General features: G+C 44.0%; 2 protein-coding genes across 3 annotated transcripts; both read right to left on the reverse strand.

Moving 5' to 3' along the window:
- Nucleotides 1–8,286: 8,286 nt before the first annotated feature.
- On the reverse strand, nt 8,287–25,920 carry HTATSF1 (HIV-1 Tat specific factor 1). 2 transcript variants are annotated; one of them, XM_082717616.1, is made up of 10 exons: nt 25,659–25,920; nt 25,210–25,467; nt 23,302–23,482; nt 22,608–22,655; nt 21,670–21,824; nt 19,379–19,542; nt 18,326–18,425; nt 12,657–12,746; nt 11,409–11,546; nt 8,287–10,549 (listed from the first exon to the last, which is right to left on the reverse strand). In XM_082717616.1, the coding sequence occupies exons 2-10, from the start codon at nt 25,393–25,395 to the stop codon at nt 9,308–9,310; spliced, it is 2,304 nt and encodes a 767-aa protein (XP_082573742.1). In that variant the 5' UTR covers nt 25,396–25,467; nt 25,659–25,920; the 3' UTR covers nt 8,287–9,307. The 2 variants fall into 2 exon arrangements, with proteins under 2 accessions (XP_082573742.1, XP_082573743.1); XM_082717617.1 differs by lacking the exon at nt 12,657–12,746 and having other exon boundaries at nt 25,659–25,893.
- Nucleotides 25,921–31,269: 5,349 nt separating this feature from the next.
- Nucleotides 31,270–35,332, reverse strand: BRS3 (bombesin receptor subtype 3; the record flags this gene model as incomplete). Its single annotated transcript, XM_082716241.1, has 3 exons — nt 31,270–31,683; nt 32,947–33,298; nt 34,899–35,332. The coding sequence occupies 3 exons, from the start codon at nt 35,330–35,332 to the stop codon at nt 31,270–31,272; spliced, it is 1,200 nt and encodes a 399-aa protein (XP_082572367.1).
- Between the last annotated feature and the right edge of the window lie 36,590 nt (nt 35,333–71,922).

Consider the following 71,922-nt stretch of genomic DNA (forward strand, 5'->3'; position numbering starts at 1 on the left):
CCCACCCAGAATGGAGCCTGATTAAGGTTCTCTCCCTTCTTCTCCCTCTGTCTCTTCCCCTTAAATGAATGAATGAATGAACGAATGAATGAATATATAAAAATTCACTCTGTAATGGCATCCCATGCCATTCCCAACAAACCCAGGCTCTTTCCACGGCTCTCAAGCCATGCCTCAGAGTCGTTTTGTTTGTTATTCTCTCTGTCCATAACCAACTTCCCCAGCTCTTCACCTGGCAGCTTGTTTTTCATCATTTAAGTGCATGTTTCTTATGCATTTAAATGTCATCACCTCAGCAATCATCCCTTCTTAGCACTCTGAGGAATGTTCTCTCTACCAAATCATCAGTAGCAAATCACCCTGATTTGATTTGTTTCCAGTACTATCTGAATATACCTTTTTTAAAAAAAGATTTTTTAACATATTTGAGAGAGAGAGAGCAGGAGCAGGGGGAGGGGCAGAGGGAGAGGGAGAAGCAGGCTCCCCACCGAGCAGGGAGCCCGATGTGGGGCTCGATCCCAGGACCCTGGGATCATGACCCAAGCCAAAGTCAGAGGCTTAACCAACTGAGGCACCCAGGCGCCCTCTGAATTTATTTTTTAAAAATACATGGGTAAGGGGCACCTGGGTGGCTCAGTGGGTTAAAGCCTCTGCCTTCGGCTCAGGTCATGATCCCAGAGTCCTGGGATCGAGCCCCACATCGGGCTCTCTGCTCAGCCGTGAGCCTGCTTCCTCCTCTCTCTCTCTCTCTGCCTGCCTCTCTGCCTACTTGTGATCTCTGTCAAATAAATAAATTTTTAAAAAATTTAAAAAATAATAAAAATCACCTGTTCTTTAAAAAAAATACATGAGTATTTTCTATTTCTCTCCCAATTCCCTCTTCTTAAACCTTGTATTCCCAGACCTAAAACAATGTCTGGCTCGTAGTTTGGAATCACTGCATGAATGAGCAGATGAACTAATACATCAAAAAGTGTTTGTTATTTTTTTTTAAGATTTTATTTATTTATTTGGCAGACAGATCACAAGTAGACAGAGAGGCAGGCACAGGGAGAAGGGGAAGCAGGCTCCTTACTGAGCGGAGAGCCCGATGTGGGGCTATATTCCAGGACCCTGAGATCATGACCTGAGCTGAAGGCAGAGGCTTAACCCACTGAGCCACCCAGGTGTCCCTGGCTTTTGTTTTTTTTTCCTTTAAGATTTTTTTTCAAGTCATCTCTACATCCAGTGTGGAGCTGGAATTCAGTCCCATTATCTCTGTCATCATTCTGAGTGATTTCAACATCTAAGTGAAACTGGAGATGAAGTTCACTGCTTTGGTATTAAGACAGTGAATTTGTGGGGCACCTGGGTAGCGCAGTGGGTTAAACCACTGCCTTTGGCTCAGGTCATGATTTCAGGGTCCTGGGATCGAGTCCCACGTCAGGCTCTCTGCTCAGCAGGGGGCCTGCTTCCCTTCCTCTCTCTCTGCCTGCCTCTCTGCCTACTTGTGATCTCTCTATGTCAAATAAATAAATAAAATCTTTAAAAAAAAAAAAAAAAGACAGTGAATTTGTGGGGTGCCTGGGTGGCTCCGTGGGTTAAAGCCTCTGCCTTCGGCTCCGGTCATGATCCCGGGATCCTAGGATCGAGGTTCCACAGTGGGCTCTCTGCTCAGCAGGGAGCCTGCTTCCTCCTCTCTCTCTGCCTGCCTCTCTGCCTACTTGTGATCTCCGTCTGCCAAATAAATAAATAAAATCTTTTAAAAAAAGACAGTGAATTTGTAACAGAAATATCAGTAAATATATAAATGAAATACAGTCTTCTTGCCAACTGGTCCAAATCTCTACAGTAGCGTTGGCATCTGCATTTAAAACTCTGGCTCTCATTTCTTCATTGTCATCAAAGATGAAGATAGTTCCAGTGGCTAATGATAATGTGTCTTGTCAGACTGGATAGGACCCCAATGAGTCTGTAAAGTCACAGAATTTTGGTAAAATTTTCCTGCTTGCAGAGCAGGTAGAGGGAAAAAATGGCAGGGAAGAAGACAGTAGGGAAGTCAGAGAATCAAGTAATTTTATTTTATTTTTAAAGATTTTATTTATGGGGCACCTGGGTGGCTCAGTGGGTTAAATCTTCTGCCTTCGGCCCAGGTCATGATCCCAGGGTCCTGGGATCGAGCCCTACATCGGGCTCTCTGCTCAGTGGGGAGCCTGCTTCCTCCTCTCTCTCCCACTGCCTCTCTGCCTACTTGTGATCTCTGTCTGTCAAATAGATAAATACAATCTTAAAAAAAAAAGATTTTATTTATTTATTTGACAGACAGAGATCAAAAGCAGGCAGAGAGGCAAGCAGAGAACGAGGAGGAAGCAGGCTCCCTGCTGAGCAAACAGCCTGATGTGGGGCTTGAGCCCAGGACCCTGAGATCATGACTTGAGCCAAAGGCAGAGGCTTTAACCCACTGAGCCACCGAGGCGCCCAGTCATTTTATTTTTTCCTTAAAGATTCCATCTATTCATTTGAGAGAGAACACAAGCAGGGGAGACCGGAAGAGGGAGAAGCAGGTTCCCCACTAAGCAGAGAACCCCACACAGGGCTCGATCCGAGGACCCTGGGATCATGACCTGTGCTGAAGGCAGTTGCTCAACTGACGGAGCCACCCAGGTGTCCCCGAATCAAGTCATTTTAGGAATCAAATCAAGGTATTTTCCAAAGTAAATTGTACCTAATTCATTTAAGAAAGACATTTTATACCCCGTAAGATTTCCAGAAATGTGGATTCCATAAGCTCCTCTCTGAGAGGTCCTAGTGATTGTTAGAAAGCTTCACATGTCTTACCAAGACCTTTTGCTATAATTCAAACCCAGTTTCCCATGAAGATAACTAAGAAGAATATAATAAAACTGTACTAATATAATCTTCATGTCCCCAGATAGTGATTAACTCTACCAGTGAGCCTTGTATTTTCCAAATCTTCTCTCATTGGTGTAATATTATAGATAATTGTTATTACTCCCTTTGCCTTGCCCTACTTAAACTTCTGCACATTTCTCGAAAAATGCGGGGCTCCTCATGGAATACAACCTAGACAGGATGATTATTCCCAAATCTGGAAAGGTATTTGTTGTCTGTTACATGTCAGTCACTGCCGTAGGCACTGGAGAGACAGCAGAGGCCAGGAGAAAGCCTGGCTGTCATGGGGCTTGCATACTCCTAGGGCGAGGGATAAACATATACGCCAGATAGTGTTAGAGTGTATAATTGCTCTGAAGAGGCTTCCACCGTGGAGACATGGAGAGGGAGCTGGGTGGAGAAAAGGGGTGGGGTACCATAGATACGATGGTCAGGATTTCTAAGTAGGTGAGACTTAAAGCGGTCTGAAGGATGACAAAGACGCAGCTTGGCTAGGGCAAAGGCATCCCAGGCTGAGGCACGTGCAAAGGTCCTGAGATTAGGATGAGAAACAGCTAATCATGCCACTGAAGGGTGGTGTGCTAGGGAGAGTCCCTCTGCAATGAGTCTGGAGGGGTAGGCCAGCAGGGGCTCTCTGAGCTGCATGGGCAGGCCACAGTAAGGAGTTTGGATTGTTTTCCAAGAGCTACTGGAACACAGGAATGGAATGCTATCGGGGCATTATAGGCAGTGACTGGAAATTAGGGAAATTCATCGAAGGGGACAAGAGTGCAAATGGGGAGCCCAGCTCAGAAGTTCTCTGATGGCTGATGGTGCTTCCTGCTACTGTGGTAGAAGCGGGGGGAAGTATTCAGAGTCTGGCTGTTTTTGGATTTAGAAGCCCCAGCAGGGCTTGGGTGTGGGGGATGAAGGAGACCGAGAAATCAAAGAAGATTCCTAGATTTTTGGTTTGCACAGCTGGGCTCCTGAGGTGGGAAGACTGGGGAGAACAGGATTGTTTACTTCAACACTGAAACCACCAGGAATGGTAACAAGGTAGTGAGGAAGCCAATGAACTTCTTCGCTGATGATGAGTGAGAGTATGCAAGTATGTCCATAGCATAAATGAATTCATTCAACAACTATTGAATGAACCTCTATTATGTGGCAGGCACTGTTCTAGGCTCTGGAAATGATATTGCTGGACAAATGCCACATTTCTGGGGGGTTGCGGTGTCCATGCCTAATCCTGCCTTCATCCCTGCCGCCCTACCTCCTCTAGTATGTTAACAGGCATGCAGTAGCCTAATCTCTACTTGCTAATTGATTGAACCAAATTATATTAAACAGATGCTTACAGTAAGTGTAAATACACTGAACCAATAGTCTAACACTACTTGTATCTCTGTATGTGATATCAAGTACAGCAGAAAGGGAAGAGTGATATCAAAAGCACTGAAGTAATATATAAATTTTTTAAGATCCTAATCTATAATTTCTTAAGAATCCCCAATAAACCAAAGTTATGGGTGGTCTGGCTGGTTCAGCTGGTAGAGCATGCAGCTCTTGACCTTGGGGTCCTAAGTTAGAGCCCCATGTGTGTGTGGGGATGTAGATTAAAGAAAACAAAACAAAACAAACAAAAAACACCCCAAAGTTTACATTGCTTAAAAGCAGTATAAAATACTTTGAGAGGGGCACCTGGGTGGCTCAGTGGGTTGAGCCTCTGCCTTCGGCTCAGGTTATGATCCCAGGGTCCTGGGATCGAGCTCCACATCAGGCTTTCTGCTCAGCAGGGAGCCTGCTTCCCCCCTCTCTCTCTGCCTGCCTCTCTGCCTACTTGTGACCTCTGTCTGTCAAATAAATAAAAAAATTTAAAAAAATAAATAAAATACTTTGAGAAAATAAGAGGTCAAGCTGTCACATTTTCAACTTTAGACTTATAGCTGAGTCTAGAAATGTGACATTGATGCCGCAGGCTTATCATCACGATTATTTAAATTTAATTTCTACGCAAAAGTTGGAAGTAGCAGATCAAAAAAATGCTTGTTTATTTTTAAGCAGATTAAAAAATATTTTTTAGTAACCTCTGTACTCAGTGTGGAGCTTGAAATTATGGCTTCCCAGGTCAAGTCACAGGCCTCCCCCCTCAAGTGAGCCAGTCAGGCATCCCCAGGTTTTATTTTTTTCATTCCAGTATAGTTAACATACAGTGTAATATGAGTTTCAGGTGTACAATACAGGGATTCAACACTTCCATACATCAGCCCGTGCTCATTACAAGTGTGCTCCTTACTCCCCTCCCCCTCCCTCTGGTAACCATCAGTTCTCTATGGTTAAGAGTCTGTTTCTTGCTTTGTCTCTCTCTCTCTCTCTCTCTTTTTTTTTTTTTTTGCTCATTTTTGTTTCTTTTATTTTTAAGATTCTATTTATTTATTTGACAGAGATCACAAGTAGGCAGAGAGGCAGGCAGAGAAAGGGAAGCAGGCTCCCTGCAGAGCAGAGAACCCGATGCGGGGCTCGATCCCAGGACCCTGAGATCATGACCTGAGCCGAAGGCAGAGGCTTAACCCACTGAGCCGCCCAGGCACCCCTCATTTTTGTTTCTTAAACATCAGTGGAATCATATGGTATTTGTCTTTCTCTAATTTTGATTATTCTCCAGCTCCATTCTTCATGTCATTGCAAATGGCAAAATTTCATTCTTTAAAAAAAAAGAGAGATTTTATTTATTTATTTCACACAGAGAGAGAGAGAGACAGCCAGAGAGGGAACACAAGCAGGGAGAGTGGGAGAGGGAGAAGCAGGCTTCCCGCCGAGTAGAGAGCCCGATTCAGGAGGGCCTCGATCCAGGACCATGGGATCATGACCTGAGCCACCCAGGGGCCCCAGATTTTATTCTTTTTTTATGGCTGAAGAATATTCCATTGTATTTATATGTTATACACACACACACACACACACACACACACACACACACACCCGGCTCTTCTCTATCCATTCCTCAGTCGATGGACACTTGGCCCGCTTCCATATCTTGGCTACTGTAGATAATGCTGCTGTAAGCATAGGGGTGCATGTATCCCTTTGAATTAGTGTTTTTGTATTCTTTGGGTAAATGCCCAGTAGTGCGATTGCTGGGTCATAGGGGAGCTCTATTTCCAACTTTTTGAGGACCCCCTGTCCTGTTTTCCAGAGTGGCTGCACCAGCTTGCATTCCCACCAACAGTGGAGGAGGGGTCCCCTTTCTCTGCATCCTCGCCAACACCTGCTGTCTCCCATGTTGTTTTTAGCCATTCTGACAGGTGTGAAGACATGCTTTCTGCTTAGAGCTTTACTCTTCTCATATCACCACTGCTATTTCAGCAGAAGCATGAAGAAGCGGTGGAAATGCTGGCAGTGGCCAAGCTCCCTCGGTGCGGCGGCCCCTCGAACTTTCCTTACCCAGCCCGGGACCAGCAGCACACCTTACTGTCATGGTCTGGAAGTTTCCGCAGAGAATGGGACTACGAACACGCGCTGCCGTGCTTTTGGTCTCTGTGTGCGTGTAATGCGTCAGACATCCCACGACAGCGGAATCCTCTTGGTTCCGAATGAAAAGACACATCCGTGGGACTCGGTTTCTAAGTTTACCTCAAAGTAAACTTCAAACCACGAAGTATTTTTTCTCAAACAGCTGTTTCTCAAACAGCCGTGATAACTGGTGTCCAGGATTTCAGGCTGTCTGCAGTTCTGGACTTGTGATTTTTATGAAGGGCTAATTGTAATTTTGTTTTCCTACATCGGGCTAGTATTTTACTTAGAGATCAACAAGGCGGTCATGTAAATGAGGTGTGGTTAAGAGGCAAAATAATCCGAGTGGTCTATATTAAATGAAGTCACTGTCTAAACAGCAACAAAACGGCACGTAGCTTGTGAGACTCCATTAAGGAAAAGCTAGTATCTAAGAATACTGGCTAATACTCACAAGGGACACATTTAAAAGTCTCTTCCTACTCCCCAAGCCCTGGCTTTGCTCAAATGAATTAAGAGCACTTTTGGGCATTCCTTTGAAATGGTGGGTTTACTTAAAGATTCACATTATTTGAGAAAGGCATATTCAGAAAATCTGCTAACTCCTACCAGGTCTCCAAGCCTCAGAATACCCAAATTATTGATACCAGAAAAATAATTTCTCTTAAAAGGAAGAGGCAGTGGCTTCCAAATGGACCAGATTTGGCCCCCTGGGGCTTCAGAAAGAGCCCAGGGTTATTATCACGGAAGGAGAGAAACAGAGAACTTTGCAAGAAATTACTTCAAATTTGCCCTGTCAGGTTTCTTTTGTAGAAAGCAGGAATAACTTCAAATATCTTGTGAATATTGCAAGGCCGGTAAGATCTTGCTCTCCTAATGTGGAGTTTTTTGAGTTTACTCCTACACAAGTCACTCAAGACAGCAGGGCACTCGTGCCCTGTGAAGGCATCCATCCCTCCTGGTTCATGCCTTCTGATGGGATACATTATTGGATATTTACAGAAGCAACATAGTCTTAAGGAACATCAAGGGTAGACTGTCATGTAATTGTTGGGCTTTGCTGTGCTTAAAACCCACCCCTTGGATTGTTGTTCTTTGGCTACCAGGACATGTTGCCTCACAAAAACCTCCCATCATCGGGACAAGTAAGACCCAGCTACTTAGGAAACGGGTGACTGTGTGTGTGTGTGGATGACTCATAAAAGTCTGTCAATATCACCTCTGAGATCATTTACCATTTGACAGCTATTTGTGACCTTTGCTTCCAGGGTGTTTATATAAAAAGAGCATGAGTATTTCCTATCAATCAAATTAATGAGGAGAGCAAATTTAGAAAGGAAACAGCTTCCTTCCAACAGTCTTGGGAGTTCACCTGTGTTGTAATGTGTTCCCACCATTGAGTATGGAAGGGAAGCCGCAGCCCACCCCTCAAGAAACCAATCCTCCAATAAAGGGAATGTGTAAATGCTTCTGGCTTATACCTTTAAAGGGAACAAGAGTTTGGTCTGCCACTTTTTTGTATTTACCTTTCTTTAGCTCTTATGGATTTGTCCTTGGTGAAAATGTCCAGATTTTTTTTTTAAGATTTTATTTATTTGACAGAGAGAGAGAGAGTGAGAGAGAGCGCAAGTAGGCAGAGAGGCAGGCAGACACAGGGAGAAGCAGGCTCCCTGCTGAGCAGAGAGCCTGATGCGGGGCTCCATCCCAGGACCCTGAGACCATGACCTGAGCCAAAGGCAGAGGCTTAACCCACTGGGCCACCCAGGTGCCCTGAAAATCCTGAGATTTTAAGAAATCCCAGACATCAACCACTAAATTCTCAGCCTTGGCTTGAAATACAAGGACTCTTTTTTTTTTTTTTTTTTGGTCTGAAAAGGACAATAATTACACTTACAGACGGTATAATGAAAAAGCACCAATGCAGTTTATTTTAATGCTTCTACTTCACGAGAGTCACTTCTTAATGCTACAGCAGAAGTCAATTCACCAATACTTAATTTGGAAAGCACAATCAAGAAAGACTCCAATTCTTATTGGGACTACACAACTCAGCACAGTACTAGGCACCATGTATCTAGAACAAAAAACCGAAGTATGAATGATACAAGTAGATCTTGAACTCCAGGGGACCCATGAACCTCTGAAAAGTGTATACAAAAAAAGCTGTGTAGTGTGTGCACACATTTTTCTGGGGAAAGGTCCCATGACTTCACTCAGCTTCTCAAGGGGCCCCCACAGTACACTGGAGAATTCTAATCTCCTCCGTCTTTCCAGTACCGGAAGCTGGGACCTCCGGGAGTCGACTTTCGCACATCGCAGAGTCCATTTTTGCGGCAAGGGGGTGGGAAAGAAAACAAGTGAAAGTAGCTCACAAGGACTAGGCAGGGAACAACTCCAGAGTGTTATTTACCTTGTAAGTTTAGTAACATGTTCTGGGGTAGGGAGGAAAACGGGGATTAAGTGCTGACGGAAGCTGGAAGCAAGAAAACTCCTACGAGCTTTAGCTTGATCAAGTCCTCACAAACACTACACTTTAGTATGAATAAAGCAACAGCAAGAATTTAAAATGCAACGTAACGCAAGTCCAGTTCTCCAGTTTCAGCATATTAACAACTTGTTTTTATTTTGGAATTATCACAAACTTCAATCAGAATACTTTAAAAAATATTATTCTGCATGCGTTTAACAAATCTGACAAAGGACGAGTACCCAGCTGACTTGCATTATACTAGGAAGTTTTACCTGAACGGCCAATTAACACAGATTTAAGATCACCAAGTACAGGTAACAGTGAAAACTTCAATGCGTTATTCTGCTGGTTTCCTACCACTAGGCACACGTTCATGTAGCACTACTAGCAATGACCCCGGAGCGCGGGCTGAACGCGGATGGAGGAAGCTCCCTACAAAGCAAGTTGAAGGGATTAAATGTCTTCGACGTCGTCGTCGCTGCTGAGGACGAAGCTGCTGCCCGTGGACAGGGGCCCTTCATCTTTCGCATTCCCCACGCCCCTCACTGTCCCTCTCTCGTCAGAGTCGTCGAACAGCTTCTCGCTGGAATCCTCGTCGTCAAACAGCTTCCCGTTGGAATCGTCTTCTTCGAACATCTTCTCGTCCACCTCTTCATCTTCCTTTACCTCGACTCCTTCCTCGTCTTCTTTGTCGTCTGAGTCTTCAAACATCTTCTCATCAGCTTCTTCGAGCCCCTTTTCATCTGCGTAGTCTTCGTCCTCTTTTTCGTCTGACTCGTCATCGAACACCTTTTCGTACGTGTCTTCCCCTTCTTCCTTGTCATCGGACTCTTCGTCAAACTCTCTCTCGGAGACGTCCTCCTCGAACACTCTTTCGGAGCTGCTATCTCCAAATTCTGACTTGTCAGAGTCATTGTCGTCGAACTCCCGATCAAGAAGGTTTTCGCCGAACTCCCTGTCGGAGCCCTCCTCCTCAAAATCCTTCTCCAGGCCGTTCTCTTCAAACTCTTTCTCGGAGCCCTCTTCGAACTGCTTTTCAGAGCAGTCATCTTCTTCGGATTCCCTTTCTGAGTCGTCTTCATCAGACTCCTTTTGGGGGCTCTCCTCCCCTTCGTACTCTTTGCTGGGGCCATCTTGGTCAGATTCCTTTTCAAGGCCATTCTCTTCATAATCATTTTTGAGCTTCTTCTTTTTGGATTCCTGTTCGGGGCCATTCTCTTTAGCCTCCGTTTTAGGACTACCCTCTTCAAACTCTTTCGCAGGACTGCCTTCTCCAGGCTCTCTCTCAGGGTAGTCGTCTTCACGCTCTCTCTTGGGGCAGCCTTCCTCGGACTCTGTCTTGACGCCACCTTCTTCAGGTTCTTTCTGGGGGCAGCCTTCTTCAGCCTCTTTCTCGGGGCCACTTTCTTTGGCATCTTTCTCAGAAGCATCGCCTTCTAATTCTCCTCCATCTTCAGTTTTTTCAAACTTATTTTCATCGATAGGTTCTTCGAATGCCATTTCATTGGCGGCTTCTTGTGCATTCATTTTCGATGTACTCGGGTGCTCTGAAAAATGCCTTACTCTAGAAGGCCCTGCCCTTTCCGAAGCACAAACCGAATTTGAACGCCGAAGGCCTCTGTTGGCCTCGGGAGCATTGAGGAAAGCCTCCCATCCTCTCAGCCTCTCCTCCCTTTCCCTTGTGGTCTCTTCCACCTGTGGAGAAATGGGAATTGCCATTAAGGTAGGTTCTGGGCACAAAGAAGTAATCTCTCTACATCCTTTTTTTTTTTTAAGATTTTATTTATTTATTCGACAAAGAGAGATCACAAGTAGGCAGAGAGCCAGGCAGAGAGGGAAGCACGCTCCCCACCAAGGAGAGAGCCCGATGTAGGGCTTGATCCCAGGACCCTAGGATCATGACCTGAGCCGAAGGCAGAGGCTTTAACCCGCTGAGCCACCCAGGCACCCCTCTCTACATACTTCTGATACTGACACAAGTGTCCTGATTTCATAAGGCATCTCTTCTTAGGAAATCAGAGCATTTCCTTATCTTCAGTTTTCAAAACTTTACGTATCAGTCCACTAGAGTTGGTCTTAAGATCATTTAAAAAAAAATGCCCAGGTGTCTGGGTGGCTCAAGTGGGTTAAACCCTCTGCCTTCAGGTCAGGTCATGATCTCAGGGTCCTGGGATCGAGCCCCGCATCAGGCCCCACATCGGGATCTCTGCTCAGCGGGGAGCCTGCTTCCCTTCCTCTCTCTCTGCCTGCCTCTCTGCCTACTAGTGATCTCTGCCTGTCAAATAAATAAATTAAAAAAAAAATGCCCAATACTGCAGTCCTGCAGAAATGTTTCACCAGTGAAAAAGTTAACATTGGAACTCTCTCCGTGCTTCACTATAAGCTAAAAGACTGAAACATTTTTCTTTCTATGCTCTGAACACAAAGTATAATTCAGAAGTACTGTTACATTAAATAGATTGCACTGAACCCAAAATTTATTTTGAAGGACCACTAGATCAGTGTTTTTCAGTAATGATTCAATCTATGTGCCCTCGACAGTTGCAGAATTTACCTGGTAATCTGTAGTTCCATCCCACGCCTGGGCAGTGATTTGACGGCCCCCGAACCACCTTCCGTCAAGAGTCTGGATACAATAATCAGCTTCCTCTGGATCCCTGAAGGACACAGAGGCCACACCATCTGGGTGTCTCTAGAAAGGGAGGAAAAAGAAGGAATGAATGAGAAAATAAAACATACACATCTGACAAAACCGGTACGCAGGAGTGTTCTTTCTGATGATTTAAGCTTAAAGGCTTTATGTATGAAGCCATTCTTCCTTTGTACACCAGCCAGCAACTTGAAGCTAGCTGCTTCTTTTCTCTTCAAGATTTTATTTACTTATTTGAAAGAGAGAGAGAGAGGAAGAGCACATGAGCAGGGGGAGGGTCGGAGGGAGAAGGAGACTCCCCGCTGAGTAGGGAGCCTGATGCAGAGCTTGATCCCAGGACCCGGCAACCATGACCCAAGCAGAAGGCAGTCACTTAACGGACTGAGCCACCCAGGCGCCCCAAAGCTAGCTGCTTCTTTAGCTTAATCTTGTTTAGCAAGAACCAAGCATGGCGACCTCGGAAATGCTTCTGCTGACAACACCGCCTAAAGAGAAGCAAGATGGTATAGTTGTTAATGAGTGTGAACTGTCCAGTCAAATACCCTGGGTTTAAATTCTGGCTCTGTGCCACTTAACAGCGGAATGACCTTGAGCAAGGAGCTCACTCAATCTCTAAAACTTCCAGCTTCCTGATCTGTAAAATGGGTATAATAGTATGCACCTACCTCAAACGATCGTGAGGATTAAAGGAGGTAACACACACAGTAGCTCATATGCAATCAATACATGGCGACTCTTTTCATTATTAGGTGTTGATCTTGGAAGTACAAAGAGTAGGAACGGGAACAGACAAATATCTTGCTTGATTGTTGTTCTTCAAACATGGAGGAGGAGAATAATTCACAAAGGTGGGGAAAGGTGGGCCAACAGGGAACCACAAGGTCTCACACGTCTTTCTCGGACTTCCTTTCACCCGATCGTATACTCCAGAGTGATAGTAACGGGAAATCACCGAGGCATACCGAGTCTACCAAGGCCCTGCCTTCCGATCCACGTTCATCTAATTATTGCTAACAGAGGACTACCACAAGATAGCAGACCTACCATACAAAAACATGAATCCAAAGTCGGGGACACACTGCCACCTGGGAAGAACTTATCAATTGGAAAGAACAATAGCTTAGGGATCATTTGTCTAAGCCACAAACTTACATCAAAGAGAAGGAGCTTCCTAATTTGTCCAAACTTTGAACACTCTACTCGAAGGTCTTCTCTGATTTCATTCAGCACCAATGGATCATCCTGCAAACATACACACGATTAAAACAGATCTGCCCCCTTCTTTAAATATAAACCCTGAGAAATCAAATTTCTTGCTTTGACAAACCAGCGTAGAGAAAAAGGTTTTACTTAAAAGTAGTTACTCTTATCTGCGGGCTCCAAAATTTTAAAAAGTCAAAACCAAATGACGTCAGATCACCAAGGCTGCAGCCGCTGCTACAGGGGTGGCCCTGCTTCCAGCTGGAGGGAACGGCTAAGCATGGCTAAGCGTGGGGGGCAGCGGCGGACCGTGCTGGAGCAGAGGGGAGGGGAGCCGAGGGAGGAGGGCTGGGAATCCCAAAGAACAGCAGCTGGAAGCGCGGGAAAAAGGTCCTCCGGCACAGACAAAGTCAGACGCTGCCAATTCCTGCTCTGCACAGGCATCGTGACGGTACTGACCAGAGAGCTCTCCACTTTGGGTTTTGCATGGATTCCTATTTACAGAAACACTGTAATGGGGAGACATCTATCCCTTGCATTGACTAAGTGTTCTAAGACAGTTCTTTGTGCTTCCAAGATTCTATTTTAACTCACAGGGTAAACCTCCCTTTTAAGGATTCCTGTTCATCTCATCTCCTACCACACTGCAACAGAACCACACAAATAAAGAGCTGCTAATAAGCACACAATACATTCCTGGGGCGCCTGGGGGGCTCAGTCCATTAAGCGTCCCTTTGGCTCAGGCTGTGATCTCAGGGTCCTGGGGTCAAGCCCCATGTTGGGCTCCCTGCTCAGCAGGGAGTCTGCTTCTCCCTCTCCCTCAGCACCCGCCCCCTCCCCAACTCCTGCTTGTGTGCTCGCTCGCTCTCAAATGAATAAAATCTTTTAAAAAATACATTCTTGGGGCCCCTGGGTGGCTCAGCAGGTTAAGCCTCTGCCTTCAGCTCAGGTCATGATCCCAGGGCCCTGGGATCCAGCCCCGCATTGGGCTCTCTGCTCAGCAGGGAGCCTGCTTCCTCCTCTCTCTCTCTGCCTGCCTCTCTGCCTACTTGTGATCTTTGTCAAATAAAAAAAATCTTAAAAAAAACTTCAAAAAAAATTAAAAAATAAATAAAAAATAAAAAATACATTCTTAAGCTGTTGATTTCTTGCAACTGTGAGTCTATTAGGAGCATTCAAATGCTGTTGCTTCTGGTGGTCCTGGGTTTGGGTGGACTCTCTGACCCACAACAAAAGGACTTCAGATCACCTGGAGGAATTAGCCTGTCTCTCTGCAAGTCCCAGTGCATGAAAAGGGCTCACAAAACGTTACATTAGCGACCTGAATTGCAACTACACACACATATAAACAAAACATCCTACATATGAACTTCTACTGGAGTAGACTTATGCTTTTTAGGAAACATTTAACTTCATCTTGCTCATAGGTTTTTATTTTCCTCACCAACTAAAGAAGAACTGCAAAGAACAACAACAAAAAAAGTGCCTTTTCCCTCCTAAAGTTCTCTCAAAAAGCAAAAATAAAGAGCTGGCAGGCAGATACTGACATCAAATTTAAAATAAAAGAGAATCCTAGAAATCGGAGCCTTCTAAAAGTACAGCTGGATTGCCCCCACTTATAAAATCTCATTTTGGAGAAGATGCTGTTGAGAGGAATGGGAACCGGAGCATAAAAGGCACGTGGTGGCCTTGAGGGGTGTGTGTGTGGGCGGGGGGTCAGCTGCTATCAGACTGTGTGCTTTGCGAAGGCAGGAATTTGGTCTAAATGTTTCATCTGCCTCACAGAACCCAGCACAGGTGTTTCCACATGGTGAATAGTCAATAAAAAGCTTTTTTAGAGTTAGAAAAAACCACTCCAAATACCTTAACTTTATTCACCAAGGGAAATCAGTATTATAGTAAAAACATACAAAATACTATTTCAAAATATTTAACAAATTTAAGTGTGATTCCATTGTGTGTAGGGGGGGCGCACCACTCACTCTATTTCTGTAGCAAAGTCTCAGCACTTTTTCTACAAGGATATCAGATTTTAGCCAAAATCTTCCTACACTTCCATTTTCATTTATACCAGCTTGAAAAGCTAATACAGCGTCACTGCTGTGTAGTAGCCTGAAGCTTAACGATAATAATCCCCTCCTCTAGGAAAACTCTTTAACATAGCTAAGAATGGAAAATTTTTGAACATAACACTTGGCAAGCAACAGACTTGAGATGAAAATCAGACAGATGCATCGAAACTTTCTTGCTCAACACTCCTAATTTTTTTGGGGGGGGGGGTGGTGGTCTGTTTTCCCAGAAGAAATAAACCATATTTCTCTTTCCCTTCCAATCTAAACTTAAACTGGCCATGACGGTGGCCACTAACCACATGTGGCCACTGAGCACTTAAAATGTGGCTAGTTCCCATTCAGGTGTGTTCCAAGTGTGACACGAACACCAGATTTTGAAGATTTAGTACCAAAAGTTTAACAATGTAACTCGTTAGTATTTTTATATCACATGTTAAAATTAAAAATATTTTGGTTATATTGGGCTAAATAAAGTTCATTATTAAGAGCTATTTCCCCTATTTTGTGTTCTAGTTAAACTGCGGCTCCTGGAAAAATCTAAGCTACGCGTGTGGCTCACATTGGGTTTGTTGGCCAGTGCTGGTGTGGAGAATGAGAAACTCACATCTGCAACACACAGTTTTGGTTCATCCACTCCTAGTACTCAAACTGGCCAAGTATGCAGTTTTACTTACTTATTTTTTAAAGTTTATTGATTTTTTTACAGTAATGTCTGTATCCCGCGTGGGGCTTGAACCCACAAACCCGAGATCAAGCATCATACACTCTCCTGCCCAAGACAGCCAGGCACCCCCAGGCATTCCTTTTTAAATAAGGCTTTGAATTAAATATTGAAAACCCTCTGAAGTTACCTTAAAAATATTAGCCTTTGCATTGTTCACCCTGATAACCAAAGAGTATTTTTAGGTATTTTGCTTCTCACGCTGGTCAACTGTTTGTGGGGTGAAAATACATTGCACCTGCCCCCTAAAATCTAGTTTCTTTCTGACACCTCAGGAACCCGACAAGTCTGTTTCTGCTTTCACATGGAATCTTTAGTCCAGTCAAACACTCCCCTCAAAATGTCCAGTAGCACATTTTTTGGCCTCACACCCGTACAAGTCCTACAGCGTCTACACCAGCGGTGTCCAACAGAACTTCCTGCGGTAACAAATACGGATCCGCATTATCGGATACAAAGGGCTGGCAGAACTGAGGAATTCCATTCAAGCTTTCTTTCATTTCGGTTACATTTAAATAACCACATGCGGCCGGAGTCTACCCTACTGGACAGTCACTACGCTGGAGAGATTTATACTGACGCACTTTGAAGTTCAGGTCCGCAGAGACCAGGAACAAAAACCAAGCACTCTTTCTCCCTCTGCCCTCCCCCTGGCTCGCGTGCACGCTCGCTCTCTCTTCTAAAGCAAATAAATCAACCTTTAAAAAAAAAACAAAACCCAAAACCACCCAACGCATGACAAATCCCTCTGTCTGCCAGGCTCTCATGGAGCTGGCAGACCGCACAAGGGCAGGCAGACAGGCGGACAGGGACAGCACCCGAAATGATTTCCTTCATTTGCAAAGATGCTCAAGAGACAACGTGTTATCCAAGGAGTGAGGCAAAGGACTCTGCCTCGTAACAGGGCTCTTGTGCAATCATTCTTTCACTTTTTCTTCATATAAATACTGAGGGTCTGTAAAATACCTGCGTATTGAGGGTCTACTGTATACCAGGCAGAATTCTAACCGCTGCGAATCCGGCAGCAAACGAGGGGGGCGGACCCCTGGCTCTCACGGAGCTCACAGTCTAGCAGAGGAGAGCCGGTTATTTCGGGTAATGATAAACGTCATGAACAGGTTTTCAAACTGGTATAAATGAAAATAGAAGTGTAAGAGGACTTAGGCTCAACAGGTAATTTAAAGGCTCTGTAACTCCAAGGTGAAGTTTACACGAAAAACAGTTAAGAGCGTTTGAAAAAAGAACAAAGAGGTTACAAGCGTGAACCTTCTATCCTTAAAGCGATCCACTGCAGGAATTTGTTGGGGTCAAAATAAAGTGAAGGTGGCTTTCCGGAGGAAAGGATGCTCGTGAAGCTTGGGAAAACGAAGTTTGCACAATGTAATCGCCAGATTCAGGTTACGTGGTCAATGAGCAAGACAGGGGGCAAAACACACATACCTAATTATGCAACAGACTTCTACTTACCGAGGCTCCAGATCATTCGCCTTAAGTTTGCAGTAACATTCACATTCGAGCATTGCAAGTATGGAACGCATGCATCAAGGATGTTAAGTCATAGACGTTAACAGGTCATGTAATTTTGAAAAAGGCAGTTATTTACGTGGCAGATAAAATGAGATGAACTGTAAGAAATCCAGACCTGCAGCTAGCAGACCAGACACCCTGATCCAGTTACAAACTCCTCTCAAATCCCTGCCTGGCAGGGAGAATGTTTCAAAGACTGTTTCAAGAGTCTTCAGAATTCTGCCCAGGAGGGGCATCCAATGTTACAAATTGACCACATATATCTCTCCAGGGACCTCGAGATACGCAGACCCCATGGGTACACCGAGAACCCAGGGTACACCCTGAACCCTATCATATCACTACTGGCCCGGACAAGCTCTACAGACCACTCGGGGGTCCTCTCCGAAGGCGCTACAATGAAACTGGTGTTTTCACTGTTTCCATGCACAGAAGGACTAAGAGGGGGCTTCAGGTGCAACCAGATCATTTGTAAACCTGGAGTGGTACAGTACGAAATTGTTTTTTTCTCATGTGTTCTCTTTACGGTTACTTGTTGCCTTTCTCTATCTCGAGTGTAGCTGGTGATCGTTACTTTCAGATTCCAGGGAGAGAATAAAGCCTTGTTTTTCCACAAATGCAGCCACCGGTCTGTGGGAAACACCGACCAGAGTAAGAGGCAGGAGGCAGCGCAAGGCGCCGCGGCGGCAGTCTAGGCCTTGTACACCTCCCGCGCCCCTGAGCACCTCGTTCTGCTGTCACTTTCACTTGCTGATCTTAGTAAGAAGTTTACACGGACAGTAAGTATCATGAAGTCCTCCCGACAGCCACGAAAACACTATGTACAAGTCAGGTCTCAAAAAGCCACCATCACCATTTAAATATCGGGAGTCGCTATTTAAATGGTGAACCCGAGGTGTTTTTTTGTTGCTGTTGTTTTTTGTTTTAAGGATCAGATTTATAGTCCCAAAGTGAAGTTCCCATTTGCAAGTGGGAAATGACCCCCCACCGAAACCAGCCTGTCCTTGGGGAAATGCACTCAACATCCGCAAGCAGTGCCCAGAAATCATTCAGTGATCATGTTTTTATAATGATTTCCTCAAGTCGCTGCCACATGCAGCCAGAGTGTGGGCATTAAATGGTGTTCCCTGGGGAACTAGAAGGACACTCTGACGGACTCTTACTTCGCTCTATTTTCCTACCTTGCCAGCTATGTGGTTGTGTAGGATTGGGGCAGGAGCAACACAGGGGCGAGGCAAGCTTTGGGCTCCCTTGAAAGAAAGCACATCAACATTTCCATCAGTGGGAATATCACCTCCTACCTCAAAATCCATCGGATGGAACATATTTTTGATGATGACGACTCGCTCGTGGCGCATTCGGGATGGGCCAGCCCGTCTCTCAGGTCTCCAGTCCAACTGCCTGATGTGATAAAGCAGGAACAAGAAACTCAATTTTGTTTCATCCTTGTGGGAGAGGAGAAAAGGAGCTGCTACAATCCTCCTTTATCGAGTACTTAATGATACTAATTATTTGATTCCAAAATACCCATATGTAGGTTAGTCCCAGTTCCCACTGGGAGACTTTTTGAAGTAGTACAGTGATGGGCGGCTCAAAGACGGACCCAGGGTCTGAAATCCTAGGAGTGGATCTTTTCTCGGAACTGCAGTCTGGTTACAAACATTCTAATAAGACTCTTACAGGAAAGTGCCAATTATTTAGTATTTCTGTCTGTCTGGTATGCACGACTACACTTTGAGGGCAAAAAGTAAGTTCAAAATTGTATTGGGTTTTAGGCATTTTATGATCACACTGAAGTATGTAAAACTACCCTGTTACGCAATCTTAAATTTTACTGGACAGGTGTTTATATAAAATTGGTAGGGATCTAGTCTAACTATCCCTGTAAAAACTACAGGCAATCACAACTCAACTCTTGTGTGATCGCTGTATCTTTGGTTTGAGGTGTTAGAAATGTTCTCAGAACCCACTCTGATAAAAGAAAGTACTTAATGCTTTAGCTCCCAGGGGAGCTGCTGTCAATCCACATCAAAAACGAACGAAGGGCTCTGCTACACAAGCCTAAACTATTCTGTTTAGTCTGATGTTCGACTTCTTCCAAAGAGATGGCCCTCTCATCTCACTGAAGCCCGTGTGGTATTAGGAGTAAATGCCCCAGAAAAGGGAAAAAAAACTTGCCCTTGCCAGATCATTCTACAGTACAGATAACTGAAGGTTTCTGATGATCTAATGAAATTCTTTGAAAATAATATATACATACATCTGATGGAACAGAACTAGGTAGGGGGCTATACCAAAGACATACTCTAGGATATTTATATGAAATCTTTCAAAAAGGGAAAAACGACACAAACTTCTGTTGCAGAGACAGCTTTTTCTTGTAGTCTTTGCACTTCTTCTTCTTCTTTGAGGCATCGTATTCCCCCTTCAGCTGAAACTTGGCCACTTCAACATGTAATTTGTAGCCTCTAATTTCATCTTCATCCAAAAGTTTTAATGCGAGATCCACAGATTCCCTCTTTGTAAAGGTAAAATGAGAGAGTCAGGAATTTACATGCTGCAATGAAACTCTGGGAGGTTTTTTTGGACGAACGAGACTATACACACAATAAAGATTTCATCATAACTACCTCCTTTGAGATAAAGAACTCTAGTTTGCCTTATCAGGAAACCTGCACTCTAGACACAGCTGTCCTCAACCAGCTTTGTGAACCTGGCAAGTGATTCAATTTCTTCGTAAAATGGGAAGAGAAATGCCTTCTTTGCAGGGTTCTTGACAAAATCAAATGGAAGAATGCACATAAAGGATAGGGACTGGCATACAGCAGGTGCTCAGTAAATTACATTATTACTGAATAGTTAGTACTGCCTCTTGGAGTCTCAATTTCTCAAGGAGGCAGATGGACTTGTGTGATTTCTAAGGTACATTCCAGTTTTAAAATTCTAAAGTATTCCTTCTTAAAAGACTAGATGACTCAAAGAACTGGGGATAGCACAGCCAGCCTTTCACTCCTTTGTTCACCTATTAAAATGTAGGTCTGTGACACAATGTGAAGATGATTATCTGACGACTTGTATATTATATACATTTGTGGATCCTGTCAGCCCTATGCAGAGTCAAAGATCTGAGGACCCGAGGAAAACAAAAAATAACTGAACTTAACTGCACAATATGGATCTTAGAACAATTGTGTATCTTTAAAAGATTGTATTTAGAGAGAGACAGTGGATGCCCGTGAGCATGTGAGCGTGAGTGGGTGGGGGGAAGGGAAGGAGCGGGGGAGGGAAGGAGGAGGGGGGGAGGGAAGGAGGAGGGGGGGAGGAGTGGGGGGAAGAGCAGAGGGGGAGAAAGAGGGAAGACTCCACACCGAGCACAGAGCCCAACGTGGGGCTCCATCTCACAACCCTGAAATCATGACCTGATCTGATACCAAGGGTCAGATGTTTAATCGACTGAGCCACCCAGGTGTCCCTTAGTTCTATTTTTTGGGAACTTAACTCACTGGTTGGCCAATCTTGTATTTTTTATCAACTTACTCAAAACTCCATTTTTTCCTCTTTAAAAAAGTAGAAAATCCAATCAAACTGCCTAAGCATCTGTTCACAGATTTTAATAACCCTTGAAGAACATGTAAAACTCTCAACTCTCCTTCGGCCATACTCATGGATGGGCCCATTCACATTCAAGAACCAGATTCAAAAGCTAACTTCCAAAGAGCTGTTGGCTTCACCCGACCCCTTTCTGATTTCACCGAAATGCTGTACCCTCAACAACACACCTGTGGTGTTGGTCCTGTTGTTTAGTAAGTTTGATTTTACTTTGTAATTATCTTCACCTTCCATGACATAGGTACACATCATCGTTGTGCACATTTCTCCTGCATTCTACGATAATGCATAAAACATACCCCTAAGGTGAGAGAGGTTCTGGAAACGGTGCCTATCTTTGACTGAGCTTTCCCCGTGCAATTAACTGATGGGGCCATGAACACGTCAAGTTCTGCAAATTTCTATTAATACCGATCTCTCTTCTCTCCCATTCCAAATACATTTCAAAGAGCAGGCACGGCTATCCTCTCCTTCACAGCTGAATTCAAGGCTCAGAAAACATTTTTGTAAAGGGCCAGTTAGTATTTTAGGCTTTGCGGGCCACGTGGTATGCGCTGAAACACAAAAGCAGCCCCCGCCGAACGAGTCAAGGAACGAAGGAATGTTGCCGCGTTTGATAAAACCATATTTACAAAAATAAGCAGCAGGCTAGAGTTTGCCGAATCCCGGTCTCATTCACTCCAGAGGGTAAATGAAATGTTACCGGCTTTCTTTTCTTTGTGGATTTTTAAAATGTGTTCTGAGTCAATTATATACGACAGAGTCCTAAAGAGATCTCTGTGGTGAGAATTCTTTCAAGACAAAAGAAGCACTTCAGGCACATAACTTACATAATACCTTGGCCTGAGAACGTATTTTCTTACTACGAATAAATAACCTCACGAATGCGATACACACTGGCACAATCTGAAATTTTAGTTTTCTTCACATCCCGTTCTGTGTAGTTCTTTCTTGGCTATCATTTATACGAAATTATAGCCCTGATTCCTGAGTTATAAATGGAAATACAAAAAACGTATCTGACCACATAACTGACCTTCAAATAACAGCAAAGACCATCTCCTTTAAGATTTCCTTGATTATCTTTGTACAGTTTGACCTTAAATTCTTCCGTTTGAGGATCTCTCATAATAATGCCAAACTTGGACATGAGCTGTATAAATTCATCCACTGTAATGTCTGGAGGCAAACCTGTAACATTAGGGATAAAATCACAAAGGCATGTACAGTAACAGTGTAGGTTACTTAAGCATTCTACCAATTAGAAATCTACAATTTAGATGAGCTCAAATCTGATTTTTTAAATGTCTATAAAAAATCTCACACCTAGAGAATTAAAGAAATGTCATGTTTTAATGTGTTCAAGTATATACTAAAATCATATTTTGCGGGCTGCCTCGGTGGCTCAGTCATTAAGCATCTGCCTTCGGCTCAGGTCACGATCCCGGGGTCCTGGGATAGAGTCCTGTGTCAGGTTCTCTGCGTAGCGGGAAGCTGGCTTCTCTCTCTCCCACTCCCCCTGCTTGTGATCCCTCTCTTGCTGTGTCTCTCTCTCTCAAATAAATAAATGAAATCTTTTAAAAATATCGTGTTCTGCTTAAGCCTTCTACCACTATAGGGGCAGACTGCCCTAAGTTACCTACAGCAGACAGAAAGGATGGCATACAAAATTGTATGCTTGTCATGTTTCTTAGTTTTGTAATAAAAATGCAAATGTCAACTGCTGAATGAAAAAAAAGGGCACAATTGTAAAAAATAGATTTTAGAGAAGTTGAAAAGTATAAACCACTTCATGAAAAATCTCAAACCATCAAGTATTTTCTACTCTAAATCTGTTTAAAAGAGGTGGGAGGGGCGCCGGGCTGGCTCAGTTGGTAGAGCCCAACTCTTGGTCTAAGGGTGGTGAGTTCACACCCCATGGTGGGTGTGGAGCCTACTTAAAATAAACAAATAAAAACTTAAAAGTGCACATACCAGACACATATACATTTGTATTTCTGTCTTCTTCAACGTGAAACCATCCTAAAAATCAAAATTAAAAACGAAAACACATGCAAGAAAAGGTTAAGAGTCACATTATGAAATCTTGACAATGCAGCAGTTTCTTGAAACTTCCAGGACTTTTCTTACCCTTAGAACAAGAGAGACTAACTCAAATCACTGTCCAGCTTTCAAAGTATTTGGATCTTTGGACATTAGATTAGTTTCAAAGCCCTGTCTACAAAAGGATGGCTAGTTATCCTGGTTCTTTATGATTCTGGTACTACCTTAAAAAGAAAAATATCCTCATCCTTGCACTGACTTTAGGCCCTGCATGCGTAAGTTGCTTCTGACTCTAATCTATTGTGTTAGATATGGCCAAGCTGAGGCAAAACTGCCTTGAGTTCAATTTAATTAAGCTTAAAAAATATAAGAAAATTATCTTACAAACAGAACTTTTGATAACAGCTCTATCTTGCAAAGGAAAAAACGGAGGCACAGAACTGAAACAGCCTACCCAATGCCCACAAGTTAGTGTGAGAGTCACTATATGAACCCAAATAATTTTTAAAAACCCCTCATCTTATGGTTCCTTCAACCTACTATAATTTTCCAAACAGTAACCAAATATACACATACTAACATTTAAAATTTTCACATTCCTGTTTTTCAAGCTAAATCCACTTGCCTGATTCGGCCTTTCTCTTTTCTCCCCTCTTTTTGGGATCACTGGGTTCAGGGGTTTTTCTTTGTGGAGGTTCTTCTGCAGTCCTAGCACTGACTTCTTGTACATCTGCGGTAGAGCTAGATGCCCCATCGTTAGAAAAGCCATAATTGGCCTGATATGTAGCAATGAAATCCTCAGTGATCTAAACAAAAAATTCAATACACACACAGATAACAGAAATTCAAAAATGATTTCTTCCCATATAAAGTTTACACAGTGTTAAATTTCAGCATATTTGTTTATACAACTGAACACAGAAGTGCTTCTGCAGGTAACGGTTGTAGTAAATGGTGTAAGTGCCAGAGCAGTCACCTTAGGTGAAAAATGTGCATAAAATGATTTAAAAAAATAAGAAATGGGTATTTGGGTTATCAGCACAAAATTTTAAGATACTACTGGCATTTTAAGTGATGTTGGCACATTTTCTTGTTGCTTCATTTATAAATCACTGCCTCTCTACAGTCTACCTGACTAAGGCTACAAGTACATACAATAAAGGAAATACCAGATAACAATAAAACAGAACAAAAACCAACAGTCAACTAATAATCTAATACCAGCACCAATTTTTCTTTTGCATAGAGATACACAAAAGTATAGACACACTAAATATTTGATGATCTACAGGCAGACAGCATGCAGAACGGAACTGATCTGGTAAAAAGAGACGGCGGCTAACAACTGTAAAACTAATGTTTATTTTAACTCCATCACTAATTAAAATCACACTATCATTTAGTGTCAGAAGAAACTAAGAACGAATTCAACTCAACATCTATATTCCTGGCTTTTAGGGGGAAAAAAAATAAAGCACAGTTGCACAATGAAAGAAATAGAGGAGTTCTTCCTTCATTCTGGTCAATGTTATGCGCACACACAGGAGTGGGGAAAATTTTAAACTCACAGTTCCAAGAGGTATGGGCTTCTATAATATAAAAAGATAACAGTCACAAATCAATCCATTATACTACTGTTAAAGGTACTCAGAAACCAAATGTGCTCTGAAGCTGGCACGACCAGTACAAGCAAAATCATAAATTTAACAACGTGGAGGGAATGGAAAATAAAAATGGAAACACAATGGAAAATAAAAAACTTGAAATAAATAATTTTAAGGGTAGCCAAGGAATTACACAATGGAGACACGGTTTATGTTACCAGCTTGCAAGTCCGTTAGTGTGCTCCTAGTATCTTTTTCCACCCACATGAGACTTTGATTAACAGGGTACTTTTACCCCAAAGTTTACAGAACCAAGTTAACACCAGTTACTTTACTTTGAAGCTGAAATAAAATACTTAACAATTTCCAAGCGCTCTAAACAAATATACATGGATCTTTTCCACCCCTATTCTGCGCCTGTGGTTACATGGTTAAAACACACATGCCTAGGGACAAAATTTGATAGGAAAGAGAGGTGCAAGACAAAGTTCAGTCCCTAAAGAGATATACACCGCTACTTTCTTTCAAACCGAGAAGCTGCCTTTTGCACAAGGTACGTAAGCTAAACAAATAGCAGAATTCCTAGGGTAAGTGAGGTTGGCTATCTGAGATTAACAGCTACTAAATTTGCTCCTGGTGTTTTTCCTCTTTGCAATAAAAAGCAGTCACCGGTGCAATAACCAACTGTGACCTTCACAGACAAAATTAACAAGGCATAGAAAAGACTTAAGAATTAAATCGCATTTAAGACATCTCTGTAAAGATTTACGTTTCTCTATACATCGGTTCTGCAACAGAAACAACAAAAAGAAACGTCACTATCCATGGGGCTCTAACTCAGGACCTCAGCAAAGAAAACGGAAAAGGGGCGCCTCGCGAGGCTGGCCAGGCGGGCCCGCGCTGCAGTGGCGCCCGTGCCCCTCTCCTACCTTGGGGAACCAAGCCTTCTTGTCCAGGTCCCACTCATAGGGGGTGTCAGCCGGCTGCTGCCCGAAAGAATCGGGTTCTCCAGTGGGATCCTTCTGGGTGTCGCCGTCCTTGGCGTCGCCGTACAATTCTTGCATTCGCAACTGCTCATCAAACTCGTCGTTCCCATCCAAGTTGTTGCCGCTCATGTTGCCGACTTAGGCAAGGGACAGGCTTTGCGCGAGCAAAGAGGAGCACTGAGGCCGAGATGCAGCCGGAGGCTAACAGAGAAAGGGAGGTTAGCCGCACTCCGCCCGCGTCCCGCCGCCCCCCGGCACGCCTCCCAGCGGCGCCCCAGCAGCCCCCGGGAGGTCGGGGCCGCCCGGCGCCCGCGCCGCCCCCCGCTCCGCCCGCCCTCCCACCGCGCGCGCGCGCGCGCCGCAGCTTGCAGCCCCGCCGCGCCGCCGCCCACCTGGCTCGCTCCACCGGGCCTCGGCGCAGCGGCTCGACCCAAGGCGTGGCGGGAGCGCGCACCCGCGCCGCCGCCGCCGCCGACCGGGTTTGAGACGCCTGCGGCCCCCGCGGCTCCCGCGGTCCCCACGGCCCTCGCGCCAACGTCAGGAGATTGCTGGAAAACTGAGGCCCGCTCAGGCTGACGCAGTCGCCATTGTCGGCACGTCGCGACGTCGCGGGTCGCGCCGACACGCCTCCAGTGGCGTCAACAAGCGCCGACGCTGGCAGGCGGGCGGGCGGTGCTGGGTCCTATGGGCGGGGCGTCGGGGGGCGGCGTGCGGCGGTCGCGCGCCGGTGTCGCGCGCCCGTGTCACGCGCCGTAGCCCACCCGGACTCCGGGGCGGGGCGGGGCGGGGGCGGCGCGGGGGCCGGCGGTGCCTGGGGACCTTGGGTTCCGCGGGGGCTGCGGCGGGTGGCAGCCGGGGGCGTGGGAATGTTCCCACTCGGCGGGCGCCATCTTGGGGGAGTGGATGGGGCGGGCGGGATGGGTTTGTGTTCCTGAGAAAAAGCTGGGCCTCCTTTCCCCGTTCCGCATGGGAACCGCTTGTTCTTTATGATTTCCCTAGGATCGGCGCTGGCTCTTGGTCACGTTCTTGGCCTAAGCTCCTAGCTCAGGGTGTGGTGTCTAGTGCGTATTGGGTGAGTGAGTGAGTGAGTGAGTGAGTGAATGAATGAATGAACGAACGATGGGTGGGAACCAACCTTATTTTCCCAGCCTCAGGCCCCTCCTTTATCTCTCTGGTACCTTCTCAGGCTGGAGATCAACTCTGGAAAGACAGGGAATGGGGGGGCAGCAGCTGCCTTCCTCTTGAACACCATGATTCAGAGGTGCTCAGGCTCCAAACCTGAAACGTAAAACCTCCAAGTATCTAAGCACCACCTTTACTGGCCCAGTAACTTCGGGTTTTTTGTCTTTCTTTTAGAAAAGCCCAGAATATTTTTCCTCTATGCAGCTTTTTCCCAAATTACATATTTATCGTAGAAAATAAAGAGTTTTGTAATTTTTTTTTTTTATCGGGCAGATAATTTATTGAGCAACCAAGTGCCAGGGTCTGTGCTAGGCTCTGGAGAGCCAGCCATCAAGAAAACGGGCACCGCTTAAGGGAGACACACTTGTTTATGTACATGATTTTTTAAAAAAAGATTTTATTTATTTATTTGTCAGGGAGAGAGAGCGAGTGAGCACAGGCAGACAGAGAGGCAGGCAGAGGCAGAGGGAGAAGCAGGCTCCCTGCTGTGCAAGGAGCCCGATGTGGGACTCGATCCCAGGACGCTGGGATCATGACCTGAGCCGAAGGCAGCCGCTTCACCAACTGAGCAACCCAGGCATCCCTATGTACATGATTCTTCTCCATACTTGTTGCACAAAAAACAACGTTTTAAAGTTTTTGTTAATTCCTTTAAAATTAACGAAAGTAAACCCATTATGTATAAAGGTAAAAATTTTAAATTTAAACCAGATTTGAGGGTGGGGGAAACCTTACCAGAAGAAAGTTCTGCAATTCCAGTGACCTTTGCTTCTAAATATAGCAGTTGCGTATGGGCTCTAGAAAATCTTAACTCCCCAAATACCAGCTGTAAGAATATGGTTTCAACCCTAACAGTGGTTTTTAAATAGTATCTTGGGTTTGGATTTCTTTTTTAAATTCCATTTCCTTTTCGTGAAGTTTTTGTTCTGTTGCAGGCTTTCAGAGAATTGAACTTGCATGCATTTTTATAATATAGATAACATGAGTTTTATTAGGCTCGCTTATTTAAGCATTGCTAAGTATTTCTTCCTGGGTCCCAAAATAGTGTACAGCTGTTTTCTGCAATGTGTTCCTGGGCTCCCATTTCATTCCTGGGTGAGTTCACAGCATAGGTGATAATATGCTACACAGCCCTACTACTGCACGTGACCCGTCGAGTGCCTGCTGTATCCACAGTTCCCTCTGAACACGTCACCAAAAAGGTTCCTTATGCCTGGGTCCCATGTGACCTAGCCACCGTGGCCCACAGGCTGCCCAGAGGCCCGTGAGGTGACCTGATAGGGTAGCTCTGCATTCTAGACCGAATTGGCCTATATGGGCCAATAAACCACCTTTCCCCAGGGACAGGAATGAGTATGGAGTGGGCGGGGACCTGGTCAGAGTGCCACAGAGGCAGGAAGGCCCACGTAGAGAAGGTAATAAGCAGAGCAGGTCCCTGCTGTGGGGAAGTTCCCCAGGGGTGAGAGGAGAAGCTGAGGCAGTGACAGGGGTCATTGAGTCACCATAATAGTGGAGCAGTAGAGTTGGGAGCTAAGCACACTTATACCTACAGTGGCACTCTGTTTGGCCATGAGACCTGACAGTTTTATCAGTGCTATTGTCTCTGTGAGGCCTGGTTCCTGTGTGTTCTGGTTCCTGTGTGTTCTTATTTCCCTAACATTTCTAACTCATAGAATGAACTCCCTGGTAACAGGTAATCTGTAAGCATCTCTGTCTTTGTCACCTGTCTTTTTCAAGAGTTTTTGCAAGTCACGGAAACACTCAAGGCAACAAGCAAAAAATTATATATTTATTATTCTAATGGTCTCCCAGGATGGTGCCTGAAATGCCCGGATGGGAATGTACATGGGTCTCATGAGGCGCTGCGGGACCCAGGAAGCCCAACCAGTTCTCAGGACCTAGACAGCCAGCTTCTCTCTGAATATCTTCATCTTTCTCTCTTCAACCTCTGTTAAGGGCAATAAGTGCTATACTCCTGGCTAATAGGCCATGGCCTTCTTGGTGGATAAAAATACATCATCTTGTGGCGCCTGGGTGGTTCAGTCATTGGGTGTCTGTCTTTGGCTCAGGTCATGATCCCTGGGTCCTGGGATCGAGTCCTGCATCTGGCTTCCTGCTCAGCTGGAAGCCTGCTTCTCCCTCTCCCACTTCCCCTGCTTGTGTTCCCTTTCTCGCTGTGTCTGTCTCTGTCAAATAAATAAAATCTTAAAAAAAAATAAATATACATTAACTTGTAAAAGCAGAGACTCCTTGAGCAAAGAAGTCTCCTATCTGGCTTAGGAACTCTGGAAGATTACTGAACTATACCAAACTAGATTTTTTTGTCCCCTGTTCAGGAATTTTCCTGTGCCCATTTCCTGTAATCTCAACACTTAGCGGAAACAAAAGAAACTACTTTTGACAAAAAGATTGATGGATCCCTGACCTAAAATGGTTGAAACCACAGAAATTCTTTGAACCGAAACTTGCTACTTTCAGTGGCTATGCTAGTGTTAAAATGTTTCCTGGCACTTTCAACTTCAATGGCGGAGACTTACCCATTGCCCAGTTTGGCTATATCTAAATATGTGATTTTTGTTTTCCTGCTTTGTAGCATATTATTATGGTCCTTTATTCGAAGTCTGGGGTCAGGGAAGACCCTGAGCAAGATTAGGAAGTATACAGAATTTGTTTTTCAGGTACCTACCTTTTCTCCATTTAGGACACTCTCCAAAGAAATTCAGTCTTCCATAGTCACATTTCTGGAATAATAGTCACACCACAATAGGTAGTGTGAAAGAGATTGTGGATATTGGGGCCTAGTTATAAGGTTGGCTCCAATTAGGATCATCTGTTGAGGAAAAAAAAAAAGAGAGAGAGAGACCACCCCCCTCCAAAAAACAAAACAAAATGAAACCATGGATTTTAATCCCAAATTCCCCAACTCTAGGAGGGGGGCTGATGCCCTATAAAACCATTTAGGGGATTATTTTATGTCAGATCCCCTAAGTCAGAAATTACTAAGAGTGAGCAAAATGAAAGCTCTTTGAGTTCTAGTTTTATCAATTGCTAAACAGCTTTCTTGGCTTTTGTTATCTGCTACTTCTACAAGTTATTTCTAAAATGCTGTGTGTTAAGACGTAGTTTTTATTTGGAGTGAGGAAATAGTAAAATCTCTGGGAGATTCGTGACTTGAAAATAATTTAGGGGCATCTACGTTAGCTGGCCCTTGATTTGCGCTCAGGTCATGATCTTGGGGTCCTGGGATCGTGTTCTGAGTCAGGCTCCAAGCTCAGCAGGGAGTCTGCTTGAGATTCTCTCTCTCTCTCTCTCTTCCCCCTCCTCCTGCTAGCATGCACACACATGCTCTCTCTCTAAAATAATTTTTTTTAAAAGAAAAGACCTTAAATTTTATTATTAAATTGGGTTCTCATTTATATTCTGTCAGTACTATGGTTTTTAGAATATAAAGTTACACAAACTCATTTTTAAAGATTTATTTAATATTTATTTGTTTCCCACCACTTATTACAATGTCCAGCCTAACGCTAATACAATATTGGCACCCCGACTTTTGGTAAAACAATTTTACAGAAATGTGAAGTTTAGTGTTAATACGTATTCCTTTTCTGGCCACATCATTAGCAAAAGTTCACAATGACACAAGCAAAACATATACTTTAATTTTCCCCGAGAAAACATTTTCTAAAACCACAAATCTAAATTTGACACATCTATTGACAACAGGTTGTTTGAAATCACAATTATTAAGCTCACAGCATTTAGCAAGTAGGAGCAGAGGATAGAAAATCAGAACCTTCCGTCTGATTTCCAAGGGCAGAGATTAATTAGGTCACACTCTTACAGGACTTAGGCACCCATTGGGTTTAAAGAAGCTAAGCAGAAAGATGATCTGGTACCAACTACACACCCACATGTTAGGGATCTCATGTGGTATTTCTCCATTTTTTAGAAAGAGGGCACTGCTTACCAGAAAGAAATGGATTTCCTTAAAGGAAAAATTGCAGACACTGGCAGGTTCGCAGGTTTTTCAACAGGGGTCCTTCTCTGGGGCCTTCAAAATGACAATAAACGTGGCCGCTTCGTCTGCCTGTGGATAAGGCGAGTTCTTCACAATGTTTGTGAAAGATAGCTTTGCTCGATTATCAATGGTAGTCAAAAGTAGAACTACATTAAGTCACTAAGTGTTGACCCGGTAAGGCAAACACCCTGCCCCAGATTCTTACTCAGTACTTCATGCTCGCTGACTCCGAAACATTTTCATTGTAATCGCAGAGCTTTGCCATGGAATAGAGATGAATGGGAAAGAGCAGTCCAAAACTCTGGCAAAGGTTTATTTTTTTTTAGGACTTAGTTTTTTAAGAAAACTGCAGAAAGTTATGTTGTATCTCTTCTCGATCCCCTTTTCATATGCAAAGTATAATCTCTAGATTTACACCACATAATAAACACGAACACAGTTTTACGCAAATCACAGGAGTATAGGAGAAATTAGAAGCATAGATGTGATGGGAACAAATTCAATTTTACAGTGTCATCTTGTTTATTTCACCTTCTCTCCCATACAACCTCCTGTAGGACCCACTGACATATGGACTTGTCTTTCTACACCTAGGGGGGCTTCGTTTTATGTAGAAAGCCCGATAATGTTAACGTTTGTACGTTGACAAAAAGTCACGGTCTGTCTTTTACTTTACAAGATCTCTCACTCAGATTTCAGCACAATTCACAGACAACAAAAATCCTGACACCATACACCTACACACAGCTCAGAGTCAGATACACATGCTGGGAGGAAAAATACCGTTTTTAATTGAAAAGCTAGACTCTGTCATCTTCCCTCTTTGCACTGCACCCAGTGAACAAGGTCACACTAATTTCAGACACCTGCGAGCTTCCAGCGCCTGGGACCCTTCCCATCACAGCCAGGTTGTTAAGGGGGGTATCCGCGGGAGGAGAGTCGGGCAGCTCTGCCTTGCAGCAGAGTAATTGAGCTTTAAAATGCTGCTGGAAGGTTTTGCTCAGCCAGTACAGAGCAAAGGGGTTTACGCAAGAATTGCTGAAAGCCAGAACCCGGGAGAAAATGGTGACAATAAAATGAATGGCGGAGGGGTCCACGTAGGTCTGATAGGTGAAGGAGTGGTAGAGATACAAGAGGTGATTCGGCAACCAGCAGAGAGCAAACAGAGCCACAAGCACCAAGACGGTTTTGGCAATTCTCTTCCGGGATTCGATCTGCAGGGGCGGGGGCGGAGATGAGAAAAATGACCACAAAAACAATCATTTAGCTGGCAGAGATTTTTAAAAAGCTGTTCTCTAGATTTACATAGAAATTTACTGCTAACAGGCTGGAGTCCCTTTGAGCATGCGTCTGAAAGCACTGCTTGGGAGCTGTGGGAAGGCAGCCGGTTCCTATAGAATACAGCTAGTTAATTGGCATGGTAACCCTGGTCTCATTAGCTCGAATGCAGAGACTCCCAGCCGTGGTTTTGAGAGACTCTAGGATGCCTCCAATTAGCTCAAGGAGTGTTGTGGTATTCTTGAGATTTTAATTTAATTAGAAATAGAGATCTCTCTATGCGGTTAGAATATTCTTCCCGGGTTTATGGAAGTTGCCAAGTCAGGACCCCAAATGGTTTATAATCTGTAGGAATTCGGACCATACAGTCAGAGGAATGAAAACCAATGTGTCATCCTATCTACACCTGTGAAAACATTCCTGCCTGTATCCCTTCACGCAAGAAACGAACGAGGCTAAGTGAAGACATTGCCTACTGTCACAGAGCAAAGAGAACTGTTCACACGGGCATGAAATAGGCCATGTTAGCCTCACAAGCAGCCCTGCTGAACTAACTAAAGGGACTGGTCAAGAGGTCAATGGGAGCCTCTCCCCCCTCCAACCCCCACCGGTGAAAGATAGAACTCCTGGTGTTTTTTTTTTTTTAAACGGAATGGAACAATGTTTTGGCAACATTCTTTTCTTCTGTTCATATTTATGCAAGGAGAGCACACCTGGCTCTTGCAATGGTGAGTCACCGTGTTCTCCGGCCACTGGCACTTACCTTATCCCTTGAGCCCTCCGTTTGCTCCTCTGTGTGTAAGTGGTTTGCTCTGAATAATGTGAGGGCTGCTCACCAGTTCTAGCATCCTGTGTCTAACATTCTGTTACACTTTCTAAAACAAAAGATGCTTGCCTTCATAGTCTCACCTTGAGTGTTGTTCCTCGCTGCTCCACGGGGTACCCAATTTTGGTTGCTCAAACCAGACTGTCACCCAGTCCCCAGCTGCATTATTACAGATAAGGAAATAGGCTCAGAGAGGTTAAGTAACTTGCCCGAGATTGCTCAGCTAGTATGTGGTAGAACCAGAGTGAAATCGTGGGTCTGACACACTCCAGAGCCTGTGACCCGAACCACAGTACTGTACTGCTATTCCTCACAGGGGCACAAGTAGGAATTTCATTTCTCAATTCATGCAAGAGTCCTGATTAATACATACCTGCTTGCGGGCATGGGTTTGTTCCTCAGTAGGGATGTTCAAGGTGCTTTTGTAAAGAGTCCTAGCAATCAGAGAATAATAGACAGAGATAATCGAGAGTGGGATAATATAGAACACCAAGAAACACAGCAGAGAATGTATCTCTTGCATGAGCTTCTCAGAAACGGGATATGAGGTACACGCTTCAAGGGTCATATTTTTGTTGGGATCTTCAAGAGTATATACATTGGAAAATATAGCCTCGGGCAGAGCAATGATCATAGACACAATCCAGACGCAGCCAGCTTTAACACAGGTCTTCAGGATGGCATTGGAGGGCTGCCGCTCCAGTGGCTTCACAACTGCCTTGTACCTAGAAACATATAACCATAGGCAAAAGTCAAAATAAATATCAGAACTGTAGAATCTCAAGGTTAGAAGTGACCTTAGGGGTCCTACAGTTCTGCCTCCGATCCACCGACTGGAATCAGTCATGATTTCAAATACACAGTATGTCCCAATATTTGATATTTATACTAATCATCCTTTTCTCTGATTCACTGATAGGAAATAGCTCAGGGTTGCAGTTTTAGAATTTTATGTGTAGATCCTCTATTTAGGATGAATAAATTGTTTTCGGCATGATTTTTGTGTGTGGTTAGGGGGAATTCATTACCTGTGTATTACCTTACTTGTTCTAAAAAACTTCGTTTTGGTGTAAGTGACTGATTTTAAACCCAATTCTCCTTCCTTTGCAAGTGAGCAGTCATCAGCCTTCCTAGAAAAGATTTCCCCCAGTTTGTGCAGTGAAGAGAAGAGGGTTAATTTCTTCCCTGTTCATAAGTGCTACTTTGTTACCCAAGCTGCTCTATAGGTAGATTTAGAGCAAGGCAAAGGTGAAACCGTACACCCTATGCCCATGCAAAGGTGCCTCCTTATTCCGACAAATTCACCTTTAAATCTATAGCCTTTAAGTAAATCTGCCCTCAAATAGAATATAAAACCAGCCAAAGCGAAAATCCATAAAAGACCCCAGGGAAGATTTTCCTTTTCTCCGATTCCAGAATTTGAAGAAGCTATTGATTACTTACAGGCTTCTCATAGGCTTTTTAAAGCATCACTTTTAACATTTGGAGCCTCAAACTGCACCCCCCCACACTCGGCTTTCACAGTTATTCAACAATAGGAACACAGAAAAATATAGTACTTATAGACTGAAAATATCCTAACGGAGCCTGAATACACGGACTGCCCGAGGTTCTCACACGCTCTATCAACAGAGCTCTAAAAGTCAACCGGATTAATTTATTTCTCCGAGTTCAAGACTGTCATTGAATGCCTATAGAGACAACAAATACAATTAAGTGATGACATTATACTGAGTTACCAGGCAGCCGAAAACCTCACCGTTTTTCTGCCATTGATTAATTTAATGAATTTCAAATAAATTAAATGCATGCATCTTTTTACCATTCTTCGGGTAGACAGTAATGTATATATGGTCAATTTCACACCTATGCTGATGTTCTAATGCTAACAGTATTGTACCACTAGGCTGCACTAATGTATAAAGCATGAATTGTTTTTCTTTTACACCTGGAACGATTTGCCTTACTTACTTAATAAATAAACAGGGAGGGGGGAAAACATCATTTAGAATTCTTTCAAGCAAACAATTACACTTCAAAGAGAATACATTATTCCTAAAGCATACAATTTCTGCCTTTCTTCCGATGCTAACACAGGAATCTTAACGTTCTTACAACAACTTTTATTTTCAATTACCCCCCCTCCGATTTTCTAATATTACATCCAGCTTATAGACTGTAAGAAAGCAGAATAGTAGCTCGTGAATGCTAAGTAGAAGCTTTCCTTTCTTTTTTTCTTTTTTCTTTTCTTTTCTTTCTTTCTTTCTTCTTCTTTTTTTGCCTAATTTCACATCCTGGCAAATAAAACTGAGAAAAGAAACCCACCTGTCAGCGCTGAGAATTGTTAACGTGAACACTGATACACCAACAGAAGTGAGCCGGATAAAAGAAAGCACCTTACAGCCAATTCTCCCGAACAGCCATCCTTCTGCAAGGTAGTGGGTTGCATCCACAGGCACACAAGTTAGCAGAAGTAGCAGATCTCCGAAAGCCAGGCTGGTGATGAAAATATTTGGAACGGTTTGCATGGATTTGGTCTTGAAAAAGACTTTGATGAGAATAGCATTTCCAAGGATGCCCACTGAAATGATCACAGCATAAGTGATGTAGATGGCACACAAAGCTTCTATTCCTGGAGAGTTGTCTCCGGTCCGTCCTTTATTTGTGGTATCATTGGGAACGAGAGAGCTTGATGATTCTGTGTCATTTGTGATTGGAATTAAAGTCTCATTAGGTGACTGAGGCTGTCTTTGAGACATTTCTTCTGAAGACTCTGCCTTTAATATTTCTTCTGCTCAGTTTAAATGTAGTTGATTGTCACGTCTAATGCCTACGTCTAGTAACGAGATGGTAGAACAGAGCAGAATGGCAAGCAAATTCAAGACACCCGGATACGCCTTTCCTTCAGTTGTTCTGTGTCTCCCAGCATGCTTGGGATCTGGCATTGAAGGGTGGGAGGTGGAGGAGTTTTATTGGCGTTTCCGTGACAGAGGGAGGGGGGTTTGGGAAATGCTCTGCAGTTGCTTGTTCTTCCCTGTTGGGGAATCCTATGAGTAACTAGTCATCATCAAATACCCCCTATTGTTTATTAGAATCACCCCGTCTCCTTGTCTGCCCATGAAAATCTACACAGGTCTTGTCCGTTTTTTCCCCGAACTCATTCAAGTCTCTGCCATCAGAAGATGGTCTAATGCATTTTCCTTTACCTGGTGAATAAGTATGTGTGTCTCCTGAAGCGCAAACTTGAATCCACTCCTCTAGATTTAATATCAGAGAGGCGCTGAAGCAACAAATCATTCACACTTTGACAGGGCTGATGTCACTCCAGAGGAGGAATAATTCAGGTGACCCTAGGCTTATCACCTTGCTCTGACACGGTAATTCCCCACTCTGTGCCCGTTACCCAGGCCGTGCTGCAGAATTAGCGAAGCAACCCTTAAGAGACAAAAAATCCAGGCAAACCACCAGTTGCTTTGCCTCTAAATGTCCCAGTCAAGCAGTTTTTACTGTTTGGCTGTCTGTCTGAATGCCATATACATTTTGAAATGCTGTTTCAGGGTTCTCTCCCCAGCAGTGGCTGAAATGAACCTGCTTTGTTCCAAAACAAAGTAAGACAGGACCCTGCCTGGAGGTCCCCACACAAAAGGGCTTCTAAGAATGAAAGTCATGCTTTTCAAATGAAGGAATGCTGTAGGTTACTCCAGAGGGGACGGTGAAGTAGATGATGTTTGCAGCAAGTGGAGGAAGGAGAAAAGTAAGGAAATCCCTTTAGCAGCGGCAAGAAAAGTCCCTTGTAGAGAATGTAAGTATGTGATTTCTGTGCTTGTCTGGGGGGGTGGGGGGGTCACTTGGGGGAGAGAGAAGCCAGCAGTCTGAAGGCATTTAATAATATAGCCTGCTTTGAGATAATCCCTGAAGTGATCAAATTTAAAGGATGATCTCCCAGCTAGGAGAAACTCTGTGTAGTGAGGTTTTTCATAAACACGTCCATATCAGAGTTAGTCTGGGAAGTGAAATGAAAAACAGCCAAGTATTTGGAGGAGCAAGGAAGGTTTGCTCTTTCTACCTGACAGAGCACGTGCGGTCAATGCTACGGGAAAGGAAATGGGATGAAATGCATCAGTTATTTTGGTTCATTCGACCTCTCCCCCCAAAGCCACGCCCATCCCCCACCCTTTGTGAACCGACACCCTCCTCCACCCCGCCTGAATTACTCCTCAGCCAAATAACTAACTGTTCTTGATGGAAATGGGGAGGGGAAGTGTTTGAATCAACCCAACTCCTTTAGCTTTTAAGTATCCACACAAATAATTCCATGCACTGGGCTGGCTCTTTAAAATCATCTCTCCAGAAAACGACTGTCTATTCAGCTCCTATCCTGTTCTCACAAGCCAATGATAAAATCTCTCTGGGATTCCTGTGTGTCATGTAGCAAAGAGCAAACAGTATCTTCCAATTCACACCTCGGCGCATGGCCACACAGCACTGTTTCGTAAGAAACAAACTCTTGCGCATGAGTTCCAAAATTATCTGAATTCCAGAGATCTCGGGCAGGCTTTCATGAGGCTGCGGCCCCCCAGCGTGCCTTTCTTCCTCCCCGTTCCTCCTGGGCAGGGGACAGCAGGGGTGTGGGGCTGCTGCTGGAACATGAGTGTTCTTGGATCTCTGGAATTCCAAAATTCCAGAATATCAGAGATGGAAGTGAACTTTCTCAGGGGCAGAAATGAGGTTCTAGAGGAGCGGGGAAGAATTTCAGGCAAGGTCACATAAGTTACTCAGTAGCAGAGCTGAGATGAAACAGGTTCTCTTTGAATTCTAAGAGGTTAAAAATCAGCGACGAGAGCAGACAACACTCAGTTCCTGACAGTTACCCATATTTGCTCATTTGGCATCAGGGACTTGGGTTTTCTGCGTGTTCTGTTAACCAAGGGACAAGGGGTTTCCAGGCTAACAAGCAAACAATGATAGGTATAGATAATTTCAATGCATTTGCCTCTCTCTCTACTTATTTTACCTTATAACTCACCCATGAAACATAAAGTCTAGTTAATTGTTCCTAGTTAAAGTTGCAGGTCACTTAGTCTAGGCAGAAGGATGAAATCCTTTGTTGCTCATGTTTAACACAAGATCGGTCAGTATTATTACGCCAGTTTTTCAAAACCAACTGCTCCTTAGAGATTAAGCAATCGTAATATGATCTTAATGTAGCCTTTTAACTCCAAGTTAAGTGTTTGATATTGAGCAAATAAACTACCAGTTCTCTGAGGTTGGGTTTCCTGGTTGGGTCCCATTCAGTTAGCGTTGCTAAAATCTTTTTTTAAGATTTTAAAGAGCTGGGGCTCTAAGGGGGCTACAAAGCCCCTCTCTGCTTCTGAGTTGGGGGTGGTGGAGAGGGATTAGAAAGCAGTTGCTGGAGAGAAGCTGCAGATTTGGTGCCAACCTTCTCAGCCATCAGTGAAGCAGAGCAGTGGTTCCCAAAGTGGTTCCCAAAGTCGTTCACAAAGCCTTGTGCATGAATTACCAGGAAAGCTTATCAGAGCAGATCGCTGAATCTCACCTCCAGAGGTTCTGACTTGGATAGGTCTGCGATGGGGCCCCAACATTTGTATTGTGTTTTTTTTTTTCAGATTTTATTTTGATTTTTTAAAAGATTTTATTTTAAAGTCATCTCTATCTACACCCAGCATGGGGCTTGAACTCCTAACCCCATGATCGAGAGTCACACGCTCTACCACTGAGCCAGCCAGGTGCCCCCAAATCTTTGTTTTTTTTTTTTTAAAGTAAGCTCTACCCCCAATTAGGGGTTCGAACTCACAACCCCAAGATCAAGAGCTGCATGCCGGACTGACTGAGCCAGACAGGTGCCCCAAACATTCGCGTTTCTAGCAAGTTCCCAGGCAATATTGATGCTGTTGGTCAGGGACTACACTCTGAGAACCACTGATTCAGGATGAGAGTAATCCAGCTGTTGAAGAGAAGCCTGGCTTTTCCTGATATTAAGATCAAAAAGATATTTCTGTAGTTCTTCATTAGAAGCAAGGAAATTCTGTGAGGTGATGAATACTTCAAACATGGTGCGTATATCTCTCAGTCCCTGGTGAGCCTTATTTCCAAGTCACCCAAGGGGCTTGGGGTGATCTTTCCAACGGGAGAAAGATGAAGTGATTAAGCTTTTTGCCTGCAACTCAAAGACAGTTTGTATATTTGAGAACTGACGAATGAATAAAAAACCAGAACTCTCAAACTCTCAAGTCTCTAGTTACAGAGGTTCCTTTAAAAAAAAAAAAAAAGTCTTACGCCAGAAAACAGGATGAATTTCTTTGTTATTAACTAACTGGGCTAGATCAATTGTGAGACGACACAATTTAACGTGTGGGCGTATTGGGATCTATATAATAGATCCTGTTGTTGTCACTGTTCTCTGTTCTCCCTCATAATTTCTTGCTTCAAAACTTTATACCAGTAGAGTTTCACTATTTCCAGGGGAGACTGCTATTCAGAATGACCTCTGCAGAGACCAGGGAGAATAAAAAAACAACTATGCAAAGAGTAGAAATGCCAATCGACTCTTTTAAGTGGAATTTTTTGTTTAAAGCCAATTTTTGTTACGATTAAACTTAATAGCTCCCTAAAAGCGCACGTCCCAGTCACCGTACTTGTCCACGCATGCGTGCCCGATAGTGTGTGCTATGGTCTGTGTGGAGTTCCACAATTACACGAGATCGAGGTGGTTTTGCATCAGATAAAATGTTTGGATTTCCTAAATATTAAGGTATCAATTATGAAGTAAACAACATTATCTCTTAGTGCATTTCTACGTCCCTTGTCAGTAATTCCCCTTTTCTGAAAATTCTCTTGCATCACCCTAACCATGTGTCCTGTCCCCACAGGGCTTAGTTTCAACCTCCTACAGATTAATCCCTGCCATGATGCTTCAGATCAATGGAGACCATACATTTACCCTTTGGCCCCACAGTTCCATTCCTATGTGTCTACCCAAGATAAATTAATAGCTGTGTCCACCAAAAGACTTGTATGCAAACGCGCATGGAAGCATTGTTCAGAAAAATCAACCGGGAACAACCTAAATGTCCATCACTTAGCAATGAATAAACAAAATGGGGCTTCTCCCCACAGTGGAATACTACTCAGCAAAAAAAAAAAAAAAAAAAAAAGAACAAACTATTTTTTTAATCCAGTTCATTGGTTATCAAGTTTATTTTTTTCTGAGACATAAATATTAGCATTTTGTGTCTATTTAGTTAGCAATGGGAATCCCTTTCACGATCTGTAATTTGTAGTGGGAATTGTTCTAAAGAAGAATGATGACTTGCAAAATTAGAAATTGGAGATTACCAGAAACACAAAGGATTAAATGCATTTTTGTTGTTCCACTCTCAACTTCACTGTACGATTGGAGTAGCTTGAGGAAGCTGGTTTTCCTGCATATTAACACTGAACTTTTCTGAGTTCAGACTGCTCATTAATCCCAAGTGAGAACAAGCTATCCATACAGGTCACAGCATGAATGAGCCTCCAATGTACACAATGCAAGACACCACATCCTCCCTTTGATTCCTTCATACGAAATTTCTAGAAAAGGCCAAACACTAGTCATGGAAGGCACGTCCGTGATTGCTGGGTTTGGAGGTCGGAGTAATGGCGACTGCTAAAGAGCACAAGGGAAAATTGGGGCGTAATGGAAGTGTTCTAAAATGACATGGTGAGGGCGCCTGGGTGGCTCAGTGGGTTAAGCCGCTGCCTTCGGCTCAGGTCATGATCTCAGGGTCCTGGGATCGAGTCCCACATCGGGCTCTCTGCTCGGCGGTGAGCCTGCTTCCTCCTCTCTCTCTCTCTCTGCCTGCCTCTCTGCCTACTTGTGATCTCTCTGTGTCAAATAAATAAATAAAATCTTTAAAAAATTAATAAAATAACATGGTGAGCATAGTCACATGGTTGTTTAAATCTAGTAAACTCCAACTGTACACTTAAAATGGATGGCGTTTACTCCAGTCGTACAGTGAAGCCGAGAGTGGAACAACGAAATGCATGTGGTGGCAAATGTTAATTAGGCTTTTTTTTTTTTTTTGCTTTTTTATTTTTATGTTTTTAAGATTTTATTTATTGGGGCACCTGGGTGGCTCAGTGGGTTAAAGCCTCTGCCTTCGACCCAGGTCATGAACGCACGGTCCTGGGATTGAGCCCCACATCGGGCTCTCCGCTTGGCTGGGAGCCTGCTTCCTCCTCTCTCTCTGCCTGCCTCCCTGCCTACTTGTGATCTCTGTCAAATAAATAAGTAAAATCTTTTTTTTTTTTAAAGATTTTGTTTATTTATTTGACACCCAGAGAGAGAGAGAGAGAGAGAATGAGCATGAGTTTGGGGGACAGAGGGAGAGAGAGAGAGGGACTCTTAAGCAGACTCCTCATTGAGCACAGAGCCAGACCCGGACCTCGTGCTCATGACCCTGAGATCATGACCTTCACTGAAATCAAGAATCAGACGCTTCACCGAAGACTGAGTCACCTAGGTGCGCCCCCACGCCCCCTCACCACTGTTCCCCCAAGTTACCAGGCTGCTGAGTATGTCTGAAACCCAGCAGGAGTCACAACTTTGGCTCAAACTAGAACCCACGTCACAAGTGAGGTAGAAAGTAAAGTCTATCTCAGTTCAGAGGGGAGAGAGATCACATCCAGCTGGGGAGACTCTGAAGGATTTCAGCAGGTAGAGAGAGGGGACAGGAAAGAAGTCTTGCAGAAACACAAACAGCGAAGACACAGGGGTGGGAGGGTTCGGGGAATAAACAGTCCATTTTGGCAGAAGTGTGGTCGTGAATAGGGAAGCAAGGCGGAATAAGCCTGGCAAGGCAGGTTGAGGTTAACCTGCAGAAAACACCTCAAGGCTCATGGCCCCTCTCCATGATCTCAGACCAGAAACCCCAGGACATTCTCATAGATTTCGGCTGGCACTGTGGGAGTACAGCGTCCACACTATGCTTGTGGCTAGGCTGTGCAGTTGGGCAAATTCAAGTGTGTATCTGGATTATCTTGGCTTCTTTCAAAACATACAAGGTAGACCTTGTGCCGCATGAGAAGCCCTGACCCGTGCCCACGGGGTATACCCTGGCAGATGGCTTGTGTCCCTGGAATCATTTCTGAGCATCGCCTTGACCTGCCTGTACGTCGTCTTATCTTTGACCACGTTGTCTCCTTACTTGGTCTTAAATTTGAGTCTTGTTTTGCTTTTCCAGTTGCCCTTTCTCTGGGTCCACTCAGGACCCACAGGGCTTGTGAGGGTAAGAGTGAGGAGCTGGAAATGAAGAGGAGCTTCAAAGGGGGTTCCTAAGGCCACCCCCATTTATAAAAAGGCCTGTTTGCTGGAGCTGATGAAAGAACCTATATAATGGCGGTGAAAAGTGTTCTGGCTAAAATAAAACTCATTCCTGGGTTCAAATATATAGAGCAGTTGGGCATCTGGGTGGCTCAGTGGGTTAAACTTCTGCCTTCAGCTTGGGTCATGATCTCAGGGTCCTGGGACTGAGCCCTACAGCAGGCTCTCTGCTCGGCAGGGAGCCTGCTTCCCTCTTTCCCTGTGCCTGCCTCTCTGCCTGCTTGTGACCTGTCAAATAAATAAAATCTTAAAAAAAAATGTACAGAGCAGAATATGCATTTCCTTTGCCTTCTTATTTGGTCACAACCAGCCTTATGTTAGGTGGCTTGATCTGAAGTGGAACCATAGCCACCATGCATTTGAGCACTGTGCCTACTGTATGCTGGGTGCTATAAAATATTCCTACTGTATACCTACAGCATACTGGGTGCTATTGTATGCTATATGCCTTCTATATGCTGGGTGCTATAAAATATGACTACTGTATACCTACTGTATACTGGGTGCTTCTGTATGCTATATGTCTACTATATGCTGGGTGCTATAAAATATGTCTACTGTATACCTACTGTATACTGGGTGCTACTATATGGTATATGCCTACTGTATGCTGGGTGCTACAAAATACGTTATCTAATTTAATCCAGAGCCAGCTTGGAGAGGTAGAGGATATGCTTTTGCATTTCATTGGTGAAGAAACTAAGGCTCATAAGGTCAAGAAATTTGCTTAAGGTCACACACAGTGGTAAGTGGAAGAGTCAGAATTCAAATCCAGAACCTGCTAGTATAAAGGTCTGTTTTCTTTTTAAAGATTTGTTTATTTATTTATTTGACAGACAGAGATCACAAGCAGGCAGAGAAAGAGGGGGAAGCAGGCTCCCCGCTGAGCAGAGAGTCCGATGCGGGACTCGATCCCAGGACCCTGAGATCATGACCTGAGCCTAAGGCAGAGGCTTAACCCTCTGAGCCACCCAGGCACCCCTGTTTTCTTTTTATTCATCTACAAGGCCAGACAGAAAAGTAAGAAGCATAACTATCAGGTGGAAACAAGACAAAATCAGAAGCAAGAAGTGCAGGCTGGTCACAGCTGGGTCTGGGCTAGAGCTTCCCTTTTCTGGGCAGGCACATGGTACACAGTACAGGGACAGGTGTGGCTGTTTAAAAGGCCTAGGATCCTACTTTTTGAGTAGTGACCTAAATGGTCTTCAACTAAGATTCCTTTGGCACCATCTTGGGACCCTGCCCTTCCCCCACCCATCCCTTGTGAGCAGCTTTGACGAATTGGATCTGGCCTGGTTTCTCTGATTTGGGCTCATATTTGGGGGAACAAGTGGATAATAAAAAACAGCTAGAGCTTCTTAACTGATTCTAGGAGAAAGGAGAGTGTGCATGTCAGAGAATATGGAATACATAAAAGGGGGATGGTGATCCAGAGCTTGTTTAGGGAATCTTCCAGAATCTCACAGTAACATTTCAAACCTGTGATTCATCCATCTCTACCTACCCTTTATTTGATAATTATCAAGAGAAAGATTTGGACAGGCTTACCTCAATAAGCAAGAAAAGTCTCAAAAACACAACCTAGTCTTACACTTAAAGCAGCTAGAAAAAAAAAAACAGCAAATAAAGCCTAAAGCCAGCAGAAGAAGGAAATAATAAAGAGTGGAGCTGAAGTAAGTGATATAAAAACAAACAAACAAACAAACAAACAAAAAACAGTAGAAAGGATTAATGAAACTAAGAATAGGTTCTTCAAAAGAATTTAACAAAATTGATAGACCCATGGCTAGACTTATCAAAAAGAGAAGAGAAAGGACCCAAATAGATAAAATCACAAATGAAAGAGGAGAGATCACAACCAACACCACAGAAATACAATTGTAAGAGAGTGCTGTGAAAAATTATATGCCAACAAACTGAGCAACTTGGAAGAAATGGACAAATTCCTAGAAACCTACAAACTACCAATACCGAAACAGGAAGAAATAGAAAATTTGAATAGACCCATAACCAGCAAAGAAATTGAATCAGTAATTAAAAATCTCCCAAAAAACAAAAGTTCTGGGCCAGATGGATTCCCCGGGGAATTCTACCAGACATTTATTTTATTTATTTTTTTTAAGATTTATTTATTTATTTGACAGGCAGAGATCACAAGCAGGCAGAGAGGTAGAGGAGGAAGCAGGCTCCCCGCTGAGCAGAGAGCCCGATGCGGGGCTTGATTCCAGGACCCTGAGATCTTGACCTAAGGCAGAGGCTTTAACCCACTGAGCCATCCAGGCGTCCCCTACCAGACATTTAAAGAAGAGTTAGTACCTAGTACCTATTCTTCTCAAACTGTTTAAGAAATAGAAATGGAAGGAAAACTTCCAAACCCATTCTACCAAGCCAGCATTACCTTGATTTCAAAATTAGACAAAGACCCCACTAAAAAGGAGAATTATAGGCCAATATCCCTGATGAACATGGATTCTCAATAAAATACTAGCGAGGGCACCTGGGATGCTCAGTTGGTTAGACAACTGCCTTCGGCTCAGGTCATGATCCTGGAGTCCCGGGATCGAGTCCTGCATTGGGCTCCCAGCTCCCTGGGGAGTCTGCTACGCCCTCCAATCTTCTCCCCTCTCATGCTCTCTCTCACTCTCTCTCTCAAATGGATAAATAAAATCTTAAAAGATAACAAAATAAAATACTAGCGAATCAATTTCAAAAGTACATTAAAAGAATTATTCATTATGATCAAGTGGGATTTATTCCTGGGCCGCAGGGTGGTTCAATATTTGCAAATCGATCGACATGATACACCATATTAATAAAAGAAAGCATGAGAACCATATCATCATGTCAATAGATGCAGCAAAAGCATTTGCCAAAATACAGCATCCTTTCTTGACAAAAACCCTCAACATAGTAGGATAGATGGAACATACCTCAGCATCAAAAAGGCCATATATGAAAGACCCACAGCTAATGCCATCCGCAATGGGGGAAAATCTGATAGCTTCTCCTCTGTGGTCAGGCACAAGACAGGAATGCCCACTCTCACGTTTACTATTTAACATAGTGCTGGAAGTCTTAGCCTCAGCAATCAGAAAACAAAAAGAAAGAATGAAAGAGAGAGAGAGGAAGGAAGGAAGCAAGGAAGGAAGGAAGGAAGAAAGACAGGCACATGGGTGGCTTAGTCACTAGGTGTCTGACTTCAGCTCAGGTGATAATCCCAGGGTCCTGGGATGGAGTCCCGAGTCAGGCTCCCTGCTGGGCAGGGAGAGTGCTTCTCCCTCTCCATCTGCTTGCTGCTCCCCCTGCTTGTGTTCTGTCCCTCTCTTTCTCAAATAAATAAAATCTAAAAAAGGAAAAGAAAAGAAAATTGCATGTTTTAGTTCCAAGGAAGGAAGAAAATGCACCCAAATTGGCAAGGAAGAATTCAAACTTTCACTATTTGCAGACAACATGACACTCTATGCAGAAAACCTGAAAGACTCCACCGAAAAATTGGTAGAACAGATACATGAGTTCAGCAAAGTTGCAGGATATAAAAGTCAATGTGCAGAAATCTGTTGCCTTTCTATATACCAATAATGAAGTGGCAGAAAAAGAAATCAAGGAATCAATCCTATTTGCTTTTTCAACCAATAAGATACCTAGGAGTAAACCTAACTAAAGAGATAGAAGATCTATTCTTTGAAAACTATAGGTTACTTATGAAAGAAATTGAAGAGAACGTAAAGAACTTGAAAAACATTCCACGCCCTTGGACTAGAAAAACAAACATTGTTAAAATGTCTATACTACCCAAAGCAATCTACATATTTAATCCAATCCCTATCAAAATGTCCCAGCATTTTTCACAGAGCTAGAACAAACAATCCTAAAAATTTGTATGGAACTGCAAAAGACCCCAAAGAGCCAAAGCAATCTTGAAAAAAGGGAAGTAAAGCTGGAGGCATCAGGATTCCAGACTTCAAGCTACGTTATAAAGCTGTAATCATCAAGACAGTACGGTACCGGCACAAAACAGACACAGATCAATGGAACAGAATAGAAAACCCAGAAATGGACCCACAACTCTACGGTCATCTAATCTTTGACAAAGCAGGAAAGAATATCCAGTGGAAAAAAGATAGTCTCAACAAATGATGTTGGGAAGACAGGACAGCAACAGGCAAAAGAATGAACCTGGACTGCTTTCTAACACCATACACAAAAATAGATTCCAAATGGATGAAAGACCTAAATGTGAGACAGGAAAGCACAGAAAACCTAGACAACACAGGCAGAAGCCTCTTGGATCTTGGCCATAGCAACTTCTTTCTAGACAGTTTGCTGGAGGCAAGAGAAACAGAAGCAAAAATGAACTATTGAGACTTCGTCAAGAAAAAAACTTCTGCACAGGGAAGGAAACAATCAACAAAACTGAAAGGCAGCTTACAGAATGGGAGAAGCTATTTGCAAATGACATGTCTGATAAAGGGTTAGTATCCAGAATCTATGAAAACTTATCAACTCAGTGCCCCCAAAAAACAAATAACCCTGGCAAGAAATGGGCAGAAGACATGAACAGACATTTCTCCAAAGAAGACATACAGATGCCAACAGACACATGAAAAGATGTTCCACATCACTCATCATCAGGGAAATGCAAATCAAAACCACAGTGAGCTACTACTCATCTGTCACTATTCTGACAATGGTCAGAATGGCTAAAATTAACAGCACAAGAAACAACAGGTGTTGGCGAGGATGCAGAGAAAGGGGAGCCCTCTTATACCGTCTTTGGGAATGCAAACTGGTGCAGCCACTCTGGAGAACAGGATGGAGGTTAAAAATGGAGCTCAGAACATTAAAAATGGAGCTATCCTATGATCCAGCCATTTCATCACTAGGGATTTACCTGAAGGAGACAAGCGTAGTGATTTGAAGGGGTACGTGCACTCTGATGTTTATAGCGGCATTATCAATAATAGCCGAACTATGGACAGAGCCCTGATGTCCATCCACAGATCAATGGATAAAGAAGAGGTGGTCTGTATATACAATGGAATACTATGCAGCCATCAAAAGAAAGGATATCTTGCCATTTGTAACAACGTGGCAGAACTAGAGGGTATTAAGCTGAGCAAAATAAGTCACTCGGAGAAAGACAAATACTGTATGATCTCACTCATATGTGGAATTTAAGAAAGAAAACAGAGGGACATATGGGAAGGGTGAAAAGAAAAAAAGAGAGGGAAACAAATCATAAGAGATTCTTAACGATAGAGGACTAACTGAAGGTTGGCGGAGGGAGGTGGGTGGGGGATGGGCTAGATGGGGGATGGGGATCAAGGAGGGCACTTGTGATGAGCAAGGGGTCTTGTATGTAAGTGGTGAAACACTGAAGTCTACTCCAGAAACCAATATCGCACTCCGTGTTCACTAACTAAAATTTAAATTAAAAAAAAAAAAAAGAAGAAGAAGAAGGAGAGAGAGGGAGAGAAGGATTCGGGCCCATGTTTAGACAAGGTAGGGTTGAGATCATCTAAATTAAAGGCAAAGGCAGAACCACAACGGTAAGAAAAGAGGCTTGAAGCCAAGCCCCGAATGCTGACCGGGAGCTTCTTAAATATGTCTTGGCCTCAAAGGCAGTACTGCTCTTATGAGCTAGGGGTTGGGACTGAATGCACAGGTGGGGGTCCTACAGTCCCAGGAATACTTTAGGAAGGGGACACTCACTCTTACAGGCCATAAGAAGTGCTCAAGAGTCCAGTGCAAGAAATGGTCTTCCATGGTTGGGTCGCGCTTACCCCCAAAGCAGCCCTCTCTCAGAACAGGGACTCCCAGGCTCAAGGGACCATGACCTTGGTGCCTTTACTACGGAGTGTTATCTGTGGTTGGGGATGTGGAGCAGAAGTCCAGAGGAACTGAATAATAGAACATCACATACCATGAGAAAAAAAAAAGTCAATCCTAGGAAAATAAACATGTAGATGAGCAGAGCAGATAGTTGTGAGTGTTAAAGAGAGTTTGAAACTCTGGAGAAGCACATAAATAATAACAAGTGGACCATGGACTCCTGACAAGCAAAACAAATTGCTTGGCATTGTGCATTGGTAATTATGCTTCAATTCACATTTTCTTTCCTTTGTTAGTTATGAGATGTTATTCCCTCAGATTTCACATGATCTGCTTTCTTTCCTGAAAAATGCTGTGGTAAATGGCTCTCTGTACCACCTAGGGTATATAAAAGCAAGGGGTCCTGGTCCCTCTCCCTCCCCGGGGGAGAGCCCACAGCCCCCCAGCAGCAGCGGCAGGAGGCAGTTAGGAAGGGCTGGGCTTCGGCTGGCGGGGGGGTGTCACCTCTCAACTGGCATCTCCTGAACCAAAGCCCACCTCATCCAGGAGATGGCTTCCCACCGCGCTTTGTTAGGCAAACCCAAGTGTTCATTCTTCCTTCCTGGTTAACGGATTCAGGTTGGCCCTGCCTGCTTTTGGAAGAGTTCTGTGTTCTAGGCCACTAAGCAGGACGGCTGTATGGATTTGGATGCCAGTCCGGGTCTCACGGCCCTTAGCCTACTCAGGGTCCATGGTTGACATGAGGTTGGGGAACAAACACAATCAGACGAACCTGAGATCTGTTAACAGAGGCAGGGTAAGAAAAAGGCTGCCCGAGCAAGCTTCCCCTGCACCTCCAAGATCCCTTGTCTTCCAGAATATGCGACAAGCCTGCCTTAGTCATGTCTGTACAGGGGTAATGGAATGAGCTGTTTTGTAGATCTCTCTCATACACAACACCTCTTGGAGCCCACATCAGTATGCAAAGTTACTTACATAATCTCGGAGATGATCTCTTAGAAGACTTTGAAAAGATTATATGATACTGACAATGCTGAGTTTGGAAGGGGGATACAAGGCGGTGAGCTCCTCGGAAACCAAAGCAGTGATGTTCGGGTCTTTACTGGGCTAGAGTAAAGGATTGAGGTTAACGTTTTACTCTTTCCGCTCAATCTACCTGAACAAGTGGACACCACCTCTCTTGGCTTCTAACATGAAGAAGCCGGGACTAATTTTTGAATCTTTGGCCATGACCCTCAGTGGAGTATAAAGATGAAGGACAGGGCGTCATGAGTTTGGGGAGGATAAGAACAGAAGCCAGAAAACAAGGATTCTGGCTTCTCCTAGCCAACAGATCTCTTTCCCCAAGGATCAATGCACTGTCTACACGATCTCCCCCATTCAGTCCAGACTTCGGGGTCCTCAGGCCCCTTCTCTCCGTGGGCTAGACTACAACTCCTTTCACAGGAGCTGGGGAGGCAGAGACACCAGCAGTTTTCTGTTTTCCTAGAGCCGGACCTCTTTTCCTTCCAAGGAGTCTATGAGGGAGAGAGCAGAAGACCCATGTCCCCTTGTCAAACAGCCCTGACAAGGAGATCTGGTATTAGTCCAGAAAAAATGGTGGAACGTCAGAGACAAATCTGCAGTCTTGTTCCACAGTAACAAGAGGGAGGTTCAGCGTGAAGCCCCACACAGGGAGCTCTGATATCGGCCTTCCAGAGTAGGGTAGACACGACAGAAAACGCATTTCGGCTTTGGACCAGAGGGTGTAGAGACCCCCTTTGTGGGACACAGCCGCTGTGTTCTTGTCTTTACAGATGCAGGTGCCTGGAATTACTCATAGCGCTTCTATCATCGTGAGCTTTAACTGTGTGGAAGGGATAAGTGTGGGTGGTGATTTGTGTTAGAAAAATTTGTATCGGTAGTGATCCGTGCCTTGTGTGGTGGGCAGGGAGAGAGCTCAGAGGCTGGTTTGCCAGAAGCTGGTCCTGTTTAGGGGCCTCTGGAAGTTTCTACCGTGCCAATAGACCCACTAGTTCTACACCGCCTATCCTTGCTCCTTTTACCAACACTTCTGGGTTTTTGCCTTACGGACCCAGGGGCCTGGAGCACCTTCCGCCCTTTCCATTTTCCTGCTTTATCATTTTTGGAGGGAACCTGTGTGTTGGTTCATCAGGGAAATGGATCAGTTTGCAGATGATTCCTTCTAGGGCTTTAAAAAGGACCCACCCAAGGGAGGATAGAGCCCAGGGACACTTGGGTATGTACCCCAGGACGGAATCAGCAGTGGTAGAACTGAAGTTCGACAGGTCACAGAAATGGGATTGATCTGTGGCTCATGGTCTTTGCAAAGCCCACTTCCGCTGAGCCAGCAGAGGCTACAACGACTCTTTCGGAGGCTAGCCACGGTTCGGGGTCGCTGTGCCGCCCCTCCCCTGCCTTGCTTCCCTCTGCTTTCACCCCAACCCATTTTGTCAGAGACTCTCTAAAACTAAAACTGGCCCAAAGTGAGAGATCCTGAGCTCAGAAGGAAGAGATTCTGTGGTTGCTGAGGAAAACCCAGACCAAGCCCCCCCCACCCCTCTCCCCTTCCACTCCCCAAGGCCTCCCAACCCTTTCTGACTGGTGGCTCCCACTGAGGGACTAGTCATACTCAGAAGGATGTGTGGCCTAGGGGCCAAGGGCAAGGAGTCCCTTCCCTAACCCCACCCCACACCCACTCCTCCCTTCCTCCATGCTAAGGCTTTGGGAGCAGGAAGGGGAGCACTCATATGGGACACCGTGGGATCTGGCTCAGGCACTAGCCTCCGGGGACCCTCCTGCCTTCAGGGTTGCTGCGTGGCCCCCGTCTCTAAGAGTCACCCCGCCTCTTCTTCTCAGGGCGCAGAGCCCCTCAGGCCCGCCCCATTGCTTGGCTGTGCAGCAGGTGGTCTGGGCACATCACCCAGAGCAGGGCCTCCTGAAGGTGGGTGCGGCCTTGGTGCTTTAAAGAGGACCTTCTCTGTCGGGCTTCTTCGGGAACATTCTCTATCCCAGAACTGCCCTGAGCTGGGAGGGTCTGAGGAGCGCCCTGAGCGAGCTAGAGTGGGAGCAGGTAGAGCCAGAGACCATCAGGAGAAGGGGGCAACATGTAATGCAAACATCTGTGTTTGCTTTACCTCAGGCCTGAGTTTAAGATGGCTTTGAAATTTAAAAAATTTAAAATTTAAAAAATGTTTGAAATAAAAAATTTTAAAAATTAAAAAAAAAAAAGAGAGAGAGAAAGAAAAAACAGTTGGGGGAGAGGGACCCTGTTCAGAATCCAGTAGTCCTGAAAGGGGGACCCTATCTATTGGTCTCTGACATGAGAGCCCACCTCACCCCACCATGGCCGGACTTGGCATAAGGGCCCTTAGTCACTAGACCTCATGAGAACAAGGCAGGCAGCTGCTGAGTGGAACTGGTGCGCTCTGGTAGGTCTACCATCCTCGTGAGCACCTAGAAAGCAGAAATGCCCTCCCTGGCCTGGAAAGGGCCCCCTCAGGGGCAGATGCCTTACAGCTCTTTCTTGGGAATGTTCCCCTAAATTATAGGCCGTGCTTGCTGCCCCCAATTGGACAAGTAACAGGGACCCTTGAAGGATTAGAATTACAGGGGACCACGAGGCTGTCCCAATGCTTCAATCTACCCAATTCCAGTACAAAAGAAGCTCTTTAAGCAAAGGTACTGATAAGGGCTTCTAGGGCCCACATTGCAGGACCTCCAGCAGACTCACGGGTCCTGGAAACGTAGAAACGGAGGCTTTGGCATCTAGTAAATCTCAGTGAAAACCATCTCGGAAGGATAGTCCGTCTTAGAATTGGCCATACAAATAGCCCGAGGGGTGGACCGCCAACCCCAAATAGCTAACAAGATAATAAAATTTCACACGAGGTGCCCTGAACTCTCATGGACCTTTTCTCCGGGGTGACCCCCCTCCTGGGTGGCCTTCTCCTACTCGCCACCTCCCGGCTCTGCCTAGAGATTCCTCTCACTTTTGCCTCCTGCTGGGTGAGAAGACCCACTGGTTAGAAGGCTCTGATGTTCAGGCAGAGGAAAAGAGAAAGTGCCTGGTCCCAGGGACACACACACACACACCCCACCCCATCCCCCCCCCCACCCCACACCTCCACACACACACACACACCCCACCCCCACCCCCCCACCCCAAACCACCACCCCCACCCGACCCCACCCCACCCCCCCCAGACCTGCAGGATTTTTTCAATCATGTCGGGCACTCATTCTGATGTGGGGCAGGAACTGGGCGGGGTGGAGGTGGGCGGAGTCAAAAGAATCAGGGCGGTTTGTCTTACAAGGGGGACTGATTGGACATAGTGAGTACAGCTGGGGCTTCAGGCAGTTTCCGACATGACAGGTGTAAATGGTTTGGTCAAATGTCATTTTCTAGGACTGCCTTATCGAGCTCAACTCTGTTTTCCCACAAGTCACCCCCAACATTTGGTTCACCTTGCCAGGACCCTTGGAAGTAGCCTTGTGTATCCGTGGTGCTGGTTTTCCATGCCTGGCTGAGTATGTAAGTCCACCTGCCGGCCGGAGGGACCCTGGACTAAGAGACACAGCCCGTCAACCCAGGGCACAGGTATCAGCCTGCAGGAGAATGTATTTGGAGTTATTTTTGAGAATCTGATGGGAATGGGGGAGGAAGGTTAAAGCACCCCCAGTCCCTCAAGCTACTTCTTGACCCAAACACTTTGGGAGGATAAGACAAAACAACAGTGTGTGTAAAGTATCAATCCCAGTGCCTGGCAGGGGGCCAGTAGAAGCCTAACAAAATACCATTATACAATGTGACCCACAGAGCCTGGACATACGCTCCCATGATCAGCAGATTGGACTAGATTTACAGCGATTCTTAGTTTTCACTATGCCCCAGAGTCATCTGGGGAGCTTTTAACAGATACCTGTGCCTAGGCCCCAGTCCCAAAGGCTCTGAATCAGTTGGTCTGGTGTGGGTCCTTAGCATCTGTATTTTTAAAAAAATCTCACAGTGATTCCCGAAGAGCAGCGAGAGTCAAGACCAATGTTAGGGCTCGGAGATACAGCTAAGGCCCCAGCTAGGGTCAGATTATTCTAGCTGAAGAAGAAAGGAGTCCTGAAGGCCCTGGGGATGGGACAGAACCTTCAGAGGTAGGGGTGGGGGGATGGTAAGTGACCACACAGATCAAACCACCGGGTGCTCCCTTTTCCTTGCTTTTGCTTCTGAGATACAGCATTGTATCAATAACATAATAACCACAGTGGTTTTTTTTTTTTTCCATGCTCTTCCCAGTGAAAATGCCATCTCATAAGATACTCTGGGAACACACTGGTTAAATGAATGAATAATTCAATCTTCAGGAAATTAGAAGCAGCACAAACAGCCTTTTTAAAAATTTCTACTTTGAGCTCAAGATGTTGCTTGGCAAATGCATTTGAGAATATCTCTATCTTGTTTATTTCTGGGTCCATAGGATCTATTCTGGTGACTTATACAGAGTAGGTTCTCAGTAATTATTTAATTATTTGTTGAACGAATTAATGAATGAATGAATGAAATGAAATGAAATGAACATCGCTCCCTCCCCACACTTATCAATGGACCTGAGCTTACCTGTTAAGACATATTCTAGTTTAGAAATGCATACATGCAAGGCTTGTCTCTTATCTTTCTATTAGAGAGTTAATGAGTTAATGTTACTTTAAAACAAGTTATTGTAGCAGAATTTTCATGTGTGCTGCCACTTGAATGAAGAGGAGGTAGAATTATGATTCTGAGCTTGTCTCTGGGTAGTTCTGATACTTCCTTCTTGAATATGTGCCACGAGATCTGTGCAAACTCGCATATTGATTATTGAAAAAATACTTGGGTCAGTGTATACAAAATACTAAGGAATCAACGAAGAAAGCTTGTAAAATTATTGTGTTAGCTAGGTTGTAGGATATGAGATCAATAGGCAAGATTCCATTGCTTCCTCACGTAGTAGGAGCACACATGTGGAATAGAATTTAAAAATATAATACCCATTTTTAATCACCCCAAAGAAAAGGTGATACTTTGGTAGAAATCTGACAAAATGTGCATAGGATCTCTATGCTGAAAATTATAAAATGCTGATATAAGACATCAAAGATTTAAATAAAGAGACATATCTTGTTCATAGATTGGAAGACTCAATATATTAAAAATGTAAATCCTCCCCCAGTTGGGCTATAGGCTTAATGTATTTCCTTACTTTTAAGTAGGTTCCACACCCAGCATGGAGCCCAATGTGGGACTTGAACTCATGACCCTGAGATCAAGATCTGAACTGAGATTAAGAGTCAGATGCTTAACTGAGCCACCCAGGTGCCCTATTTAATGCATTTCTTATCAAAGTCCTAGCAAGATGTTTTGTAGATATAGACAAGATTATTTCAAAAATATAGATGGAAAGGCAAAGAAACTAGAATAGCTACATTAATTCTGAAAAAGACTAAAGTGTAAGGAATCATTCCACCTAATGTTAAGACTTACTATATCTCTACGTAACCAAGACTGCGGGGTATTGGCAAAGAAATAGACACTTAGATTACCAGAACAAAATAAGGATCCTAGAGTATGAACTCCAATATGACCAATTGATTTTTTTCTTTTTTTACAAAGATGCAAAAGCAATCCAATGGGGAAAAGATAGCATTTTCAATAAACGGTGCTAGGATCATTGCAAGTCTGTCCACAAAACCAAAATGGACCTCAGTGTAAACCCCCAGATTAATTAAAAAATGGATAATAGATTTAGATAAAAACATAAGATCCGTTAAATGTTTTTAGAAGAAGCCATAGGAGAAAAGTCTTTGGGATCTAGGGCTAATAGGCAAAGCGTCCTTAGGCACAATGATAAAAGCATGATCCAGAAAAGGAAAAGCTTAAGAAGTTGGACTTCTTCACAATTAAATCTTTTCTCTGGAAAGATGCTGTCAAGAGGGTGAAAAGACCAGAAAAAGACTGGGAGAACATATTTACAGACTGGATTCTTTTCCCAAGGTTGCCATAACAAATCACCACAACCTTGGTGGTTTAAGAGAGCAAAAATGCATTGTGTCACAGTTCTAGAGGCCAAAAGTCCAAGACAGAGGGGTCAGCAATTTTCTCTCAAGGCTGTGCACGAAGGATCCTTCCTCGCTTCTTCCTGGCTTCTGGTGTTTGCTGGCATGCCTTGGCACTCCTTGACTGTAAACATGGCGCTCCAATCCCAGTTTTCTTTGTCCCATGGCTTTCCCCTTACGTATCTGAGCCCAAATTTGCCTCTATTATAAGGACACCAGTTACTGGATTAGGGCCTATCCTAATCCAGTAGGACCTCATTTTTAACTTGATTATGGCTGCAAAGACCCTATTTGCAAATAAGATCACATTTATAGGTATCGGGGTTTGACTTGAACATATCTGTTTGGGGAATACAATTAAGTCCATGGCATAAACCATATATTCAACAAAATCCTTATGATAATGATATGTAAAGAACTTTCAAAACTCAACAGTAAAAATCCAATACATCCAGTTATAAAATGGGCAAAAGCCATCAACAGATATGTCACCAAAGAAGAGACATGTCTGGCAAATAAACACAGGAAAAAATATTGAACACTATCACCCACCTGGGAAATGCAGATTAAACCCAAAAGGTGTGCTCACTACATACCTATTAGAATAGCTAAATAAATAATAGTCATAATACTAAATGCTGGTGAGGATGTGGAGAAATTGAACCATTCATGCACTACTGGTGGGATGGTAAAATGGTACAGACACTCTAGAGAACAGTTTGTTAGTTTCCTATAAATTTAAACATACCCTTAAACCATATGACCCAGCAATCACACTTCTGGGCATAAGTAAATGGAAACTTCTATCTATACCCCAAATAAGTGTGCACTATTATTCATAGCAGCTTTATTTGTAATAGCCAAATATTGGAAATGTTCAAACGTTCTTCAGTGAGTGAGGGTTGCACAAATTCTAGTATATCCATATAGTGGAATATAGCAATGAAAAGAAATGACCTATTATTGATACACACAACTTGGATGGACCTCAGTGGTATCACGTTTAGTGAAAAAAAAAATCAGTTTCAAAAGGGTACATACTGATTCCATTTATTTAACATTTTGAAACGACAAAACTTCAGAGATGGAGAACAGGTTGCCAAGGGACAGGGATGGGGGTAAGATGCAAATCCACAGAAGTTATTTTAAAGTAATGGCAAGAGTTCTGCATCTTTGTAGGGGCAGTTGTAGGTCTCCATACTTGGGGTAAAATGCACCCATACGTGAATGAAAGTTTAAAAATTGTGAAAACTGAGGCTCCAGGATGGCTCAGTCTGTTAAGCCTCCGACTCTTGATTTCAGCTCAGGTCGTGATCTCCGGGATGTGAGATCAAGCCCCATGTCCAAATCCATGCTGGACATGGATCCTGCTTAAGATTATCTCTCTCTCTCCTCCCCTGCCCCTCCCCTGCCCCTGCTTGCATGCACGTGCTCTCTCTCTCTGTCTAAAAGAAAAAGAAAAAATGTGAAAATTGAATAAAATCTTTAATCTAGTTAACAGCATTATACCAATGTCAATTTTCTGATTTTGATATTATACTACAGCTAGAGAAGATGTCACTGTTGGGGGAAGCTGGGGGCATGGCGGGCAGATCTTTTTGCAACTTCCTATGAGTATATAATTATTTCAAAGTACAAGTTGTTCTTTTTTTTTTTTTTTGAGGTCTGCATGCTAGGTGTGTGGATTCTATTAAGGTATTATAATCATCTTTAGCAGGATGATCAGAGGTATTATAAGATCTATGTAGTAATAATAAAGATTTACTGAGCACTTAGTATGGGAGAGCCACTGTGCTAAGCTTTTTATACTCACCCATTTGATCTATGCCAAAGCTGGGAGAAGTAGGTAGTGTTACGGCACCAGGCTTTTATAAATCAGGAAACTGGAAATCAGAGAAGTTCAGTAACTTGCCCCAAATCACAGAGCTATAAATGGCAGAAGTAAGTCTCGGATCTAGGGCTCTCCAACTCCAAAGCTAGTGATCAAAAATGCCATCATGAGTCTTATACTTGGGCGGCTGGGAGGCTCCGTGTCTGGAACATAGCCGACATCCCGGGACCAGCACGCTTTTCCTCTCCTCATCTCCATCACTATTATTTGCAGACTGTGGTCTTACCCTTAGCATTAAGGGGCGTCTCTCTGGTCCTTACACTCAGGACAGTATGAATCGTGCCAGAAGAAAACTCAGATCCTTCTTGGTAAAATAGTAACAACGCCTACCCACAAAGGGTTACTGTGCATTTTGGGTAGAATTAAAGGTGATAATATATGTGAAAAGTGCTCTGTAAACAGTGAAGCTCTCACTGCATTCTAGCTGCATTGCATTTTGTTCTATTACCTTACCTTGAGCTTGGCAGCTAAAAAGCTTTTTGCTCTCAGCCGTGCTGCAATTCACAAGCTCATCACCCTGCTCGCTCGCTGTGTGTTTCTATGGCATCAATCACCATAGTTTCTAGATTCTCTGACAGAAATATTAGGTGAAAGGCAGTTTAACAGAAGGAATTGGTGAATTTGATTCAAAGAACTCCATTCTCTCCACCTCGAAGCGGTGTTTAGCTGAGCTGCTGTGGGTCACATATTCATTCCTTCCCCATTCACTGCTTCTAGATTCCTTTTGCAAAACTTAAAAACAAAGTGATGAATTTAGAGTTATTTGTGAGGCTTTCCATAATTGCTAGGTTTCTCTCAAATCAACTTTTTCTCCCGGGATAGAATTTCACAGTGGTTCTCAGGGGCTGGCAAACTAGGACCCGTGGGTCAAACCTGGCCTGCCCTCTGTTTTTGTATGGTCCTCAAGCTGAGAACTTTTTTTTTTTTTAATATTTTTTTAATGCTTGGAAAGAAAACACACAGAAGGACACTATTTCACCACCCATGGAAATTACATGAAATTCACACTTCCGTGTCCTTCCGTAAAGTTACATTGGAGCATAGACTCTCATTGTTCAGGCAGAACTGAGTAGTTGTAAAGCTGAAGATATTGACTATCTGATCCTTTACATCTAAAGCTTGCTGATTACTGCTCGACATAATGAGAACATCAGTGGCCTAACATGGAGGCCAAGAAAGACTAACTAGGTCTATACTCCCCACCCCTTCCCCCTACACACCATTCTCCTCTCCCATATCTTGAAGCATACCCATCCTCCACACTCTAACGCAAGCTCTTTGGATGGAAGGATGCATTTTGTCTTTCTCTCTTTTTTCTTTAAGACTTTATTTACTTATTTGACAGACAGGGATCACAAGTAGGCAGAGAGGGAGGTGGGGGTTGGGGGTGGGGAACCAGGCTCCCTGCTGACCCCAGGACCCTGGGACCATGACCTGAGCGGAAGGCAGAGGCTTTAACCCACTGAGCCACCCAGGTGCCCTTTGTCTTTCATCTTTGTATCCACCGAGGTGCTTAACACAGTGTTTCACTCTTAAAGAAGACCTCTCTCAATATGCCAGAAAACCTGGAACCACAAAAGAAAAGATTGATGCATTTGACTACATGCTAATAAGGAATTTCTGCATGGCAAAACATCCTAAACAAAGCAAAAACACAAACAAACTGGGGGTAAGTGGGTTAATATAGGATAAAGAACAGATTTCCCTTGAGGAATACCTTTTATGACTAAATGGGAAGAAGACCAACAAGACTTATAGAAAAATAGGCGAAGGAGAATGAGCAGTTCACAGAAGAGCAAATACACATGACTATTGTCATACGAAAAAGTGTTTAGCTTTAGTAATAATAAGACAAATGCAAATTCAAAGTCCACCATGATGCCATTTTCACCTTCAACATTGACAAAGCTAAATGGCACATTTCATTCACCAAGTTCTGGGGAGATAAGCACTGACGTGCTTTGTTGATGGAAGTTTAAATTTTCTCTCTATTAAAATACCCATGCCTTTTGGCTGATGTCCTCCATATCTAGGAATTTATTCTATGGATATTCCCAGGTATGCATTAAATAATTTACATACGAGGCTAGTCACCACAGCACTCTTTATAACAACAAACTATTAGCCAGTAGTTAAATGAATGATGTTAAGTTCATACAACAGAATACTAGGCAGCCATTAAAAAGAGTAAGGGAGTGCTTTGAAGACCAGGGACAGGAAAAATCGTAGAATTCTCCGCGTATAACCTTTTATAAATTTGGAATTTGTACCATTTGATGCCTTACTTATACAAAACTAAATTTAATTTTTTACAACTATGTGGCTATTTTCAGCATTGTTTTCTATCGCTTATGCCTATGCCATACATTTCTATCTATTCAGTAGTTAATAAAACCCATTAACAATAAATGTCTGTTTTGAAGGGTAAGGATTTGCTAATTTAAGGAAGACTGTAGGATACTGGTAATAAATGTTACCTCATAAAAATTGAGTCTGAGGCTTTGTAATGAAAATCAAGGTTTGTGGAAATATAAACACATTTTCATTTAGTCATGGCACTGATGGTGATGAGTATAGGCAAAACCTCTCACTTATACTGAGTCATTAATTTTGACAAGGGAAGTGTAAATAAGACCATAAATAGAATTTCCAATTATTCTCCAGTGCCAAATACAGCAGATAGGGCTTAATTATGACATATTTACAAAGAGTTTTATTTCTCCCTTATTTTCTGTGCCCTGCTCTGTGCAACCCAGTATTGATCATAGAAGCATGAAGGACTGACTCCCTGAGTGTTTGCTTTGTTATTTTTCCAGACAAATATCAGACAAATTGGGATCATTAATGGCTACTGCATAAGCTAATGACATGAGAAAAATTCTTTATTCTCTGAGTGTATTGTTTCTAGGGATGGAATTCGATTTAAAGCACATCTATACACATATTAAATTAACTGTTGGGGTGCCTGGGTGGCTCAGTTGGTCGAGCGACTAACTCATGATTTCGGCTCAGGTCATGATCTCAGGGTGGTGAGATCGAGTCCCACACTGTGCTCCCCGCTGGGCATGGTGCTTGCTTAAGATTCTCTCTCTTTGCCCCTCTCCCTACTCATGCTCTCTTGCTTTCTCAAATAAATAAATACACTAAATAAAATAAAGATGAACTGTCATAATACCAATTAATTTTATTTACACTAACTACTAGATCTGAACTTCCTTAAGGTCCAATGTAAGTCTCCAGTATCCAAATAATATACTATATGATTTTATTTTATTTTTTTACTTTTTAAAGAGATTTTATTTATTTATTTGACAGAGAGAGAGAGAGAGAGACAGTGAGGGTGAGAACACAAGCAGGGGCAGGTTTCCCTCTGAGCAGGGAGCCTGATGTGGGGCTCGATCCCAGGACCCTGGGATCATGACCTGAGCCAAAGGCAGACGCTTAACCAACTGAGCCACCAGGGCACCCCTACTATGTGATTTTAAAACTCTAGACCACTGTACTCTTGGGTCCCACACTGCTTTATGTCTCGTTCATTTTGTATCGGCTTCTGAAGCTTGATTCATTTACCAGCATGGGTAAAATAGAGCCAAACAACATCCAACAGAAAAGCTCAGAATTCAGACCAAGTTGTTTGTGGAGTAAACTTGTGCTCATTAGTTTAGTGGAAATTAAATGCTTGCAATTCATTCGAGCACGCGTTCCTAGATAGACTTCCTGCTTTTATTCATTTTGATCTCTAAGGCTCTTGCCACACAATAAACCAGAATCGGGCAAACTGTGACCCATGCATTTCACCTGGTTTTGTAAATAAAGCTTGATGGGAACAAAGACACATCCATGAGTCGATGATTGTGGCTATTTTCACAGCAGGAGCTGAGCAGCTGTGACAGAGAGTGTTTGGCCCACAGGCCTCAGATACTTACTATTTGACGCTTTACAGAAAAACTTCACTGAGTCTTGCTATTTCTGCGTGATCATATAACAAAGGGTCCAAAGGAGGGTACATTCAGTCAACAAAGAACTTATATTTAACTGAACTCTATTATGTGCCAGACACTAGGAATTAAAAGAAGAGTAAGTTGAGTAATGTTTGTACAAGACATACTTTTGGCACCAAAGGAAGTACCCATTTTCCTTCCCGGTGACAAGGGAAACAACACTGCATTTGAAATCTAAATGTTAACTATGAGTGAGGGGCTTTTTAAAATTGAAGTATGATTCAGAAACGATGTTAAATTAGTTTCAGGCATGCAATGTAGTGATTCAACAATTCTATATATTGCTTGGTGCTCCCCATAAAAACACAATCCCCACCTGTCACCAAACAATGTTATTACATTATTATAGACTATAATCCCTGTGCACCTGCACGTCACGCATAGGGAAACTGAGGTGCAGAGCAGTGAAATAACTCACTCAAATCACACAGCTAGTAAGTGGGAGGAAGGATTTGAACCCTCGTCATCTGGCTTTCCGGTCTGGGCTCTTCATCATCGATACCACTTTTTTTTTTTTTTTTAAAGATTTTATTTATTTACTTAACAGAGAGAGAGATCATAAGTAGGCAGAGAGGCAAGCAGAGAGAGAGGAAGGGAAGCAGGCTCCATGCTGAGCAGAAAGCCCGATGTGGGGCTTGATCCCAGGACCCTGAGATCACGACCTGAGCCAAAGGCAGAAGCTTTAACCCACTGAGCCACCCAGGCGCCCCATCACTGATACCACCTTTAACTGCTTCTCTGACTTTGGACAACGCACCTCCTCTCCCTGAGCCTCAGTTTCCTTCTCTGTAAAATGAAAATGTGGTCTCTATCTCTCAGGCATTTGTAGCTCTCATATTCCAGGATTCTTGGTTTTTTAAGAGACGCTTGCATGTACCTAACACTGTGGCAATTGCAAAAGACAACATGAGACACACATGATCTCTTCAACGAACAATTAATGAGTCTCTGCTATGTACCAAACTGTGTTTCAGTCACTGGGGATACAGGAAGGAACAAAACAGAAAACGCTGTTCCTGTGGTGCTCGCATTCTAGCGGAGGACAGTAATAATCCTGACAAATGCTTGAGGAGCACTGACATCGCGCTCTGTCATTTACATGGGTTGTCTCTTTTCATCTTTACGGCAGTCATGAGCCCTATTGTACAGACGACAAACCGACACACTCGGAGAGGTTAGGTACTTAGCAGAGGTGGCAGCTGGTGAGTGGCAGAGCCCGGACCTGCCTTCTCGCTGAGTTCGTGTGCTAGCTCGTGTTATGCCATTTTCCTTGAAAGGATTTTATAACCAATTAATTGACAACATCCAGTTACAGTGACCTGGCTTAAAAAGAATTTCTTGGTATTTTGATCATTTTTCAAAAGCAAAGCAAGTAATCTGCAAAGTCACATCAGAAACTCAGAACTGACCAGCCAGAACACAAGGATTCCTATCTATGATGACCTCTGGCCTCTTGAGAGAAATCACAAAAGGGATATGGAGATTGATACAGTCTCCCGTATTAGGATTGAAAAACATTCTGCATTAAAGCAGGAAGGCAAACTGTGCCCTCATATACGGTGGAGTGGGGTCAGGCCCCACGATGACAGGGATTGTATGCTGAGGGAAAAGAGAGAGCAAGCAAGCAAGCAAGCAAGCAAGAAAATATACTTGTGGTGATTTGGGTCTTGAGTTTGAAGTCATCAAAGAATGCATTGTGATCCCAAGGGATCTCAGTCAAAGGCTCTCCAGCTGTGATCCTGGAGGAACTACAGAGCGTACCATAAAAGACTCAGTCCAATTTTGTGAATGTTCTCAAATTGGGTGGGACATTAGGGAACGGTGTTTGCAGAACCTGAATAAATTCGACCCTTAGTGGACTTTAGGAGATCTTTAAGTTTTTCATACTTGTGGGTCTATAGCTAAAGTAAAGCCAAATGCTATAAAAGTATCCAGTGAATTAAAAACGTTACATTGTCTCAACCATTTTATGAATGTCTTAACAATCAATTATTGCACCAGGGATCCAATTAGCTGAGTAGATGCTAGGATTTGGTTCTGTCGGTGGGATGTGCATGTGTGTATCGGGGGGCATCATTCAGGTTTGAATCTAAGTGAGCACTCAGGCATGTTTACATTCTTTGGCCTCATGGAAACCTGTAATCCACTGTTCCATTGTTCTTCCTCTTGATTCTTAAGATACCTTGAAACCTCTCTTCATTTTTGTACTCAGGTTCCATGAACCATTATTATAACCACTTCTTTGCAACTTTACAACACCATTTCTCTCCCTGTCTCTCTCGCTCTCTCTCTATGACCCCTCCACTGCACCGTAGCATTCATCTGGCAGATCTCCAACTCTGATTGAACTCAGCACCTGAGCCTCTAAATGTTTCTGGACATAATCCCAGAATTGGGATGCCTGCCTTTCCCTTTAAAGACGTGATCACAAGGATCAAATGTCAGTTAATACCAGCAGGCGATCCTGATACATTTCCTCCGAAAATTCACTTTCTCGCTCTCCTCCATCCTCTTACACGCCCCATTCTCAGCTGGCGACCTCACTTTATATGTCATAGAGATAACGGAAGCCATCCTGAAACATTCTTCTCTTGTACTCTTTTAGGTCTTTGCTCCTTACAGAGGTCTTCTGTAGTTATCCTTGAAAAAAGAACCACTTCACTTCCCTGCACACACAACTAGCCACTAACAATTTATCCCATTTTATGGCTTTTCATAATGCTTCTGTCTCTGAACTTTATTACATATTATGTGTTTTACATATTATGTGTCTTCTTCCTTCGAATGAAAACTCCATGCCATGAAAGTGGGAACGTTGTCTGTTTCAAAGTATCCTTAGATATAGCCCCAAAGAATGCCTGGTATGTGTTCATTGAATAAATGAGTCTTTTCATCACTGAATCCATGTTTCTAATCTGCAACTGTCCCTCTTTCCTCTTGATAGGATGAACGATATCTCCCTCTTCCAAACAAAGACCAAACTCACCATTGTGATCTGTATCCCACTCTTCCTACCCACTCGAGGCTTTGCTTCCTTTAATTAGCTCCCTCTTTTCTACATCTTCAACCACTCCATCTCTAGTAGAACATTCCCATTCACCATTTGAACATACTCTATTATCTTCCTTCGTAGAAAGTTCATATAACTCTATACCCCCTCCAAGATCTTCCCTGCTCCCCTTCGTGGCAAAAGTCCTTTAGAGAGTTGTCTTCCCGTGATGGCCTGTCTCCACTTCCTGACCTCCCGTCCATCCCCCAGCAACCTCAGAATCCAGCTTCTTTTCCTATCAGTCCATTGACACAGCCCTGAATAATGTTATCAACAATCTTTGTGTTCCCAACTTCGATGGGCACTTTGGAGTCCTCGAATGACTTGACCAGCCAACGGCGTGTAAGACCATCCACTATTCACTCCTCGAAACTCTCTCCATTCTTGATGTCTGTGAATGACATCATACTTTCTGCTTTTCCTCCTACCTTACTGGTCATTCTTTCTCGGTGTCCTTTGTAGGCTTCTTTTTGCCTACCTGACCTCTAAATGTCATGATTCTTTAGAGCCCTCTTTCTCTCTGACCAGGTGATATTGTCTGGTCCCATGGCTTTAAGGACCATCTTTGCGTCAATGAGAGCTCTTGGAAGCATTGGAGCTCAACATCTGTCTTTTAAGTTCCACTCCAATAAGGTGTAACAACAGAACCAAAAGAGAAGAGGGTCCTCTTTTACCACTGGGAAGCAAGGTAGTAGAGCTTTGGTATGCTAGCTGCGATGGAAAATACCCAGAACTACTACCTATTTTCTATCTGTGCTTTTCAGGATATGGACATGAGCGAAGGAAGGGCAAAATCTGTGTCTGACTCTCTCTTGCTAAGGTGCTTCTCACTTCTTGCCCAGCAATACTGGTAAATAGAAGAGAAGGTCAGTCTCTTTGCAGTCATTATGTCCTTGAGGAAATTTTAAGGGACACCATCAGCTGGAAAAAAAGAAAAAAGTTATGAGGCAGTAAGTACATTTAGTCCATTAGTTTGCAAAGCTTTCTAAACAACCTAGATACAATTAAGTAAGTGTTCTAAATAACTATGGCCCTCCACTTGGATTCACTAGCAGTGGCTTGTGATTTTTACAATGGGTGTTTTCGAGTAAAGGTTTCTACAGTTTTATCAAAGGACCAATTACCGGGGCCAAGCTGTCTTCCTTAAGACAGAGGAACAGAATGCCTCAGTGGGCTCTGTGGGTTAAGCGTCCTACCCTTCATTTTGGCTTGAGATTCTCTCTTCCTCTGCCTCTCTGCTCCAGCTCTCTCTCTCTCTCTCTAAAAGAAAAAAAAAAAAAAAGACAGAGGAGCAATTGTGTCTAACACAAGTCATTGCCTGTGTTGTTAGATGCAAGTAGCAAACTTTTGTGCAGAAATCCAAGGGTATGTTGACAGCTCCCTTGAAACTACGGGACCTTAAGAGATTATTAAATTAACTCTGGCCAATGAAACGGGTATTTCCTATTTATGTCTACAGTATATTTTTCCTGAACTCTTATTTATTTATGTATTTATTTATTTATAAAAGATTTATCCACTTACTCATTAGAGAGAGAGTGTGTGTACCAGCAGCAGGCAGAGGGAGAGGGAGAAGCAGGCTCTCCACTTAGCAGGGAACCCGATGTGGGGCTCCATCCCAGGACTCTGAGATTACGACCTGAGCTGAAGGCAGACATTTAACCCACTGGGCCACCCAGGGGCACCTTATCTTTATTATTTTCTTGTTGTTGTTTAAATTTTAGTTAGGGAACATACAGTGCAATGTGGGTTTCTGGAGTAGAATTCAGTGGTTCATCAGTTATATACAACACCCAGCAATGAGATTTTAGGGATACAGGGGGCGGGGGAAATTTGGGGGACGCATCATTGGTATCTTTGTGTGTCCATCACTCATGGACTTCTCTTGGAGATAATATCAGATAAACTCATCTTGGTCAATGGCTGTTCTCTAATCTCTCTAACTCAGTTACACAGTTTTTAAAAAAATAGATTTATTTATTTGAGAGAGAACGAGTGCACAAGTGGGAGGGTATAGAGGTAAAGAATCTCAAGCAGACTCCGCGCACTGAGCTCAGACCTTGACACGGGGCTCCTTCTCACGACCCCGAGATCATGACCTGAGGCCAGACCCAAGAGTCTCCCGCATACCCGACTGCGTCTCCCAGGTGCCCCTGTAGTACTGAACTTCTAAGTAGAGATGACCTTATGTTTCATTCAATTGGTGAGACCTCTGAGCCACTTTGTCCTCAGCCATCCTAATTGGTCACCCTGGGGATAACTCTTAAAGAATCGAATTGAGAATGTAAATATTAAAAAAAAGGGCATAATGAAACGATCACAATGACGACAGCAATGACAAATACATTGTGTACTGGCCACGTGCGGAGTGCTTCGTGTACCTTATTCTCTTTCCTCGCCGCATCTCCTAAAAGGCAGGTGATCCTTATTGACTTCATATTACAGGAAGAGCCATTAAATCTTCAAGATTAAGTAATGACTCGAGATCATAGGACTAACACACGGCAGAGCCTGAATCCAAATCCAGAACTGTCTCGTCTGAACCCACGCTGCGTGGCGTTCACTATGCTAAGAAAGGAAAAAGAAGTGAAGGAGGGGGCGCCTGGGTGGCTCAGTTGGTTAGGCAGCTGCCTTCGGCTCAGGTCATGATCCTGGAGTCCCAGGATCAATTTCCACATCAGGCCCCCTGCTCATCAGGGAGCCGGCTTCTCCCTCTGCCCCTTGCCTCTTTTACGCTTTCTCTCTCTCTCAAATAAATAAAATCTTAAAATCCATACTGATATGCCTGACTCCCCCCCCCCCCCGCAACATAACTAAAAATCCCGAGGAAAAATAAATCTATTTCCAGTGAAAGTCAGGTCTTGGTGGAAATCAAGAGCCGGGCACCTAACTGACTGAGCCACTCAGGCACCCCAGACTCATTGGATTCTTCTTATTCTGTCTCTGGGGTGATCTTTGGTGCAAGAACTGTCAAGTCTCTAGCTAGGACAAGGTAGACTGCCAGGAGCGCTACACTAGTCCTGTAGCACCATGCCAACCAGCAGAGTTCCTGTCTGAGCACATTGTCCCTCCTTGCCAGTGTAGGGAAGTTGGCGATGGAGGCAGAGAGTCAGGGAGGATGCAGACCCCAAGTGGTTGGACTTGGATCCCAAAGGCTGGAGGCTCTGACACGGCATATCCCAAGGCGGACAGGAGTGGAAAGAAGCAGGACCAGTGTACGTCTTCGCTGGTCACTGAGAACCAGACTGGGGAAGCAGGTACAATCCCTGTAACAGCCCAGCTGAAGTGGGGAGGAATGTGGGGGCAGCCAGAACAGAATGGGAAGAAGGCCGGGAGCCAACTGAGAAGGTTCCCGAGGCCGAGTAGTGCTTACAGACACCTGGGCTCAGCATTTTCAGAAACCAACTCATCTTCCAGGGATCTGCTTAAAAGCCACCTCCTCTGTGAAGCCTACTTCAGCCTCCTTGACTGAGAATTAGTGACCACTGCACCCCGTCTGCCGTCAGCAGCTTTAATCGATCTGGCACACAGTGAGGCTCTCGCTGAGTGTTTATCAAATGAATGAATGAATGGCTTTGAATGAAGAGCTAAAGAAGGAATGATGGAGACAAATCATGGCATGTAAAATGTGAAAACAGCAGACCAACCCCCCTTCCGACAAAAACCTGTTTTATTTGCACACATCTTGTTTCTAAAAAGAATTTGATGTGGCCTAAAAGTCACATATATTCAGAGGAGGGCAAATATATAATTAGGACGTTGCTGAATAGGACAGCAAGGGAGTGATTTTGTTGTAACCACTAATCTTCTGGTTTAACAGTAAGAAATAAAAATCCATCTTCAAAATCCCATTTTCTGCTTTTTCACTCTCGGCAGAAGCACACTGGTCTCAGCTCAGATACACGGGATACGAAACACACATTGCCCTTTCCATTAAATTTTCGTTATTCCCTTTTCAGAGTTAACTGGCAGCGTACGTAGGTGAGAAAACAAACAGCAAGTAAAGATGAAGAAGAGAAGTGTCAAAAAGAAATGAAGACTCAAGGAAGAAGATGAAGTAACCTTTGCCCGCTGGGATATGGTGTGGGGTGAGTCACCCGGGTATAAACCTAACTTCCAACCCAACTTCACTTAAACCAACTTCTAAAGAGGATTTGGGGGGTGCCTGGATGGCTCAGTGGGTTAAGCCTCTGCCTTCAGCTCAGGTCATGATCTCAGGGTCCTGGGATCGAGCCCCACATTGGGGTCTCTTGCGGGGAGCCTGCTTGCCTCTCTCTGCCTGCCTCTGCCTACTTGTGGTCTCTATCAAATAAATAAATAAAATCTTTAAAAAAAATAAAGAGGATTCAGAGGGGCTTACTCTGTGTGTGTGTGTGTGTGAGAGAGAGAGAGAGAGAGAGAGAGAGACAGACAGACAGAGACAGACACACACATACAGAGAACATAGACCCAGATCAATCAGAGGAAAGACAAGAAGGAAAAATCAGCTACTTCCATCAGGAAAGGAGCAACAGGGCAGGGACTGAACATAGGGAAGTTACTGCCACCTGAAGCTGAAGACGCTCTGGTTTTTCGGGCCATCAAGACAGTGATTCATGGTGGGCTGAAAATCTCTCCCTGTCTTAAGAAAATGTGGCACTGAGAGCCATCAAGTTGGGTCTGTCTCTCCCAGGGAGGACAGCTCTGTTTGAAGTCCTCCCCTACCTTCGCCAGTGCCCTCTGTGAGCTCTGGCACACACTGGTGGGGTTGGCCGTGGCCGTGGCCTCGGAGTTGGGGGGGGCACCGAGCATTGATAGCTCTGTGCATCCCACCCACTGAGTTGCACAGCCATGGACTTTGACAAGCGCTAGATAAGAAACATCCCCCTGAAGAACCATATTTTTAAAACAAAGATTAATATTTAAAATACGTGTCGATTATTTACTGTGGCTTCCTTTTTTAAAGAAAACTTGAAAATTACAGAAATGATTTATTTTACTTCTCAATTTAGAAAACCTTTGCAGAAAAGAGGGAAGTAATAACTGAAATTTTCTATTTCTTAATTAACTTTCCCCATTGCCAACAGCTTAAACCTAACCCCCTCCTCCCCAGAAAGACAAGTTACAGCTAATGCTTAAACACTCATCTCCCCCTCCTAATTGCTGTGTAGGAGTACTTCTGTGATTCTGGAAGGAAACTTCAGTGAATAAATGAACGACTCTCTCATTTGCTATTTGGAAGTTATAAAAATTACAAGACATCATTCCATTATATTCTCTCATTTCCTTGTCATTGGAAAAGGTTCCAACCTTTCATCATATTAAAAAGCAATTATCAAAATGTTTTATTCCATAATAAATTTGACTACTAGGAGAGAAAGTATTCCGAGATCAAAATAAGGGGGTTCTTTTTAGCATATAAACAGGTGAGTCAACCCTCTGAATTTGAAAAAAAAAAAAAAAAATCTTTCGGAACTTGGTGTCTTTTCCTTGGTGTTTCTCTACCGCCTGTTCCTGGTGAGGTCCTGTGCTTGTCTTCTTGCTGACTCTGTCAGCCAATGGAGTCGAGTGACAGTTCCTTCCCAAGTTGACACAGTGCTGTTCACCGCCATACGCTGCACTTTGTTAGAAAGAGTGCGGAGAGGACCCACTCCCGCAGCCGGTCAACGAGTCGTGGGCTCTGAAGCCACTGTGGGCCGGGCACTGTGCTTCTGAGCCAGGGAGAATTTCAAAGGGATTTAAAGATATGCCACCTAACCCTTTTGTAATAATCCTTAACATTTGTACAGAACCTTACAATTTACAAAGGGCTTTCCCCTAGGTTATCACTTTTGATCCTCACAATAACCCAGAGAAAGCCAGTACAGCAGGTCTTGCCAGTCCTCATTTGATAAGTGAGGAACCAAGGCTCAGAGGGTTTATGCGCCCTGCCTGAAGTCACGAAGCGAGTAAAAAGGGAGCCCCCGTCCTGTGATGAAGAGTACTCCGCTGTTTCTTTCATATCCACAAATGCAGGGGCCGCGTGATAGTGGCCAAGCAAAATCCAGCTGTACACAGAAGCGTCAACCTGGGTGATCCATCAGAAAGGAGCAAAGGATAAAGCGTGCAGTGGGCTGGGCTATCACCCATCTGGCACTTTTGTATGAATCAGGGAAAAGGTGCCTGCTTCTGATGGGTATGGTCCCTGCGGGAGCTTCCTGAGCCTTTGTGGGTCACAGAAACAAAGGGAGGGAAGGTGTCCCTTCCTTCTAGCACATGTGGCCAGTACCATGGTGCAAGGGTTGGTGGACAGGGTTCAGATTTCAACCCTCGTCACCCTCCTGGGCAGGGCCCCTTGGTACTTGGCATCTCTACCCAACTGAACACAGGGGTCTTGACTCCAGTGACTAGAAGGCCTGAAGACAGATAGGGAAGGTGACCTGGAGTCATCACTACTCAAAGTGTGGTCCTTGGCTTGTTAGAGAGAGATTCTCAGTTACCCCTTCCAGAACTCTCCAGAACTTTCCAGACTGCCAGCCTGAGCTCCAATATGACCCATGGCCCTCAGCTTGCAGCTCAGTTTAGCATTTATTTAGACTCTTCTGGGGGCCACTAAGCCCTATGTGTCCCACAGTCCCTGTTCTCAAGGAGGTCACTATCACAAGATAAGAGAGAGTGTCCAATCTGATGAAAGGAGTACCCCCTATGAGGTGTACACAAAGCATTGGGGGCAGGGCAGATGGGCAGCAGACACCCATGCCTGTGAGGAGCTGCTCACACATAGAAGGTGTCTGTCCATGCAGAGGTGACATTTGGGGACACCTGGTTTCCAGGTATCTCCCACTCCTTCCCCAATCTCCTTGGGGGTGGGGTGGTGTCAATCCAGAGCTGTTCCTCAGTTAGTTCTTGTTAACCTGTTACTCAATGAATCCTTGTTAAGGGACAGGCCCCTGCAGAAGCACGTGATCAGATGGGGGGAGGAGCCATGCAAATATGGGAGGTGGAGAGACCTTATAAATGCCCAGGAATGACGTTATTAAGATCAGTACTGGGATGATGGCTAGAGAACTGAGGGAAAGATCCAAGAAATACTGTACTCTGCTAGGATCTCTCTTGAAAGAAAAATGTAACAATGAGACAAAGACATTTTTTAAAATACACCTTTGTTAAATCTGAATGCTCCTTAATGATGAGCTGAGCGAATGGCAATCATATCTATTCTCTCCAAATGGGTTGAGTGGAGAGTGCTGGGAAAGGCTGCTGTCAGGAATTAGACCTGCTTTTTCTAGCTCGCTGTGGGGTTCCTTTTTTGCTTTAGGGGAGAGAATGGGCATTTTCTTTTTACATACCTCCACTGCACAGAACAAGGCAGGAGTCCCTTGAATGAAATCTGGCCATTAGTCTTTCTTTTGTAATCTGCATAATACTTCTGGGAAGGGACAGAGGGAGACCTGTCCCAGACCAATGAGCCCGGGACCCCAAAGGAGCTCCTCCGGGCCCTCAGGCCCTGTTAGCTCAACAAAGCACATCGCATCCACCAGCCCATAGAGCCTCCTTGCACTGAATATTCAGTTACGTAGCATAATTGGCTTAGAGCCTGCATATACTGTAGGTTAAACACAGATGGCGTTTTCTACAGTATAAAAAATACATTTCAGAAATGTAAGTAAGTTAGATTCGGCTTCTTAGTGTAAGAGATGATTGGACATTGGGGGAAGGCTGTGTAGTTCAGTGTGGTTGCAGTCAGCAGAGTTGGGGGTGGGGTGGAAGGGGCAGGAAGAACTTTGCTTAAAATATGTGGAGACCCTGAATCCAGCCCATGGCACCCGTGGAAGAAGATGGCAGTAAGCATTCCAGAGTCATTTCAGAACTGTGGAACATTTCAGATGTGGGTGACCAGATGTTGGAGGGAAAGGAGACGTACTCCCAGCTTTCCGGTTTGGGCACTGGCACAGACTGGGGCAGGCGGGGATGAAGCTAATGAGTTTGGATGTGAACACGTGGTGTTTGAAGCGTCTATGAGTCATTTAGGGGCAGGTGTCCAATAAAAGTTGGAAATATGGGGCTGGAGTTCAGTGGAGAGCTTTGGGCTGCAGATATGGACATGAAAGTTACAAGCCTTTTCCTGATAAGGAAAGCCCTGG

This window comes from Mustela nivalis (assembly GCF_964662115.1).
Source record: "Mustela nivalis genome assembly, chromosome: X".
Lineage (NCBI taxonomy): Eukaryota > Metazoa > Chordata > Mammalia > Carnivora > Mustelidae > Mustela > Mustela nivalis.

Bases quoted from the DNA above. Each gene is read 5' to 3' on its own strand.
- HTATSF1 (XM_082717616.1), bottom strand. From the start codon at position 25,395: ATGAGCGGCAACAACTTGGATGGGAACGACGAGTTTGATGAGCAGTTG. The intron at 23,483-25,209 runs GTAGGAGAGGGG...TTTTTTGTTTAG, and splicing joins AGAAGGCTTGGTTCCCCAAG to ATCACTGAGGATTTCATTGC. The intron at 11,547-12,656 runs GTAAGTTTGTGG...CTCCCTTTCTAG, and splicing joins GGAAGCTCCTTCTCTTTGAT to AGACACCCAGATGGTGTGGC.